The following is a 60,948-nucleotide window of genomic DNA, read 5'->3' on the forward strand; positions in this document are numbered from 1 at the left end:
TATCTATGGTAACTAGTTTATATATGGTTTAACTAAGGTGATTAAACTATGATACTATATCTATGGTAACTAGTTTATATATGGTTTAACTAAGGTGATTAAACTAAAACTATGATACTATATCTATGGTAACTAGTTTATATATGGTTTAACTAAGGTGATTAAACTAAAACTATGATACTATATCTATGGTAACTAGTTTATATATGGTTTAACTAATGTGATTAAACTAAAACTATGATACTATATCTATGGTAACTAGTTTATATATGGTTTAACTAAGGTGATTAAACTAAAACTATGATACTATATCTATGGTAACTAGTTTATATATGGTTTAACTAAGGTGATTAAACTATGATACTATATTTATGGTAACTAGTTTATATATGGTTTAACTAAGGTGATTAAAACTATGATACTATATCTATGGTAACTAGTTTATATATGGTTTAACTAAGGTGATTAAACTATGATACTATATCTATGGTAACTAGTTTATATATGGTTTAACTAAGGTGATTAAACTATGATACTATATCTATGGTAACTAGTTTATATATGGTTTAACTAAGGTGATTAAACTATGATACTATATCTATGGTAACTAGTTTATATATGGTTTAACTAAGGTGATTAAAACTATGATACTATATCTATGGTAACTAGTTTATATATGGTTTAACTAAGGTGATTAAACTATGATACTATATCTATGGTAACTAGTTTATATATGGTTTAACTAAGGTGATTAAACTATGATACTATATCTATGGTAACTATGGTATTATATGGTTTAACTAAGGTGATTAAAACTATGATACTATATCTATGGTAACTAGTTTATATATGGTTTAACTAAGGTGATTAAAACTATGATATTATATCTATAGTATCACTATGGTAACTATGGTATTATATGGTTTAGTAACTAAGGTGACAGGGCTTAATTTGTGCCGGAGCTCGGCTCCACCACCCGTCTCTTGTGCTCCGGTACATCAAATGCGTCTCCAGTCTACATAATGTTAAGAGGCTTGCCGTGCTGTCGCATGAAGGCCTGGGTATGGGGGAAACCGCCAGTGTAAAATGTGGTTCATATGGGACGTAAACGGGAGACACTTTATTCTGAAGGTAAAACCAGAAATGTAGAAGCCTAGTTGTTGCTGGGGGTTAGGTTACTTGTCGCATAGCAGAGGCACAGCGTTACTTTATGTTACGTCGGCACAGCTGCTTTGAAACACGTCGCGCGCGGTTTTAAGTTGTGTTACTTGTGTGCATGGATGTACGCTTGTCAATAACAAGTTGTATTATAATTTATTAGTTAGAATACGTTCCAGTTCCAGACACTTTCAAGTGAGAGGGAACTTGTGAGCAAAGTTGGCTATGCAAAAACAGTGATAAAATGACAACACCGTGGGTCACCGCCCACCATGACAACCAGGCATACTTAATGAACTGGTGGGTGTGGCCACATAAAAACATCATTTTAACGCTTTCTGTAGACTTTTTTTATAAAATAATAATAATAATAATAAAACTCACCCGATGTCATCGCGGTAGACGCGGGAGATAAGCACCTCCCCCTTATGGTTGTAGATGAACAGTCCACCAATCATCCTGAAGCTCCTCCCGCCTGATTGGACAATTCCTGATGCTCCTCACTCCCTATTGGCCATCACGAAACTACCACTACCTGATAGGAGGAGAGGAGAGGAGAGGAGGGGAGAGGAGAGGAGGGGAGGGGAGGGGAGGAGGGGAGAGGAGGGGAGGGGAGGGGAGGGGAGAGGAGAGGAGGGGAGGGGAGAAAAGCGGAGAGGAGAAAAGCGGAGAGGAGAAAAGCGAACATTTGTAACACAAATATTTGCTTCTGGGGGGTCCCTGGAACAACATGTTTTGAGATGGGGGTCCACTGGGGGTCCCTGGAACAACATGTTTTGAGATGGGGGTCCACTGGGGGTCCCTGGAACAACATGTTTTGAGATGGGGTCCACTGGGGGTCCCTGGAACAACATGTTTTGAGATGGGGGTCCACTGGGGGTCCCTGGAACAACATGTTTTGAGATGGGGGTCCACTGGGGGTCCTTGACATGCCAGGTTTGAGAACCACTGATTCAGAAGAAGGATTTGGAAGACATTTACAGGATCCGGTCCAAAATATTCAAAGACACAAATGTTCACGATTTTTCAAAAATAGCAGATCTACAAGCTCACAGTGAGGCACTCGGTGCCACGCTGTCCCCAGTTAAAATATGATTATTTCAGGGGTTGAGAAGTGACTTCCACCCGGGCCCCCTTCCATCTAAATCAGGCTGGGAACCAGAACCAGGCCAAGTCCCCATACCAATTCGTTACCTCATCAAAAAAGACATCCACTCTATCAGTTCCCTTCCACCCCTACACCTACACCTACACCTACACCTACACAACACAACAGCCGCTTTCCAATCCGAGGGATTCACACTTTGAAGTGCGCATTTCAAGGGCTATGACGTCACTGGGCCGCGCCAAATAGCTGATCTTCAAGCTGGACAGGGCCAGCTTGAAGAATTGACCCCATCTCCTGGGAATCTCCTGGATTTCTCCTGGATTTGGAATCAAACTCCCGAAATTCACCAGAACACAGGAAATGACATCTACTATGTTAAAAATGTTCTGGGGGAGGACCCCCAGACCCCCCGCTTTAGGGGTGGGGGCAATGCATGCAACAGATATTCACTTAAGTAAGTCATTATTAAGGATGTCTTACTTTGCTTCAGTCATCAAATCTGTACACCTATTTGACAATTTAAGGCTGAAATTGTACCCATGCTAGAAAAGCAAGCCTGATGAAAGTATCAAACATGCACAAAATTCAACAGAACAGAGGAAAATATAAATCTGTTAATACGTTTTGGGGGGGGGGGGGGCTCAAGACCACGGTTGGGGAGTTCCGCACACCCCCCAAAAAATAATCTCCTAGTGTCTGTCTGTGTGTGTGTCTATCTCTCTCTCTCTCTCTCTCTGTCTGTCTCTCTCAGAGGCGCGCCGTGATGTCATCAATAATATTAGCCAGACATCTTAAAGCTGTCATAACAGATTTAAGATGTATGTGTACATACTCTTATTCTCTTCTCTCACTCATTCATTCATAAAACTAAATACTATGGAATGGAGCCACACACACACACACACACACACACACACACACACACACACACACACACACACACACACACACACAGGATTAAAAGATCAGAAGGTAAGGTGACCAGACATTACTGTAGAGCAAACAGCTGATCTACAAGCAGCCTAGAGCTTGTAGATCAACTCTCATCATCCAGACAGACATCACATCACACACACACACACACACACACACACACACACACACACAGCAGCCAAACGAATCTCTTTGCGGTGAGAAGAGCTGATCTACAAGCTCACAACGAGCTTGTTGTAGATCAGCTGTTTTCGTTCAGATGGTTAAAGTGAATGATGGTAAAATAATGTCGATATGTCGACGTCCCGTTAGTCCGACTAGAGCCCCCCCCCCTCCCCTCCCCTCCCCTCCAATAACATCTCTTTGATGTGTCATTGTTTTAATGAAGTGATTAAATGTTGTTTTAATGAAGTCATTAATATGGTATTAATTAATTAACTCATTAAATGACCTTCATTATAACGGACCAAACCGTTAGCTTAGCCTGCAGCTAGCTGTTAGCTGCTAGCTGCTAGCTAGCATGCAGGCCTGTGTAAAAACAGACGGTTTAAAACAAGACGTTTAGAATGAAAGCAGCTTTAAAAGCAGACGTTGTGTTTTAATAAAGACTTTAATAAAGATTTCTCACCGGAATGTTTTAGTCTGTCAGGCCGACGGTTCGAGTCCCTGCCGTCCTGATGAGCGCCGCGGTGCAATAGAGCCGAGACCTCTTCTGGCACTGCAGCCCATAGCCCAGAGGGACGGACGCTGATTGGCCCGGAGGAAACGGCATGGCGGACGCTGATTGGACGATGTCCAGCCGAGGCGGGTTGCCAGGGGCAACCGTTTCCTCTATGCTGTATAGCCTACCAAGGACCCCTTAAGAGATGAAGCAGGGACCCCTTAGTTGAGAGAGAGAGATGAAGCAGGGACCCCTTAGTTGAGAGAGAGATGAAGCAGGGACCCCTTAGTTAAGAGAGATGAAGCAGGGACCCCTTAGTTGAGAGAGAGATGAAGCAGGGACCCCTTAGTTGAGAGAGATGAAGCAGGGACCTAGCTGAGAGAGATGAAGCAGGGACCCCTTAGTTGAGAGAACAAAATGTTTCGCGATAGGGGTCCATCCCTGGAACAAAATATTTTGAGATGGGGGTCCGCGGCCAACAACACATTTTGGGGGTCCTTAACCACTGATAGGCACATTCTAAAAATGTATTCTAAACAGTTTTCCTGAAGAAACAAAAAGAAAAAAAAAAAACTTATGTTGCCATCAGTGTTTCTCAAACATTTGTCATGTCAAGGACCCCCATATAATGATATGTATTTGGCCACGGACCCCCATCGCAAAATATTTTGTTCCAGGGACCCCCAGGCAGCAAAGATTAGATTTTTGTCTAATCTGCATCTCGCTTAAGGTCACAGACCCGTTGGGAAACGAGTTTGGGTCGACTTTGTTTGTGGTCGGCTTTTCCTGTTACCAGTCATCGAGGTAGGAAGGTGGCAGATGGAGATTAATTACATGTTCACTTTAATTCACCAGTAAAACAATTTGATCATAAATTCACTCCTAAAAACAACCAGGAAGCTTAAACTGGACTAATATTTTATTGTTCCCAGACCCTCATCTTAGCTTTGGCCTCAGTCTAGTCCACCTGTTAAACCAAATGACATCAACACCTTGACTGGTACAACTGTTGTTGAATAGAACGCAATGTTTATGTGCCATTATGCTGTTTTATTGTGAACATAATTATGTGGGAAGTGGACTTTAGATGTCTGTTGTTCTAAGCACCAGTAAGACTCCCTAAAGGTCGCTTATCTCCACAAATAGGGCAAAAATTAGTTTTTCCAAAATCTTCCTGATCCATGTTGATGACATGAGTGTAGACATGCTGTGTAGTGATTTTCGTGATTTTAGGGCAAAATCTGTAGGAGCAGTGTCCAAAAATGGGCCTGAAGGTGGCGCTAAATTTGACATAATCCATGTTGATGAGATGAGTGTCGACATACTGTGTACCGATTTGCGTGATTTTAGGGCAAAAATTGTAGGAGCAGTGTCCAAAAATCTGTTTTTCAAGAATCAGCCTCATGGTGGCGCTAGAAGAGGGCCATGTGAGAATTGATGGATGTTGTGGTTTGGCAGGCAAGGAGTATGTGTGCAAAATTTGGCATGGATCGGGGCAACAGTTGCGGAGATATGAGCAGGGCAAAATTGTGACGTGTGACGGACGGACAGACAGACAGACAGACAGACAGACAGACAGCCGGTGGAGGTTTTGGTAGTAAGTGCGACCTGACGGTCGCAATAATGCTGCAGTCAGAGGAAGGGGGTCCTTCATTATGCTGTTTTATTGTGAACATAATTATGTGGGAAGTGGACTTTAGATGTCTGTTGTTCTAAGCATAATGCTGCAGTCAGAGGAAGGGGGTCCTTTAGGGGGTCCTTCAGCCAACAGAGTTTAAGAACCCATGCTCTAGTCTAGTCTAAGGTATATTAGTGTCATAGTTCAATATTGAAAATGGGTGTTTTCCCCTTTAAGGTGTAAAACAGTGTTTCTCAACCGTTTTTCTGCATGGTCACACTTTTCATGTCCCAAGAATCCATGGGCTTCTAACCAACATAATACGGGGGTGTAAATATCTTCACTGTCAGGAAGAAAACTGTTTCAAATGTGTACGCTTCTTCGCAAAGTAAAGCCCTAGCTGCTTCATCATACAAGGCTGTCGTACAACAGTAGTGAAAACAGCAGATCTACAAGCCGCGGCGAGGCGTTGTGCTTGTAGATCTGCTGTTTTCACTAGTTTAAATCATTTTTAAAATTATAAATACAATACTGGCTTTCAAGCAGTTTCAAGGGGCACACTTGACCCTTCTCAGGGGCACAGCAAAGGTCCCCAGGACCAGTGGTTGAGAAACACTGGTGTAAAATGATACAAAATATGATTGTTTAAGTGTCCAAATGAATTCCAAACATTATCAGATTATCTTTGCACGCACTTTGAAAACCCCAAGGCTTCCTACAAACAGTAACGTCATAATATCGTCTCCGTGTTGTTTGAGAATGAGGGGAAGTCACGTGGTTTCATGTCTCTTCCAAGCCGCTTGGCCAACAGTGTGTGTGTGTGTGTGTGTGTGTGTGTGTGTGTGTGTGTGTGTGTGTGTGTGTGTGTTTCCTTGCTGACAGCCCAGCGTCCTCCCGGGCTATGGGATGCAATGAAGTGTCAGCTGACCGTACCACGGTGACGTCACGACGCTCCGCTCCAAAAGGGAAAAGGCGCGGCTGGAGCCACGCCCCCTACACACACACACACACACACGCACGCACGCACGCACACACACACACACACACACACACACACACACACACACACACACACACAGAGGATGGAAGGCTCCTACATTGTATTGGTTATTAGTGTTTATATTGATAGATTTAAAGTAGGCCTTACCGAGGGCCATAAAGGAGTGTGGATCACTAGCATCCTTTAAAATTGCCCTGAAAAACCACTTACAGGCAGCAGCCGTCGCAACTGGTAAAAAAAACGAACCTAGCCCAACCCTACCCTCCCCTGCCCCTTCTTTGTATATAGGTCTACTGTTTGTTTAGACTTAGGCCTACTGATTTCTTTTTTTTGTTTTTCTTTACATATCTACTGCATAGTACTGTGTTCTATTTGTCTGTCATTCAATGTTATATGAGATACTTCAATGGTTTCCTGTGGAAATAAGCTTAGTCTTTTCATGGATCTCCTTTTAGTAGACCGTGTACCAGTGAACTGTACCGTCATGAAACTGTACCTTTTCCTTTGCAAACTGACAATAACGTCTTCAATCAATCAATCAAAGCCTACAGTCGTATTTAACTGTAGGCCTACTGTCCTGATACACTCCTAATAAAGTATTAATAAAGTTTTACATCGATCAATCAATAGGACTATTTTTCTTCCCATCGCCAAAATAAAAGCCTGGGATTCTGAGGCTAATAACTGAGCCTTTAACTAATGACCAAAACTATGTTGGAATGATCTGCACACGCACGCACGCACGCACGCACACTGTACAATGGGATGGGACGATATGAACGTTTCATATCACATTATTGTGACAAAAGAAACCCTGATTTACAATATTATCACCATAATCAAAATCCATTAACTGTGAGCTTGTAGATCGGCTATTCTTTGGCAAAGACATTTGATAGTGTGAGAAAAACTACTGTATTAAGAACATATATTATAAGTACCTTTTGACATTATAGAGGGTTTAAAAGGTACCGGACATGCAGTGAATTGATCCCAGTGCATGACGGAGGATGATATCACCATGAATTAAATCTCCACCATACCATTATCCTGTTTTTTATCACGACAGATGATATCCATTATCGTCTCATCTCTACTGTACATATTACTAATAATAACACATTATAAACCATATATCATTTATATTAATAGTAATTATCACTCGTATCCAATCAGAAAAGAGAACTACATTGTCACCAGTAACTCAGTCCAATATGGTTACAATTTACAGAGGAGAGATTAAACAAACAAAACACCACACAGCAAGGTAAAGTCATAAAACTATATTTATAAATAAAAAGACATTTTTCTCCTCAGTAAAAGAGTTGTGTGAAAGTCATGGTAAGAAATCTTTTTGTTCACTTTTATACATTTATGCCAAACTGCTCTAAACAGATCTCCAAGTTCCTCCTTTAAAACTGCTCTAAACGGAGCTCAAAGCTCCTCCTTTAAAAATCACACTTTTTCAATCCGGAAGTTTAGTGTTGAAATTATGAAAACTATTTGCAACCAGTGACACACATTACATACATACTGTACACACGCACGCACGCACACACACGCACGCGCACACACGCACACACACACGCACGCACACGCACACACACACACACACACACACACACACACACACACACACACACACACACACAGAGTATATAAAAGGAAAGCATTCTTACAGAAGGACGTTGTGTTTTTTTCTCTACATCATGTTACATGTTACATACATCATGTTACATGTTTTCACGTTCTCTCTCTCTTTAAGTCAAACAGAAACATCAGTGTTAAATCATAAAATAATCATAATTATTATTATTTAAGTCAGGTTTTGTTAACTTGGTTGTTTTTATGAGGACACGAAGAAGAGATGAGTCTGAAGCTTGTAGATCGGTGTTTTATATGATGATCTGCTTGTAGATCTGTGTTTTGAGTTTGAATGCTGCAAAGTAACGGTTGTTTCCAACTGTCACAAACTAAATGAACAAAGTGTTGAGTCATGCTGCCCCCCCCACCCCCCATTTCCTTCCTCCCACTTCCTGTGAGCTCGTCTTGTCCGTTAGTCTCTCGTAGCCAGACAACTATTCCACAATCTCTGAATAGAGTCTGGAACGGCAGCTCCCGAACGGCGAGTATCGGAAGTAGCCGCTGCTGCACTGAACTTTAGTCCCATTGGAAACATAACAGAAACACACTAGCACAGACAGTCATTATAATGAACTGTAGTCCCATTGGAAACATAACAGAAACACAATAGCTCAGACAAAGTCATTGGAGCGGCCTATTCTTGTTATGAGTGTATAGTTTAAGAACATGTTTGAAAACATCATGGAGGTAACACCAACAACACCAGAGAAAGATGAAATAACGTCCCCAGAAATGTTGAAAGGAGACATAAGGCTTTCAGTAGGACATGTTATTGCTACTGCACCAAGGGAGCGGTTGCGTCACATCCGCTTTATCTCGCACTCATCGTTTCTATTTCCGTTGCCCCAGACTGTTGACGGGAGCGTTGCAAATCACGTGAGGCAACAGTCTGGCCACGCGAGGCTACTTGTCCGTCACATAAACTGCTTCCCCAGCAGGAAGGGGAAACGGAGGAAAGGAGCTTTGGTTCCGTCCAAGGAAGCTCCATATAAGGAAAGGACGCTGATGTGTTTTTTTGCACCACGGCGATGAGCCATGACACTCTCACCAGAGGTTCAGTGAATAACATTGGAGTCTATGAGAGCCGGCTGGGGCAGCTCATCAACAAAAACATCATTCTGAACGATAAAGACCTTTATAAAATACTCTGCTCAGGAATATAAAAGAAGACATGTCACAAATTGTTTTCTGCTGTGTTGCTTTTCGACGTGTACACCGTATAACTTTATAGAGGCATCTAAAGAGCACAAAGTACATTTCTGAACGAGCTAGTATCGCCAGACTCTCCACCATTCCGTCTGGAGTCCAAATTTCGCGATATCGCAGAGACAAACTATTCTTGCCGCTGTTTAGCTGCCTCAATAACATTATGTACCGTGCACACCGAAAAGCAAGTGATTGTAAAAATACCTGTGATGTGTCTTCTTTTATATTCCTGGAGCGATTATACAACAAAGGTCGCAATCGTTCAGTTTTGCCACCGAGTGTTATGATGACACATGGCCGTCGTCTTCTCCTTCTCCTAGGTTCCATCTGCAGGGTCCTTCAGCCAACAAAATGGACACTTCATGCCAGACTTAAAATCCAGGCTGGTAGGCTACCTATCTGCCTGTTATAGTAGGCTGGTAGGCTACCTATCTGTCTGTTACAGTAGGCTGGTAGGCTACCTATCTGTCTGTTACAGTAGGCTGGTAGCTAGATGTCATTACAGTAGGCTGTTAGGCTACCTATCTGTCTGTTACAGTAGGCTGGTAGCTATATGTCATTACAGTAAGCTACCTACCAGTATCTGACTTGTTACAGAAGGCTGGTAGTTTTCTGTGTCAGGAACCCAAGAATGAATGAGTCTTTGACTTTCACCAGTTGGAAGAAAAACACAGAGATTCGGTCAACAGTTCAACAAGTTGTTGTCGGGTGGAAACATTGCACGTCCAAAACCGTTAGTTTTGCATTTATAATTTAAAAAAAATGATTTAAAATAGTGAATAGTGAAAATAGCCAATCTACAAGCACGCAACGCCTCGCACAGTGAGGCGTTGTGTGCTTGTAGATCTGCTATTTTCACTAGTTTTGTATAGTGTCTTGTATAGTGAATCAGGGCTCTACGATAAAAACGAGTTAGGAGGTTTCTGCCCGACAGTGACGAACAGCTCAGTCAGAGACAACGAACCCTGGAAGCAGAGGTGAAGATAAAGGAAAGGCATTTTTTCAGCCGAATATCGGAGTGAAATTCGGACCTTGTAAATCAAGAAATCAACCTCACGTTATGTCAATCACGTTTGCACACTGCCAACCGTTTCCTATTTATTTTCGGAACACTGGGTCCCTTGCTCGCTCTCTCTCTCTCTCTCTCTCTCTCTTTTGCCCTGAAAAACGCATTTCGTAACAAAAGAAAACGCAGTGTGCGACCAGCTCGACTCCTTCCTGTCATTCTGTGTTTAAAGATAAAGATTGTTTTATTGGAAACCTTATTTATATTTATTATGATTTCACATCATTTGGTCCATTTGATGCTGCTTTCCACAGGGATGAGAATAATGTTATTGTGTTTTAACCCTTTGTGGTCCCAATGATGTAAAACAATACAAGGCCCTGCTTTAGGAAGGGTTAGGTTTAGCTAAGCCTGCTTTAGGAAGGGTTAGGCTTAGCTAAGCCTGCTTTAGAAAGGGTTAGGCTCAGCTAAGCCTGCTTTAGAAAGGGTTAGGCTCAGCTAAGCCTGGTTTAGAAAGGGTTAGGGTTTAGAAAGTAAAAACAGACCAAAACAAAGTCATGTGATCACATGACGTCTACAAAGAACTCCCCGGGGTTTCCCACGGCCAGGCGCAGGGACTGTCGCGAGGCGGTGAGCTCTGGCGGGACAGAAGACATCTCCCGGGGTCCCTGGGGGCCCCCAGGGGCCCCGGGTGCAGGGGGGGGCTGTGGGGGCAGGCCGGGGGGTCCGTACACCAGGCCCCCCCCGTAGGAGAGAGAGTGACCGCTGCGCTGGCTGAGAGAACTGCGAACGCTTCGCTCACTGGGGGCGCGTTGACTTCTGAGCTCTCCAGACTCACTGCCGCTACCATGGCCGCTACCATGACCGCTCCCCGCTGACTGGCGACTCTCCTTGTTCTTACTGTGGTTTGAGCTGCTACTTCCTGTGGGGAGAAAGCAATCATGTCATTGGCAATAGATGAGTTTTTACATTTTACACATGACAAACTATTGCCTCTGGTCCAGGGTTAGGGTTAGAGTTGACTTTAACAACCTAAAGTTAGATTTCAGCGCAGCATTTGACGTCATCGATCATGACATTACAAAACGTAGATGTTATGGTTTTAACCAATCTGCGACTACTCTGATGAGGAGTTCATCTTTCTTCTAGAACACAGAAGGTCTTTTATGACGGGAGTTTATCTGAATGTAGAAGGTTATCATGTGGGATTCCTCAGGGAAGTTGTCTGGGACCTCTTCTGTTTGAAATGTGTACTAATGACTTTCCCTCTGCTGTAAATAATGCAGGTATGACGATGTACGCAGATGTAACTTATACTGCAAGCTCATGCCTTGAATTAAATCACATTTTGTCTAGTGAGTTGAAAATAGTTCATGATTGGATAAATCCAAACAAATTATTGTCTTAGGGTCACGACACAAATTGGTTACTACACCTAAACTTGATTTATCAATAGCAGGTGAGCCCATACAACAGGTAGACAACGCTACATTGCTAGGCGTTGTCCTGCACTGTCAATTATCTTGGACTGAGCATATATTAATACTGTAGTGAGAAAAATGGGGAGCGGCGTTGCAGTCACAAGAGAGTGTTCATCTTATGTATCGTATCGTATCGTATCGTATCGCATCGTATCGTATAGTGTTAGTGTTAGCAGTGCTAGTGTTGGGTAGGTATAGTATAGTATAGTATAGTATGGTATAGTATAGTATAGTATAGTATAGTATAGTATAGTATAGTAGGTAGGGTTATGTTATCTCACCACTGTGCGGGCTGCCTGCGCTGCCCCCCACAGGGGGGAACTGGTACGTATGGTATAGTATATAGTATAGTATAGTATAGTATAGTATATATAGTATAGTATATATAGTATAGTGTTAGTGTTAGCAGTGCTAGTGGTGGGTAGGTATAGTATAGTATAGTATAGTATAGTATAGAATAGGATTATCTCACCACTGTGCTGGCTGCCTGCGCTGCCCCCCACAGGGGGGAACTGGTACGGCAGCGGCATGGGCCAGGGGGCGGAGCCAGGGTGAGGCAGGGGGGAAGCCCCGCCCCCACTGGAACCATCATGGTCATGAAGAGACATCTGGGTCAAATCTACAAGACAGACAGCTGGGTCAAATCTACAAGACATTATTAGAGACAGCTGGTTCAAATCTACAAGACATTAGACATCTGGGTCAAATCTACAAGACAGACAGCTGGGTCAAATCTACAAGACATTATTAGAGACAGCTGGTTCAAATCTACAAGACATTATAGACAGCTGAGTCAACTCTACAAGACATTATAGACAGCTGGGTCAAATCTACAAGACAGACAGCTGGGTCAAATCTACAAGACATTAGAGACATCTGGGTCAAATCTACAAGACATTATAGACAGCTGGGTCAAATCTACAAGACATTAGAGACATCTGGGTCAAATCTACAAGACATTAGAGACAACTGGGTCAAATCTACAAGACATTAGAGACAGCTGGGTCAAATCTAAAAGACAGACAGCTGGGTCAAATCTACAAGACATTAGAGACATCTGGGTCAAATCTAAAAGACAGACAGCTGGGTCAAATCTACAAGACATTAGAGACATCTGGGTCAAATCTACAAGACAGACAGCTGGGTCAAATCTACAAGACATTAGAGACAGCTGGGTCAAATCTAAAAGACAGACAGCTGGGTCAAATCTATTACTGCACTGTAATGTATTGATTGTTATTGATACATTATTACCAACTGTTTGATCTCAGTAAGGACTAGTTTTATTGATTCAGAACATTATTTATCACCAGTCGATGCTCGGAGGTTCCTTGTAAAGTCACAACAGCATAAACAACACTAGACTGGTAGGAAAGCTAGCTTCCATCCTTCTGCATTCCTTACCAAGGTGCTTTAATACCAATGTCTTAATGATGCTATTATTTATTATACAGCTTGATTACACATGTAAACAGCTGGTTGAAGCCTCTGTAATGTCCATAAACTAGTAGTGAGAAGCCTGCAGATTGAAGCCTCTGTAATGTCCATAAACTAGTTGTGAGGCCTGCATATTGAAGTCTCTGTAATGTCCATAAACTAGTTGTGTGAGGCCTGCAGATTGAAGCCTCTGTAATGTCCATAAACTAGTTGTGAGGCCTGCAGATTGAAGCCTCTGTAATGTCCATAAACTAGTTGTGAGGCCTGCAGATTGAAGCCTCTGTAATGTCCATAAACTAGTTGTGAGGCCTGCAGATTGAAGCCTCTGTAATGTCCATCAACTAGTTGTGAGGCCTGCAGATTGAATCCTCTGTAATGTCCATAAACTAGAAGATTTGCAATTTGTGAAATTGCGAGTGTGGTTGCCCGCCCCGCACCGTTTCGCCAGGCGATTGCGTTGTCGTGTCGCATCCGAGATCGCTTGTGTTTGGTTTTGATAGGGTTGTTCCCTCTGAAAAACACGTTTTGGCATGAAACGGTTACGTTTTGCGCGTCTGTGGCGCCCCCTAAGGGTCGAAGTGGAAATGCTTTTGGGGATTTGTTGAATATCCCACCCGCGACTTGTGGTTAAAATTTGGTGTTGACTGGATGTTTCGTTTGTGATTTATGGCTATTTCTTGCGAAACGGGCCCCTCCCGTTAACTTTGGAAGCCTGTTACGGACGAACGGTTTGGACTATCAAAATATCGCTTGAGTATGTTTATCGCATGGGTCCATAGATCATGTATACCGATTTTTGTGACATTTGGAGAAAATATGTAGGAAAAGGAGCAAAAAGTGTGTTTTGAAGAAAATTCAAAATGGCCTGACGCAAATGGGCGTGGCCTATATGGGGAGATGCGTCATGACCCAAGGAATCCAGGGAAAAAGGAATTTTAATTTTCCGACCTACGGTTCAAGAGTTATAAGCCAAAACGTAAAGTGAGCTGTTATAGCGCCACCATGAGGCCGAATGATGTAATTATTTTTCAGTTAATCCTTGTATGCATTATGAACTTCCTCTCCAAGTTTTGAAACTGTAGCCCCTATGGGTTGCGATAGAAAAATAATTGAATGTGAGTTTTTGAGATTCCCATTATAAGTCAATGGGGAAAATTAATTCACTAATAAATTAATATCAATTAAACGATACAACTTTTCTCTTAGCGAAATACAAGCACACGATTCCCGATGAAGCCGGTCGATTTGACATATGGCGCGAGTGTGTGGCGCAAAAACTGTGGGCGGTGAAACGCGGCGAAATAAAAGTTTATCTATATGGAAAAATAAAGAAAGTTTCCCTAGAACTATAGTGTGTTGCCCTGTTAGGGCAACCACACTAACTAGTTGTGAGGCCTGCAGATTGCAGCCTCTGTAATGTCCATAAACTAGTTGTGAGGCCTGCAGATTGAAGCCTCTGTAATGTCCAAAAACTAGAAAATTTGCAATTTGTGAAATTGCGAGTGTGGTTGCCCGCCCCGCCCCGTTTCGCCAGGCGATTGCGTTGTCGTGTCGCATCCGAGATCGCTTGTGTTTCGTTTTGAGAGGGTTGTTCCCCCTGAAAAACACGTTTTGGCATGAAACGGTTACGTTTTGCGCGTCTGTGGCGCCCCCTAAGGGTCGAAGTGGAAATGCTTTTGGGGATTTGTTGAATATCCCACCCTCGACTTGTGGTTAAAATCTGGTGTTGACTGGATGTTTCGTTTGTGATTTATGGCTATTTCTTGCGAAACGGGCCCCTCCCGTTAACTTTGGAAGCCTGTTACGGACTAACGCTATGGAGTATCAAGATATTGCTTGAATATGTTTATCGCATGGGTCCATAGATCATGTGTACCGATTTTTGAGACATTTGGAGAGAATATGTGGGAAAAGAAGCAAAAAGTGTGTTTTGAAGAAAATTCAAAATGGCGGAAAATCTATCCTGACGCAAATGGGCGGGGCCTATATTGGGAGATGCGTTATGACCCAAGGAATCCAGGGAAAAAGGAATTTTAATTTTCCGACCTACGGTTCAAGAGTTATAAGCAAAAACGTAAAGTGAGCTGTTATAGCGCCACCATGAGGCAGACTGATGTAATTATTTTTTATTTAATCCTTGTACGCATTATGAACCTCCTCTCCAAGTTTTGAAACTGTAGCCCCTATGGTTTGCGAGAGAAAAATAATTGAATGTGAGTTTTTGCATTTTCCCATTCAAGTCAATGGGGAAAATTAATTCACTAATAAATTAATATCAATTAAACGATACAACTTTTCTCTTAGCAAAGTACAAGCACACGATTCCCGATGAAGCCGGTCGATTTGACATATGGCGCGAGTGTGTGGCGCAAAAACTGTGGGCCGTGAAACGTGGCGAAATAAAAGTTTATATGGAAAAATAAATAAAGTCTCCCTAGAACTATAGTGTGTTGCCCTGTTAGGGCAACCACACTAACTAGTTGTGAGGCCTGCAGATTGAAGCCTCTGTAATGTCCATAGATTGAAGCCTTTGTAATGTCCATGAACTAGTTGTGAGGCCTGCAGATTGAAGCCTCTGTAATGTCCATAAACTAGTTGTGAGGCCTGCAGATTGAAGCCTCTGTAATGTCCATAAACTAGTTGTGAGGCCTGCAGATTGCAGCCTCTGTAATGTCCATAAACTAGCAAATTTGCAATTTGTGAAATTGCGAGTGTGGTTGCCCGCCCCGTTTCGCCAGGCGATTGCGTTGTCGTGTCGCATCCGAGATCGCTTGTGTTGCGTTTTGAGAGGGTTGTTCCCCCTGAAAAACACGTTTTGGCATGAAACGGTTACGTTTTGCGCATCTGTGGCGTCCCCTAAGGGTCGAAGTGGAAATGCTTTTGGGGATTTGTTGAATATCCCACCCGTGACTTGTGGTTAAATTTTGGTGTTGACTGGATGTTTTGTTTGTGATTTATGGCTATTTCTTGCGAAACGGGCCCCTCCCGTTAACTTTGGAAGCCTGTTACGGACGAACGCTATGGAGTATCAAGATATCGCTTGAATATGTTTATCGCATGGGTCCATAGATCTTGTGTACCGATTTTTGTGACATTTGGAGAAAATATGTGGGAAAAGGAGCAAAAAGTGTTTTGAAGAAAATTCAAAATGGCGGAAAATCTATCCTGACGCAAATGGGCGGTGCCTATATTGGGAGATGCGTTATGACCCAAGGAATCCAGGGAAAAAAGAATTTTAATTTTCCGACCTACGGTTCAAGAGTTATAAGCAAAAACGTAAAGTGAGCTGTTATAGCGCCACCATGAGGCAGACCGATGTAATTATTTTTTATTTAATCCTTGTACGCATTATGAACCTCCTCTCCAAGTTTTGAAACTGTAGCCCCTATGGTTTGCGAGAGAAAAATAATTGAATGTGAGTTTTTGCATTTTCCCATTCAAGTCAATGGGGAAAATTAATTCACTAATAAATTAATATCAATTAAACGATACAACTTTTCTCTTAGCAAAGTACAAGCACACGATTCCCGATGAAGCCGGTCGATTTGACATATGGCGCGAGTGTGTGGCGCAAAAACTGTGGGCCGTGAAACGCGGCGAAATAAAAGTTTATAAGGAAAAATAAATAAAGTTTCCCTAGAACTATAGTGTGTTGCCCTGTTAGGGCAACCACACTAACTAGTTGTGAGGTCTGCAGATTGAAGCCTCTGTAATGTCCATAAACTAGTTGTGAGGCCTGCAGATTGCAGCCTCTGTAATGTCCATAAACTAGTTGTGAGGCCTGCAGATTGAAACCTCTGTAATGTCCATAAACTAGTTGTGAGGTCTGCAGATTGAAGCCTCTGTAAACTAGTTGTGAGGCCTGCAGATTGAAGCCTCTGTAATGTCCATAAACTAGTTGTGAGGCCTGCAGATTGCAGGAATGACTAATAGGCCCAGAGATGATAAAAGATTTGGTTAGATTGTGTTCAGTGTCTGTGATGATTGGCAGTGACCATATATGGACCCATGATCTGTATTATGAAATATTGTTGTTGAGTTTCCCAAGTTTGTGTGTCTACCATTGTGTGTGTTCAAGAATGTGTGTGTGTGTGTGTGTGTGTGTGTGTGTGTGTGTGTGTGTGTGTGTGTGTGTGTGTGCGTGCACTCACTCCCACACAGGTCTCCAAAGATGTAGTAACACTGCTCAGTGTGTGTGTGTGTGTGTGTGTGTGTGTGTGTGTGTGTGTGTGTGTGTGTGTGTGTGTGTGTGTGTGTGTGTGTGTGTGTGTGTGTGTGTGTGTGCGTGCACTCACTCCCACACAGATCTCCAAAGATGTAGTAACACTGCTCAGAGAAGGTGATCTTGTTGACGGTATGACGGATGAAGCCGGCCTTCAGGAGGTTGCTGGCGTACTTCCTGCTTTCTCTGCGGTCTGAGAAGCCTTCAACGTGATGGAACAACCAGTCTACCACGTCTGAACCTATAGATATATATATATATATACACTGTTAGATAAACCTTCTACACAATGTCTGAGAAGCCTTCAATGTGATGGAACAACAAGTCCACTACATCTGAACCTATGGATATACACACATATATATGTATATACACTGTCTGAGAAGCCTTCAACGTGATGGAAGAGCCAGTCTACTACATCTGACCCTATGGAGATATATATGTATATACACACTGTATGAGAAGCCTTCTACGTGATGGAACAACCAGTCTACCACATCTGACCCTATGGAGATACACAGATAGATATATACACTGTTAGAGACACCTTCTACACAATGTCTGAGAAGCCTTCAACGAGGTGGAAGAGCCAGTCTACCACGTCTGACCCTATGGATATATATATATATATATATATATATATATATATATATATATACACACTGTATGAGAAGCCTTCAACGTGATGGAACAACCAGTCTACTACATCTGAACCTATGGAGATACACATATATATATATATATATATATATATATATACACTGTCTGAGAAGCCTTCAACGTGATGGAACAACCAGTCTACCACGTCTGAACCTATGGAGATACATATATATATATATATATACACTGTTAGATACACCTTCTACATGATGGAAGAGAAGCCTTCAACGTGATGGAACAACCAGTCCACTACATCTGACCCTATGGAGATATATATATATATATATATATATATATATATATATATATATATATATATATATACACTGTATGAGAAACCTTCTACGTGATGGAACAACCAGTCTACCACGTCTGAACCTATGGATATATATATATACATACACTGTTAGATAAACCTTCAACACAATGTCTGAGAAGCCTTCGACGTGATGGAAGAGCCAGTCTACTACATCATTTAGCTAAACATCTGGGGACCCCCCAAAATAATTTGGGGAGCCCTCTGGGGGTCCCGACCCACAGCTTGAGAACCATTGTCTTGGGTGATATCATCTAAATTAAAACATGATGATGTCACAGTAAACATGATGATGTCATAGTAAATGTGATGTCATAGTAAAAGTGATGTCATAGTAAGGTGTTGATGTCAAAGTAAACGTGATGATGTCATAGTAAAGGTGATGAGGTCATAGTGAAGGTGATGATGTCATAGTACATGTGATGATGTCATAGTAAAAGTGATGATGTCAAAGTAAACGTGATGATGTCATAGTAAAGGTGATGAGGTCATAGTGAAGGTGATGATGTCATAGTACATGTGATGATGTCATAGTAAATGTGATGATTTCATAGTAAAGGTGATGATGTCATAGTAAAGGTAATGATGTCATAGTACATGTGATGATGTCATAGTACATGTGATGATGTCATAGTAAAGGTGATGATGTCATCGTACCGATGAAAGCGTTGGCGATGGTGATCTTCAACCACATCCTGTCTCTGACCTCCAGACCAGACTCTGGAGACGCCATGGCCTTCGCTACCGTAGACATGTCTGAGTGAATGGATAACTGGAAGTCATCAAACCCTGAGGAGACAGAGGAGACTGTTATGATCCTAGTAGACCCTATGATACACCATGACCTTCTCTACCGTAGACATGTCTGAGTGAATGGATAACTGGAAGTCATCAAACCCTGAGGAGAAGATAGATATGATGTTATCAACCCTTAATGATCCTAGTAGACCCTATGATACACCATGACCTTCTCTACCGTAGACATGTCTGAGTGAATGGATAACTGGAAGTCATCAAACCCTGAAGAGAAGACAGAGACATGATGTTATCAACCCTATGATACACCATGACCTTCTCTACCGTACACATGTCTGAGTGAATGGATAACTGGAAGTCATCAAACCCTGAGGAGAAGACAGAGATATGATGTTATGACCCTATGATACACCATGACCTTCTCTACCGTAGACATGTCTGAGTGAATGGATAACTGGAAGTCATCAAACCCTGAAGAGAGGACAGAGATATGATGTTGACCCTATGATACACCATGGCCTTCGCTACCGTAGACATGTCTGAGTGAATGGATAACTCGAAGTCATCAAACCCTGAGAAGAAGACACATAGATATGATGTTTATGATCCTAGTAGACTCTATGATACACATAGACTGATCCTAGTAGACTCTATGATACACATAGACTGATCCTAGTAGACTCTATGATACACCATGGCCTTAACTACCGTAGACAGTGTGCGTTATTCTCATTGTGATCTTGCAGTGACAACAAACAGAATGAGGGCTTTACTCCATTTAAACTGGGTGGATTCATCTTTAGTGCTTACTAAAGATTAAAGTCAACTTGGAACTTCCTGGTGAATAGTCTGCTTGAAATTCAACTATTTCATGCAAATCTAAAAGGCTGTCAATAATTTTGTCCATGACATTTTTAACATTTCTGTGTAGAATGAGCTAAGATTAGCTATTTATTCCAGTTTTTGTTGTGTCCCTCTGCAAACCAAATTTCCAAGTTTCTGGAAGAAATGTGTGTGTTTTTGAAGCGGTGAAAGCCGCTTCCAAGGAGTGGCTTTGTGTGTCCCGCGCATGTCCATATATGGTCATTCCAGTCCAGAATGAACAGGCTTTGTCTGTCCCGTACATGTCCCGTGCATGCAGAATTGAGGATTGGTCAAGCTTCACATGACAATTTGGCCCTCCAGATAAAATCATTCATTCATTCAGAATTCATAAAAATATAGAACTAAAGCACATAGAAAGTATAGATCTAGAACACAGAAAGTATAGATCTAGAACACAGAATGTATAGATCTAGAACACAGAAAGTATAGATCTAGAACACAGAATGTATAGATCTAGAACACAGATGTCATAGCTCTGCACAGAATAAAAATTCACCGCTTCACTTCGAACCGAGTTTTTTTTTTTTTTTTTTCTTCAAGGGTGCCAATACCTTTGTCCTACAACTGCAGGTTTATAATAAGGTTAGGCATGTGTAAAGGATAGGGTAGGTACTACTGTATGTATAACTACTGTGTATTAATGTTAATAATAAGGTTATTACTACTGTATGTATAAATGTTTATAATAAGGTTATTACTACTGTATGTATAAATGTTTATAATAAGGTTAGGTATGTATAAAGGATAGGTTAGGTACTACTCTATGTATAAATGTTAATAATAAGGTTATTACTACTGTATGTATAAATGTTTATAATAAGGTTAGGTACTACTGTATGTATAAATGTTAATAATAAGGTTAGGTATGTATAAAGGATAGGTTAGGTACTACTCTATGTATAAATGTTTATAATAAGGTTATTACTACTGTATGTATAAATGTTTATAATAAGGTTAGGTACTACTGTGTATTAATGTTAATAATAAGGTTATTACTACTGTATGTATAAATGTTTATAATAAGGTTAGGTACTACTGTGTATTAATGTTAATAATAAGGTTATTACTACTGTATGTATAAATGTTTATAATAAGGTTAGGTACTACTGTGTATTAATGTTAATAATAAGGTTATTACTACTGTATGTATAAATGTTTATAATAAGGTTAGGTATGTGTAAAGGATAGGGTAGGTACTACTCTATGTATAAATGTTAATAATAAGGTTAGGTACTACTGTGTATAAGGTTATTACTACTGTATGTATAAATGTTTATAATAAGGTTAGGTATGTGTAAAGGATAGGTTAGGTACTACTGTATGTATAAATGTTTATAATAAGGTTATTACTGCTGTATGTATAAATGTTAATAATAAGGTTAGGTATGTATAAATGTTTATAATAAGGTTAGGTACTACTGTGTATTAATGTTAATAATAAGGTTATTACTACTGTATGTATAAATGTTAATAATAAGGTTATTACTACTGTATGTATAAATGTTAATAATAAGGTTAGGTACTACTGTATGTATAAATGTTAATAATAAGGTTATTACTACTGTATGTATTAATGTTAATAATAAGGTTATTACTACTGTATGTATAAATGTTAATAATAAGGTTATTACTACTGTATGTATTAATGTTAATAATAAGGTTAGGTATGTATAAATGTTAATAATAAGGTTATTACTACTGTATGTATAAATGTTAATAATAAGGTTAGGTATGTATAAATGATAGGTTAGGTACTACTGTATGTATTAATGTTAATAATAAGGTTATTACTACTGTATGTATAAATGTTAATAATAAGGTTATTACTACTGTATGTATTAATGTTAATAAGGTTATTACTACTGTATGTATAAATGTTAATAATAAGGTTATTACTACTGTATGTATTAATGTTAATAATAAGGTTAGGTATGTATAAATGTTAATAATAAGGTTATTACTACTGTATGTATAAATGTTAATAATAAGGTTAGGTATGTATAAATGTTAATAATAAGGTTAGGTATGTATACATGATAGGTTAGGTACTACTGTATGTATAAATGTTAATAATAAGGTTATTACTGCTGTATGTATAAATGTTAATAATAAGGTTATTACTACTGTATGTATAAATGTTAATAATAAGGTTAGGTATGTATAAATGTTAATAATAAGGTTAGGTATGTGTAAAGGATAGGTTAGGTACTACTGTATGTATAAATGTTAATAATAAGGTTATTACTACTGTATGTATAAATGTTAATAATAAGGTTATTACTACTGTATGTATAAATGTTAATAATAAGGTTATTACTACTGTATGTATAAATGTTAATAATAAGGTTATTACTACTGTATGTATTAATGTTAATAATAAGGTTAGGTATGTATAAATGATAGGTTAGGTACTACTGTATGTATAAATGTTAATAATAAGGTTATTACTGCTATATGTATAAATGTTAATAATAAGGTTATTACTACTGTATGTATAAATGTTAATAATAAGGTTAGGTATGTATAAATGTTAATAATAAGGTTAGGTTAGGGGTAGGTAGGTATAAAGGTTAGGTCATGGTAGGTTAGGTACTAGGTTAGGTTAGATTAGGGTTAGGTAGGTGTAAAGGTTAGGTTATGGTAGGTTAGGTTAGATTAGGGTGAGGTAGGTGTAAAGGTTAGGTTATGGTAGGTTAGGTACTAGGTTAGGTTAGGGGTATGTATGTATAAATGTTACTTACTCTCCGTCTCAGGTATAGAAGAGCTGATGGAGGATAGGGTTTGGTAGGTTTAAAGGTTAGGGTTAGAGGTTAGGTTATGGTAGGTTAGGTACTAGGTTAGGTTAGGTTAGGGGTAGGTATGTATAAATGTTACTTACTCTCTGTCTCAGGTATAGAAGAGCTGATGGAGGATAGGGTTTGGTAGGTGTAAAGGTTAGGTTAGGGGTAGGGTTAGAGGTTAGGTTATGGTAGGTTAGGTACTAGGTTAGGTTAGGTTAGGGGTAGGTATGTATAAATGTTACTTACTCTCTGTCTCAGGTATAGAAGAGCTGATGGAGGAGGAGGTGGAGGTGATGGTGCTCATAGAGGTTATGGTAGGTAGGTGTAAAGGTTAGGTTAGGTACTACTGTATGTATAAAGGTTAGGTTAGGGGTAGGTATGTATAAATGTTACTTACTCTCCGTCTCAGGTATAGAAGAGCTGATGGAGGAGGAGGTGGAGGTGACGGTGCTCATAGAAGGACTCATACCGTAGGCAGGATAAACCCCCGTCATGGCTGCTGTGTGGCTGACCCAAGCTGCTGGGTCAATGGGCCTTATAGGTTCACCTAGAAATATAACATAACATTATGATATCATCTGTATTAACATAACATGTAGAATATAATATATAACATTATATATAATAGACCCAAGCTGCTGGGTCAATGGGCCTGATGGGTTCACCTGTATAGAATATAACATAACATTATATATAATAGACCCAAGCTGCTGGGTCAATGGGCCTGATGGGTTCACCTAGAAATATAACATAACATTATATATAATAGACCCAAGCTGCTGGGTCAATGGGCCTGATGGGTTCACCTAGAAATATAACATAACATTATATATAATAGACCCAAGCTGCTGGGTCAATGGGCCTGATGGGTTCACCTAGAAATATAACACAACATTATACATAATAGATCCAGGCTGTTGGGTTAATGGGTTCACCTAGAAATATAACATAACATATAGAATATACTGTATATAATAGACCCAGGCTGTTGGGTCAATGGGCCTGATGGGTTCACCTGTATAGAATATAACATAACATATAGAATATAATAAGTCCCCCCAGGAATCCGCAGAGAAAAAAATCTTTATTCCGCGGAGAACAATCCTGATTCTGCGGAATTCTGCGGAGAACATTTCTTGATTCCATGGACATTAAAAAACAAACTAAAATGACCAGTTATCAAGCTAAACATTATATAGTTCTAATAATCAAGTAAAACCCTTCATGAAATAGCTACAATTAATTGTAATTAGTGGTTAGAATAATCGAATAATCATTTTTGATAATAAAAATCTAATATTAAATCTTATTATTTTTAATTGCTATTGTTTTTAATAATTACTTTCTGTTGCAAAGACTATATTGTCATCCAAACCATGCCCATAGTAACCACATTGTAGAGGATAGCCTACCTACTACCTGGTATGGGTGTAATATTTATTTATTCTCTTCTGCATTAGCATTGTTATTGCCAGGACCATAGAGGCATAGAGGAACTATAGTTCAGGACACAGTTTCTGTCAGGAACGAATGTGGGACCGGACCACAATACAGCATCCGTGCTAGCAGGAGGGAAGCTAAGCTATTCCCCCAGGCTCTGTATGAGGTGGCCACTGATCAAACCATGTACAAATCGTTTTATAATAGTAGTAATGACTACTCCCGCCGCTCTGCTGCCACTCGCGACTGTTATTCCGCGGCCGTCAGAAAAGTCCGCGAATGGCCGAGAAATCCGCGGGTGGTCGCGAGTTCCGCGAAAAATTCCGTTTTCGCGGAATCGCGGATTCCTGGGGGGACTATATAATATATATAACATTATATAATTGACCCAGGCTGTTGGGTCAATGGGCCTGATGAGTTCATCTGTATACAACATACCGTAACATAAATGATTCTAAAAGATAAGATAAGTTAAGTGCTGTATACAACATACCGTAACATAAATGATTCTAAAAGATAAGATAAGTTAAGTGCTGTATACAACATACCGTAACATAAATGATTCTAAAAGATAAGATAAGTTAAGTGCTGTATACAACATACCGTAACATATATGATTCTAAAAGATAAGATAAGTTAAGTGCTGTATACAACATACCGTAACATATATGATTCTAAAAGATAAGATAAGTTAAGTGCTGTATACAACATACCGTAACATAAATGATTCTAAAAGATAAGATAAGTTAAGTGCTGTATACAACATACCGTAACATATATGATTCTAAAAGATAAGATAAGTTAAGTTAAGTGCTGTATACAACATACCGTAACATATATGATTCTAAAAGATAAGATAAGTTAAGTTCTGTATACAACATACCGTAACATATATGATTCTAAAAGATAAGTTAAGTTAAGTTAAGTGCTGTATACAACAAACCATAACATATATGATTCTAAAAGATAAGATAAGTTAAGTGCTGCTGGGCTCACCTGGGTAGAAAGTAAGTAGACTTTAGTTCATTGTTTAGCTTTGGATGGTTTATTTTTCTAGGGATTTAAATCAATACTCACATCAATGCAATGTGTGTGTGTGTGTGTGTGTGTGTGTGTGTGTGTGTGTTCAAGGTTCAAGGTTCAATTTTATTTGTCTTGGATTTTATTTTATTTTATTTTATTTGTCTTGGAGACAGAGTCACAGCTGCATACATATAAACACTTAACAGAACAGTGTGTGTGTGTGTGTGTGTGTGTGTGTGTGTGCACGCGCGGTGTGTGCGTGCACGCGCGGTGTGTGCGTGCACGCGCGGTGTGTGCGTGCACGCGCAGTGTGTGTGTGTGTGTGTGTGTGTGTGTGTGAGAGAGAGAGAGACTCACTCCTTGGCAGGGCGAAGCAGCTACGAGGGTTTGGGTCCCAGCATTTAGCTACAGTCAGAGTGATGGGTCTGTAACACATGTTGGAAACATAAGCTGTCAGACAGCTAAAAAGGCATGCACATCCTGAGCCATGTAGGCTGGGTGCTGGACTAAAGTTAGTTAAAGGGCCTACACCATGCTTTTAAAACTATATTTTTTGTATAAATATATGCTCAAAATTGAGTCTTAGACAGGTTTTAACCCTCAAAAAACACTGACCATTCTTTTTGTTTGTTCTAGCTCTACTATAATGAGGCTCTCCAGCTGCAATACCAAAACGGCCTCTGTTTGCTCAGGGGCGCATCTAGTGGGGTTTTTCCAGAAAAAAAAGAAGTTTTTTGAAAAAGAAATTTTTTTTTGAAAAAAAAAGTTTTTTGAAAAAAAAAAGTTTTTTGAAAAAAAAATATTTTTGAAAAAGTTTTTTGAAAAAAAAAAGTTTTTGAAAAAAAAAGTTTTGTTTTTTTGAAAAAAAAAGTTTTGTTTTTTTGAAAAAAATTTTTTTTTGAAAAGTTTTGAATTTTTTTTTTTTTTTTTAAGTTTTGAAAAAAAAACATTTTTGAAAAAAAAAATTTTTGAATTTTTTTTTTTTTAACTCTGCATTGCATTTTTTTTTAAGAAAAAAAATGTTTTGAAAAAAAAAGAAATTGAAAAAAAAAAATCTTTTGAATTTTTTTTTTTTGACTCTGTGGAAAGCTTTTCATCTCTGTCTTCCCAAAACCAGAGAAAGACACAATGTACAGAAATAGGACTTTGTGAGGATAGAAGGTGCCAGTGGGACCCCAAAAAAAGGTTTTAAAATAGAAAAAGTGAAAATTCATGGTGTAGGTCCTTTAACAATAAAAGAAAGAAAAAGTCTGCACACCAAATTTGATGTTCCCAATACTTTTAGTTTTTACTCAGGTGACGTTTCGAGCCTGGTGGCTCTTCTTCAGACCACCAGGCCACCAGGCTCGAAACGTCACCTGAGTAAAAACTAAAAGTATTGGGAACATCAAATTTGGTGTGCAGACTTTTTCTTTCTTTTATCTGTAACACATGTTAACACACTGTTACACACACTGTTACACACTACACTACACTACACACATTTAGCTAGTCAGAGTGATGAGTCTGCATTTACAGACGCTTTTAACCCAAAGCAACTTACAATAAGCAGGTAATACATCTAAATAATAAGCAAGATAATATGTCCGTACATCAACAACAATATAAGAAAAGCATAGGAATATCAATCTGCATGTAGATATAATGTAAATATTCTATGTTGTACAAATATAGATATTTTTATGTGGTGTGGTGCGGTGCGGCATAGTTTGGTGTGGTGTGGTGCGGTGCGGTGTAGTATGGTGTGGTGCTAAAACTGCAGTCGAAAAGGGGCTTAACACTCCAATTAGCACAAAATAGAGTTGCAAGATTAGCACTTAATTGCTCTTTTAAAACCAACGTTTTGTATTTGGAAATCGGCAAATTGACAAAGATATACAAATCATGATAGACACAGTAAAAATAGAAAGAGTCTATGAAAATAAATTCCTTGGAGTGGTTATTGACCATAAGTTGAGCTGGAATGCCCATATTATGCAATTAAAAACAAAAATATCTAGAGCCATCGCAATACTGCATAAAACTAAAGATATTCTTTCCACAAATTCACTGTATATCCTATATCATTCATTAATAATTCCATATATTACATACTGTATTGAAGTCTGGGGAAACACCTTTAAAACTGTAAGCAACCAAATATACATACTACAAAAAAAGGCGATGAGAATTGTGAACAAAGTTGATTATTATGAGCCAACCAACACATTATTTATACATTCAAACAGTCTCAAATTCAGTGAACTTGTGGATTTTAAAATTGCTCAACTTATGTTCAAAATTAATAACCGCGTGCTCCCAGACAGTATCCAGAAAATGTTTAATAAAAGAGAAACGAAGTATAAACTTCGGGGTACATGCATTTACTCAAGAGTAAAGGCTAAGACCAATGCTAAACAGAGATGTATAACATATGCAGGAGTAAAGTTGTGGAACAATCTTGATAAAAACATCAAATTGAGTAGCTCATTAAACATATTTAAAAAACGACTTAAAAATAAGATGATTGATAGTTATAGAAATATATAAAACCCAGTAGGTATGTATGTGTGTGTATATATGTATTTATGTATATGTATATATGTATATGTATATATATATATATATATATATATATATATATATATATATATGTATATGTATATGTATGTTATGTATATGTATGCATATGCATATGTGTATGTATGTATATATGTGTATATGTATAGCCCACTTGCATAAGATTAGAAAACACTGCTTCCATGTTTTGAAAGCCCAACATGTACAGCAAAAGTGTCTTGATCCTTGCTTCCTTTTTTCTCTATTTCCTCGTTTGTTTGTTTTTTCTTTTCTCTTCATTTTTGAAATCTCCATCTCAAATCTGTTTTTGTTAAAGGGTAGGCATAATAAGCATTGCTTCAGCCTATGCCTTTTTGGTCAGAAATGGAGCAGCACCTGGCTGCAGACACTAGGGTCCTGTTGATGTCCACGGGAGACAGGAACATCAACAAGTGGCAGGAAGTGACCTCACAGTGTCAAGTGACTTCATGCCGCTTGTGGAGGTCACGTGACGTCTCTGCCTTGCAGTCCAAGGCACTACAGTCCCTTTGAGCCGCATTGTCGCTATGTGTACATGTTATCTTTTATCTTTTAGACAACCCAACTCTACCCCCTAACCCTAAACAGAACCTCCATGGGGTAGAGCAAGAAAGAGGTGTGAGGTCACTTCCTGCCACTTGTTGATGTTCCTGTCTCCCGTGGACATCAACAGGACCCTAGTGTCTGCAGCCAGGTAGTCTTGCAGAAATGTGGCTCTATTTCATTGAGTAATTTTCTTTGTATTTTCTTTACTAAAAAAAGATGTGTATGATGCCACAAGAATGATTGAAATAAACTAAACTAAACTAAACGTGTCAAGGATGCACTGTGGTGGAATTCAGATCAATCAATAATCATGAGAAAATGAGGAGACAAGACAATTTATATTAGGTGGTGGTGGTGGTCAAGTTTATATAACATGATATCATGGACAGAAGTACAATTAACACTCTGGGCAGTGGTAAAGTAGTTCTGCCAAGAAGAATGGTCAGACACTAGAGTTATACTGTGTGGCTTCAAGGCCTCTGGAACGAGCTGTACCATAACAACACTAGAGTTATACTGTGTGGCTTCAAGGCCTCTGGAACGAGCTGTACCATAACAAGATAGGCTTTACCAAAACAATAGTTACTGAGGCCCACTGAAGACCTCTCTACTCCTAACTATCAGGTATTAGTATCATCATACAGACCTAGATATTAATATAATGAATGAACACATGATCTACTCTATAACATCACACATAATCAATCATGATAAACTCTAATCTACTGCAATGCACCACAGTCTGGTATGATTAACTGTTCACTATTCAACTAGTTCACTAACAGTTTGCTATGATTAACTGTTCACTATTCAACTAGTTCACTAACAGTTTGCTATGATTAACTGTTCACTATTCAACTAGTTCACTAACAGTTTGCTATGATTAACTGTTCACTATTCAACTAGTTCACTAACAGTTTGCTATGATTAACTGTTCACTATTCAACTAGTTCACTAACAGTCTGCTATGATTAACTGTTCACTATTCAACTAGTTCACTAACAGTTTGGTGTGATTAACTGTTCACTATTCAACTAGTTCACTAACAGTTTGGTATGATTAACTGTTCACTATTCAACTAGTTCACTAACAGTTTGCTATGATTAACTGTTCACTATTCAACTAGTTCACTAACAGTTTGATGATTAACTGTTCACTATTCAACTAGTTCACTAACAGTTTGATGATTAACTGTTCACTATTCAACTAGTTCACTAACAGTTTGGTGTGATTAACTGTTCACTATTCAACTAGTTCACTAACAGTTTGGTGTGATTAACTGTTCACTATTCAACTAGTTCACTAACAGTCTGCTATGATTAACTGTTCACTATTCAACTAGTTCACTAACAGTTTGGTATGATTAACTGTTGAGGCCAAGTTAATGAAGGGGAGAATACAGTAAGTTCCTGTGTTTTATGATTGGCATTTTAATGACGAGTGTCAGTTGTTGTTTGTATGAATATTGTATGTTTATGTTGTGATGTTACACTTACTGTTACACACACTAACATGATGTCATTCAGAGGTGTGTGTGTGTGTGTGTGTGTGTGTGTGTGTGTGTGTGTGTGTGTGCGTGCGTGCGTGCGTGTACGTCTCACCCAGGCTTGTGCACGATGTCTCTGAGAACTCGGACAGCGTCATCGTTACTCATGTTCTCAAAGTTAATGTCGTTCACCTGCAGGACACACAAGGTACTGCATCATGTATATGTATATGTTCACCTAGAGGACAAACACAGTACTGCATCATATATATATATATATATATATATATACATATGTTCACCTAGAGGACAAACACAGTACTGCATCATATACTGATATACATGACCCCTGCAGGACACACAAGGTACTGCATCATATTATGTTCACCTAGAGGCCAAACACAGTACTGCATCATATATACGTTGCCTTTAGGCCAAGACGATGTTCTCTGACACCTTTGTTCTAGACTGCAACTGCTTTAGCTCATGTTTTGGTAAATCTCTGTTTTTAGTTCCTTGTTTATTCTCTAAGTATTCTTCTCCTGATTGTATGTTAACATTGGTTCTGTAAATGTACAGCATATCTTGTTGATTATTGTTGCATCTCGGCTGCATTGAAAACGAGGGTCTGTCCTCAACTGTAAACCCAATTTAAATGTAAACCCAGTTTAAATGTAAACCCAGTTTAAAATACCGTAAACCCAGTTTAAAATACTGTAAACCCAGTTTAAAATACTGTAAACCCAGCTTAAAAGGAGGGCCTGTCCTCAACTGTAAACCCAGTTTAAATGTAAACCCAGTTTAAAATGAGTAGTCCTCAACTGTAAACCCAGTTTAACTCACCCAGTGCCATAAACGTCTTTTACGTCTTTTTAATAAATCAAACGTTTTATCTTTCATGACATCATTTTAATTAAAAAAAAATCGCTCTAGAAGTTAGCCGTGAGCCTCCGTGAACGGAGCGATACGGCCGATTTGACTGTAGCACCAGTGTAACACAGTCCGACGGGAAACCGGTATAACCGAACATTAGTTCCGGCCACTTTAGCGTTAGCTATACACGTTCGTTTATACACTTTCCGTGCTTCCCAGACGAACTATAAGTATTCAGAAAACTCGAAAAAATCACACGATTCCAGTCGTGCCATCCATTAGGCACGGCTGGAATCCCTTGATAGCGATCAAGGGCTCTGAAGTGTTATAGCATGTTAGCTAAAAGGCCTGGCACTGATGTAAACAAACAAGGCCCAGACCAAAATAAAATGGACGTTCTTCTTCCTTCTTCTGATGTGTGATCAGATAGTAGGAGAACACCACCTGGTGGTTTTCAAAGGCCATAGCACTCTAAAACACACACAGCAGTCATAATAGCAGTATATATCAATGTGATCTATGTCATCTTACACATGTTCTATTGAAGCCCAAATCTAATTGCGACCGTCAGGGAGCAGTTTACTATGAAAACCTCCACCGGCCGTCCGTCCGTCCGTCCGTCCGTCCGTCCCACGTCACACGTCACACCTTTGTTTGTGTACGGTGTGATGTCATATATCTTCAGTATGATATCACACCACATGTGTACACAAACCTTTGTGTACGTTGCTGTGGCAACAGTCTGTTGTTGCTGGTCTGTTGTACGTTAGCAACCACCTTAGCAACCATGGTTTTACCCTAGCAACCAACTGTTTACCCTAGCAACCAACTGTTTACCATAGCAACCATGTTTTTTTACCCTAGCAACCAACTGGGCATAAAAGGGATTCTGTTAGGGATCTCCATATATGGGCATAAAAGGGATTCTGTTAGGGATCTCCATATATGGGCATAAAAGGGATTCTGTTAGGGATCTCCATATATGGGCATAAAAGGGATTCTGTTAGCTGTTAGTGATCTCCATATATGGGCATAAAAGGGATGCTGTTAGGGATCTCCATATATGGGCATAAAAGGGATTCTGTTAGGGATCTCCATATATGGGCATGAAAGGGATTATGTTAGGGATCTCCATATATGGGCATAAAAGGGATTGTATCCCAGATGATGCCCTGTACTTGGGATTTGTTGATGTAAATGTTCACATAGAGTGTAATAATTGGTAAAACAAACTTTTGGCCTATTTGTGGAGCCGATTAGGGAGTCTTACTGGTGATAGGATATATATATATATATATATATATATATATATATATATATATATATATATATATATATATATAACTATACATGTTTTCCTTTGTAAGAGGGGTAGTGTGGCTTTCGATAGAAGCATAGATTTATATATGTAATTTAAGTACAAAATATGATTTTGGCCCCCATAAAAAGGTAAAATTAAACAAAATGGCTGGCATTCACTGTTAAATGTAAACCCAGTTTAAAACGAGTAGTCCTCAACTGTTAACACAGTTTAAAATACTGTAAACCCAGCTTAAAAGGAGGGCCTGTCCTCAACTGTAAAACCAGTTTAAATGTAAACCCAGTTTAAAACGAGTAGTCCTCAACTGTAAACCCAGTTTAAAATACTGTAAACCCAGCTTAAAAGGAGGGCCTGTCCTCAACTGGTAAACCCAGTTTAAAATGAGTAGTCCTCAACTGTAAACCCAGTTTAAAATGAGGGCCTGTCCTCAACTGGTAAACCCAGTTTAAAATGAGTAGTCCTCAACTGTAAACCCAGTTTAAAATGAGTAGTCCTCAACTGTAAACCCAGTTTAAAATGAGTAGTCCTCAACTGTAAACCCAGTTTAAAATGAGGGCCTGTCCTCAACTGGTAAACCCAGTTTAAAACGAGTAGTCCTCAACTGTAAACCCAGTTTAAATCCAGGTTCTGGTGAGGGTCAGGTTAAGGGTCAGAGGTCACCTGCAGCAGCATGTCTCCGGGTTCGATGCGTCCGTCAGCAGCCACAGCTCCACCCTTCATGATGGAGCCGATGTAGATTCCTCCATCACCCCTCTCATTACTCTGACCCACGATGGAGATGCCCAGGAAGTTATACTTCTCTGTAAACACATGATATATACATATATGTTACATATATGTTGCATATATGTAACATATATGTTACATAATTATACTACATGATGTAGATTCCTCCATCACCCCTCTCATTGCTCTGACCCACGATGGAGATGCCCAGGAAGTTATACTTCTCTGCACACATCTCTGCACACACTTAGCGAGCTGCAGGCACACTTAAAATTTCTTAGAAATTTCTTTTCTAGTTATTATTATTTTTTTTTTCCAATGTTTTTTTCTTAAACTTTTTTTTTCTCAAATTTTTTTTTCTCTAAAATTTTTTTTTTGAGAAAATGTTTTTTTTCTCAAAAAATGTTTTTTCTCAAAAAAAGATTTTTTTCTCAATTTTTTTTTCTCAAAAAACTTTTTTTCTCAATTTTTTTTTTCTCTAAATTTTTTTTTTCTCAATTTTTTTTTTCTCAAAACATTTTTTTCTCAAAAAAACTGTTTTTCTCAATTTTATTTTCTCAAAAAATGTTTTTTTCTCAAATTTTTTTTTTCTCTAAAAATTTTAAAAAAAAAATCTCAATTTTTTTTTCTCAAAAAAAACATTTTTTCTCAATTTTTTTTTCTCAAATTTTTTTTTCTCAAAAAACTTTTTATTTCTCAAAAAACTTTTTATTTCTCAAAAAACTTTTTTTCTCAAAAAATGTTTTTTTCTCAAAAAAACCATCAGATCGTGGCCACCCTGTACCTCAGGGATTTGTTTTCGACGAATATTTACTCCTATAGACGCAACGCGACGACCTAGAGGGGAGGCCGGCGCAGCCGGCCGACCTTCTAGTGCCTAATACATTTGAGGCATTTTTAGAAAAAACATTTTTTTTTTTCAAAATGGCTTCCAACTCGGGAAACTCGGGCTGTGGCAGCCTGGGACTACTGTAATAACTCGGGAAACTCGGGCCTTGGCAGTCAATGAGTTAACACATATGGTGCCAACCCCGAGTTTCCCGAGTTTGTATTGGTACTAGTGCTGTGCCAACCCCGAGTTTCCCGAGTTTGGGCCGTTTTTTCATTTTTTTTTTTTTTCATTTTTTTTTTCAATTTCTTTTTTTTCAAAAAATGTTTTTGGACCTCCAGAAATGTATTAGGCATGATCGCGATCGCGAAATTGCATGTTTAACCCCCATACCAACCCATTCTTTCAAACATGGCAGCCATGTTTGTTTACATCTGAAGAAAACATAATGGCTGATAAATCAAGAATGCCTGAACGGATTTCCAAGCGGATTTTTTTGTTTGAAAGCTGTGAACAGCATCTACACACGTGGTGCATCATCTAGGCATGGGTGTGCACTTTTTTCACACTTGCACAATTACATGGAAGTCTATGGTAACCATGGCAACACGAGACATTGGCCGGAAAAAATCATTGCAACATAAGTGTTAATAGATGAATTAAAGGTTAATAATAGATTAATATATTCTTACCCATGTTCAGAGTGACAGTGATGATGTTAATAGATTAATTAAAGGTTAATAGATTAATTAAAGGTTGATAGAATAATTAAAGGTTAATAGATTAATTAAAGGTTAATTGATTAATTAAAGGTTAATAATAGATTAATATATTCTTACCCATGTTCAGAGTAACAGTGATGATGTTCAGAGACATGGTGGAGTCTGTGATGCTGCTGAACGATGATGACTGCAACACACGCACGCACGCACGCACGCGCACACACACACACACACACACACACACACACACACACACACACACACACACACACACACACACACACACACACACACACAATAAAAACTAAGCATTTCAGCAGATGCTTTTTCAGTGTGAGATCAGAATAAGCAGAGTTTGATCTCAGTAAGACTAGTGATATTGATCCATTATATTGATCAGTAAGACTAGTGATATTGATCCATTCTATTGATCAGTAAGACTAGTGATATTGATCCATTATATTGATCAGTAAGACAAGTGATATTGATCCATTATATTGACCAGTAAGACTAGTGATATTGATCCATTATACTGATCAGTAAGACTAGTGATATTGATCCATTATATTGATCAGTAAGACTAGTGATATTGATCCATTATACTGATCAGTAAGACTAGTGATATTGATCCATTATATTGATCAGTAAGACTAGTGATATTGATCCATTCTATTGATCAGTAAGACTAGTGATATTGATCCATTATATTGATCAGTAAGACTAGTGATATTGATCCATTCTACTGATCAGTAAAACTAGTGATATTGATCCATTATATTGGTCAGTAAGACTAGTGATATTGATCCATTCTACTGATCAGTAAAACTAGTGATATTGATCCATTCTACTGATCAGTAAGACTAGTGATATTGATACATTATATTGACCAGTAAGACTAGTGATATTGATCCATTCTACTGATCAGTAAGACTAGTGATATTGATCCATTATATTGATCAGTAAGACTAGTGATATTGATCCATTATACTGATCAGTAAGACTAGTGATATTGATCCATTATATTGATCAGTAAGACTAGTGATATTGATCCATTCTATTGATCAGTAAGACTAGTGATATTGATCCATTATATTGATCAGTAAGACTAGTGATATTGATCCATTCTACTGATCAGTAAAACTAGTGATATTGATCCATTATATTGGTCAGTAAGACTAGTGATATTGATCCATTCTACTGATCAGTAAAACTAGTGATATTGATCCATTCTACTGATCAGTAAGACTAGTGATATTGATACATTATATTGACCAGTAAGACTAGTGATATTGATCCATTCTACTGATCAGTAAGACTAGTGATATTGATCCATTATATTGACCAGTAAGACTAGTGATATTGATCCATTATATTGATCAGTAAGACTAGTGATATTGATACATTATATTGACCAGTAAGACTAGTGATATTGATCCATTATACTGATCAGTAAGACTAATGACATTGATCCATTATATTGGTCAGTAAGATTAGTGATATTGGGTAAATTCACTATAATCATTTTTGTTGTCTTAGGAATGCGACTAAAAACGAAATATTATTATTGAACTCAAATCTTCATTGCATGAGTAATCAATGGGGGGGGGGGGGGGTGAACTAATCCTTCCATTTCATTCTCATTCTGCTACGGTTGCTGCATGAATGCACCTCAGAGGAGGGTTTAATATACTACATGTAAGTCCTTGGTGTGTGTGTGTGTGTGTGTGTGTGTGTGTGTGTGTGTGTGTGTGTGTGTGTGGTGTGTGTGTGTGTGTGTGTGTGTGTTCTCACTCGGTCCATGTTGGAGGTCTTGGGTTTTCGTCTCCTCCGTCGATGACGTCTCATCAGCCGAGACGAGCTCTGCTCTGTGGAACTGCTGAACCTTTAATGGTTAATAACATGATGTTATAATACTGGTCCTTTAATGGTTAATAACATGTTATAATACTGGTCCTTTAATGGTTAATAACATGATGTTATAATACTGGTCCTTTAATGGTTAATAACATTATGTTATAATACTGATCCTTTAATGGTTAATAACATGTTATAATACTGATCCTTTAATGGTTAATAACATGTTATAATTGAACCTTTAATGGTTAATAACATTATGTTATAATGGTTAATAACATGTTATAATACTGAACCTTTAATGGTTAATAACATGATGTTATAATACTGGTCCTTTAATGGTTAATAACATGTTATAATACTGGTCCTTTAACACTATGGCAGCCGCGCCTGAACCCCCTGAACAGAGGTACTGCCGAAGAAATAAGCTATTTATTTACAAACATATGTATAAACATGTTTGCCCACATGATAACACACGTAATGGAGGGCTCAGTACGAGCGTGTATATTGATCCTAGAGGTCGGCGATCTTACTTTGGCGACGCGGAGGGGAGATCTCTTCCATTCGTTTACGTGCGGCGAAACAGCAAAAATAGCGATAGGGAAGCGGTGCCCGAGCGTGATTGAGACCGCGATCCAAGTACAGAAACATAGACGCTTGTAATCCAGCCATTTTGGGTGTTGTTGTGGTCGATTGTCTGCTCCGTGGAGGGAGGGAGCAAATGGCCAGGCATGCATGCAGCTAGAATGTAAGTGAACGGCGCGGCCTGCTGGATGCTACGAGTAGCACACCCACTTCCAGAAAAGGAGTGAGGAGGATGTTAACCATTTCAGATGGCTCCAAAAAGACACAGAGAAGAATGGCGATCATTTTTTTTTTGGATTATTATCATTTATATCAAAAGTACGGGAATGTACGGGAATAGACGACCGGCGCACTGGGTGGTCCGGACAAGTACGGGCAAGTACGGCCCGGCTTACAAAGTGTTTTAATGGTTAATAACATTATGTTACCTTTAATGGTTAATAACATTATGTTATAATACTCTGCTCTGTGGAACTGCTGAACTGAAAGATTAATTGCCCTTAATTACCAATTCATTTTTGGTCATTTTACTTTTTTCAACCTCGACCCGGAACTGTTAGGAAGCTGGTTGTCATAGCAACAAAAAGCCATCATTTTTTGCAGTGAAAAATGCCAGCCTTGGAATCAAAATGTATTTTTTCTAGAAAATTAAGCTTCTTTTATGGAGATCAATGGGTTTTTATGGAGGATGTTCACTTTGCGTAGGGTTAGGGTTAGGGTTAGGGTTAGGGCTAACCCTAACCCTAACCTAACCCTAACAAACCACAGACATCAGTGATCACCAGAGGCTCATCACGTACAGTAAGTCAAAACTAGTTTACGGTATTTTCAGTGAGTTTGAGAGTTAACCCTTTCAATGACGAGCTGACATGTCAACGGCAGCATTAACCCTTTCAATGACGAGCTGACATGTCAACGGCAGCATTAACCCTTTCAATGACGAGCTAGAGTCCACAGAAAAAGGGGGCGTGGAGCGATGTGGGGAGAAAGTAGCCAGACAGAAAAAGATATGGCTGTGAATGAGGAAGTGAATCTCGTGGTGCATTATGGGAAATGTGTTTTTTTTTTTTTTTCCCTAACCAGCACACAGTATAGCTTTAAGACTTAACAACAGTTCTACTGACAGATTTATTATTTATTTATTAGGGCTGGTGCCAGCAAAAAGCAGCTTACCTTTGCGATGTTATAGAAAATTATCTATTGATAATTTTCAAACTAATTCTTTCTACAATACACGCTCATATGTGTACTTGAGCCAAGCTGGCGGCAGAGGGCAGCCTTATGCAAAGAATTAATGTGAATTGGGCCGCTCCGCTTGCCGTCGTTCAGAGCATAGAAATGCATTTTCTAGAACAGATCCACAGAAAACAGTCAGGAAGTGATTTGGGACTCCATTATTGTTTACGTGCGGTGGATTTTTGAGAGCAGCGTTACGGGAGATGTTTTTACTATACACACCTGCGAGACCCCTCATCAGCTTACAGTCATCAGACGAGGTAAAAAAGAACAAGCCGTATTGGCAGCGAGCTGGGTTCAAAATTGGGGCGAACGGGAACGTCCGAAGCAGTAAAAGAGTTAATATTGTTACTGTAAATACAGTTCAGGAAAGGCACCATACGATGTGGGAACGGCATACAAAGAGTTAAGTGGAGCTGCAGTGAGAGCGTCTCACCTGCTGGTGGCGTCCTTTAATGTTATTAACCATTAACACATGGGCTGCTAAGGTTTATAACATTTATAGCTGTTGCTGCTGCCACCATTGACTTACACTTTGTTTTGACGTGCCTCGCAAGCTTCGTGCGTGTGCACGTGCGTGTCCAGAGAAGATTGAGGAGGATAATCCATTTGTTTACAAACGCTCGCGAAACTAAAATCCAAAAATCGCGGGAAAATCGCGGTAAAGTGTCGCCGTGAAAACAATCAGCTCTCTGCTTCCCTGGGGCTGTTTTCATGTCATTCTTAGATAAAGCCGTTCTTATGTTTCAAAGTAGAATCTAAAGCAATGTTAAGTCCTTCCGTGATGTCTTCCCCAGAGGGGCTGCCTGCACTGACTGGGTGACGTAATGACTCAGGTCATTCAAAGGGCAGCTGCAGGCTCAAAAAGTTAACTGTTTGTTGCCTCGTCTGTGAACGAGATAACTTCCTGTGGCAGGGGGACACCTAGTGGCCTTAACTCGTCCCTGAACGAGTTTGGCTCCCCAAGCGTTAAAGGACCAGTATTATAACATAATGTTATTAACTCATACAGTGCCGCCGGCCACAAGGGGCGCTAGAGTGCCAGAAATGTCTCTATAGACCTTCGCTCTAGCTTTCGTCGACACTGTCCCAAGTGCCTTGGGATTTCACTCCAGCCAATGCTATGGGTGACTAGAGGAGGAAGCTAGCTGACAAGTAGCCAAAATGCTAACCCATTTAGAAGCCCGATCTAAAGCTATTTTAGTCGCAAAAAAACTTTCTCTTTGGGTCTGGGAACACAATCCGGAGAAAATCCTGTCTAAAGATGTGATTTATTATTGGAGTGGGCGGCGCGATGCGGGTATATGGGGTGTATGGCCGAGTGTTGGCCCGGACCATGGATGGACGTTTAGACCGAGGCTTCGTTGAGGCCTCCGATTAAATAATTAATTTTATTAAATATCCCGGACTAGTTCGGGATAGGCACCCTGGAATACGTCTCGCCGACAGTATAGATTGAGTTTTTTTTGGGGGGCTCTAAACTTTATTTTAAACCATTTTCAATGGAATAAATCGTCGGACCATCTAGCGTCTCTCGTTGGTAAGCGCTGGACGAGCCGGGACCACCCACATTGCTCCAAGCAGCTCGGGGTAAGTAAAATAGCAAATAAAATATTGTTTTGGATTGAAATAAAGCCAAACTTGTTCGGGATAGGCACTTAAAGGGTTAACCATTAAAGGATCAGTATTATAACATCAGGTTATTAACTGGAGCTGGAGTTTGAGCGTCTCACCTGCTGGTGGCGTCTCGAAGCCTCCTCTGTATAATATATATCTATATGTATATCTGTATATATAATGTTATTAACTGGAGCTGCAGTTTGAGCGTCTCACCTGCTGGTGGCGTCTCGAAGCCTCCTCTGTATAATATATATCTATATGTATATCTGTATATATAATGTTATTAACTGGAGCTGGAGTTTGAGCGTCTCACCTGCTGGTGGCGTCTCGAAGCCTCCTCTGTATAATATATATCTATATGTATATCTGTATATATAATGTTATTAACTGGAGCTGCAGTTTTAGCGTCTCACCTGCTGGTGGCGTCGTCGTCCTCTGAGTCGAAGCAGGAAGTGGACTCCAATTCGCTGCTCATGAAAGACGAACAGCTGTCGTACTCTGCTGGGCCCCGCCCCCCTGCTGGGCTCCGCCCCCCTGGAGGCCGCGAGTAACCGTTCTGTCTGGAGCCTGGACACATTAGCACGTTAGCATGTAGCCTGTTCTGTCTGGAGCCTGGACACATTAGCACGTTAGCATTTAGCAACTGACATGGGGAAGTTAGCAGTTGGCGAGTTAGCGTACCATGGTCGCTGTGTTTCATATGTGTATGTTTGTAGCACTAGGGTTAACATTCACTGTTTCATATGGTTGCAGCGCTACGGTTAGCATTAGCATTAGCGTACCGTGCTCGCTGTGTTTCCGTCGAGGTCTCTCTCTCTCCCTCTCTCTCCTCTGTGACATCACGGAGCCGCTCTCTGTGGCGTTGTCCAGTGTGTCTCTGCCACTCGCTGCCTTCCCACTGCACGCACGCACGCACACACACACGCACACACGCACGCACACGCACACACACACGCACACACGCACGCACACGCACACACACACGCACGCACGCACGCACACACGCACATACACACACACGCACGCACACACGCACACACGCACGCACACACACACACACACGCACACACGCGCACACACACACACACGCACACACACACGCACACACGCACACACACACACGCACACGCACGCACACACAGACACACACACACACACACACACACACACATATATATAAATCCTCACCACTACAAAAGGAGTAAATGATCTCTCTTTTTCTTTTCTTTGTTTTTCTTTTTTTTGGGGGGGTGGGGGTGGGTGGGGTTTATTTGTCTTTACGAACCCATTTAGGCACAACAATGTCATCCCCGTCACAGTGGAAACTGTGCCTTTGCCTCAGAGTTAGACTTGCTCACGTTTAATCAAACAATGTAACTTTAATTGATTCAGAATGATAACGAGTCAAGCTGAAACAGGCGATTCATTAGGTGGTTTACAACCAGACTTTAACACTTTGCTAGCCGAAATAGAATGGCTGTTGATAGATTAGCTGTGAAAGTTCTATTATTGTATTATGATCTGAGACATAATATTATGTTTATAAACATGAGCCCGCCACCCCTCCATCTTGGACCGCGCCGTTGTTTTTTCTTTTCTTTCACTCCCCAGGTTGTTAGCTCACCGTGATTATCTGGATCTCCATTGGGATAGAGTGGCAGTTTTGGCCGAGGCATCTTCTCCCCGTGCGTTTCGCGTGCGCGTTCCGTTCACGTAAATGTCGGCTCAAATAATCCACGTGTGACTCAAGAGTAGATGTGAGCATTCTCGCTAGCTTAGCCCCCAGCACTCCTGCTATGCGAGCACTAACATCTAAACAGAAAATGAACGGCTGCAGGGAAGCCTCTGCAAGGAATGGAACTGACGTCACTTCTGCTTCATGTCAGACGAGCCATGCGCTATCGATGGACGAGTGGTGACTAGGGAAGGTTAGATGATGGCCGATTTTCGGATAAAAATCATTTATTTCGTTTTTAATGACCCAGTACGGTAAAAGACGGCGCGGCTGAGACTCCTTGCCCAGATGTCCGGTATATTCCGGTTTTAATATTAAGGGGCTCCCCGTGGCTTGCAAAGTGTTAACACCGAAAACACCATAAAAAGCATGGATTCTTGTCTCTCAGTCACGGTAAAACTCCCTCAATGTCACACTTACTCTTGTAGACTGGCTTCATTTGATAAAGAAAATCCATTGGTTTGGACCTGTTCCACAGACAAGCCCAGACTTGTTTCAAAACCATATAGTCAGGTTCCTTATGTATTTTTGTCGGATTTTTGTGAAGATTTGTAAAACTATACATTTTTGGAATCTTCAGAGCATGGGGAATCCAAAAATCAATGTTCCCATTTGCACAGACACCTGCAAAGCCGCCATTTTGGACGTTCAAAATGGCCGACATAAAATACATCATTTGTGCTATCTTGGCTTCTGGACAACCTAGAAACTTAATTAAACATGCCAATCCTATGTTTTCTGGGTCAAGGAATCAAATGAGTAAATGTTGGGTGTAAAATGTTCCGGACCCCCACCCCCTTTCTGGGGGTTATCTATTTTGGGACCTCCCAGAACAGTACGCCAGCCAGTTAATGTCCTAATTTCATAATATTAGAGTTGTTTTGTAGGTTTTAAAACCTCCTGGGTTCATTTATTATACTTTTAAAGCAGCCAGAATAATCCTTCTGACCTTTGGTTGGGGTCTTTCCTCACCTGGGACCCCCAGACAGACCCCTGAGTCTGTCTCAGTAATCGCTCTGCTCCAGAACAATGTTAAATTAGATCATAATTGAAGCATAAAAGTTGTTGTAGCTGGGCTCTGAAAACAAAAAGGAGTAGTAGCAAATACCAGGGGTCTTCCACAGGGAGCTACTACAGAGTTACTACAGGGGCCCACCAAATCTTGATGGGATTTGAAACTTGAATGTTTTTATGTATTCAGGGTTTATGTACCGATGTTTCTGGTTGACATTGGCACATTTCACTCAGGTTTTTTCATCTCACTTATGTCACTTCGTCTGCTGACCTCACTCAGCAACGAAATATAAATAAACGAAAATAAAAATAAAACAATTCAGAGGAGGCAAGCAGTGATCACCGCATGATGTGCACTGCAATGTAGTTTCAAATGCACTACATTGCAGGCGCTTTTTGAGAATAAAAAACTAAAAAAGAAGAGGAAGACACGTGTGACATGCATGATCTGGGCAGATTGCCCCAGGAAATGTGCCAATCTCAACCCAAAACAACGGTATTGTACTTTGATAGTTTATTAGTATTCTCAGTATTATTTATACATTCTTTGTGTTGGACAGTTATGGTTGACAGGTGTTACTGCTGGGATTGCAATATTTAAGCTATTGCAACTTCATATTTTGGGACACGCAGACTAACATGTCCATTTATTGCACTGCACTCACTGACAACACAACACACCCACCTCTGTGTTATCGTCACCCCAAAACCCGCACCCATCCTCTTAAAGAGCCCATGGTCAATTATGCCCAAGGAGATTCACTACAATACAGTAATTTCAGACATGCAGGATCTATTCGTCTTTATCATCGTCATCTTCAATGTCCAACCTAATAGTGTTGACACAGTCTCCACCATAGCATAGAGTGGAAGGCAGGTTATTTGAGCAGGGAGGGCAAGACCCCTGACTGGAACATACCCTCCACTCTCTGAATTTCACCCATTTTCTTCGATTGGTGGAAGCTTAGGGCAATTTGTCAGGTATGATTTATCCCGCATTGTGACATAGTTGGCAAGGAGGATATGTGGTAGCAGTGCAGCACGAGTTGGTTGTTGGACCTTTTGAACTGTAAACACGGCATGCAACATGCTCCAATGACTGCAATGTTGATGGAAGCTCACCATTAATAAGCTCAGTAGAAATGGAACTCTTGCTAAGGTCCTTGAAGCGGTTAATGGCTGAATGTCATCATTATCAGGCTTCAAGTAGGCGTTGACCCATGACGAATTGTGTAGGCCAAGGAACCCTTGACATTTGTGACATTCAATAACTTGAACACGCTCAAATATATCTACTTACTTTTGTTTTGTACCTTGGCTTTGACTGTTGCAAATTTACAGCAGTGTCAGAAAGTGGAGGGTATGTTCCAGTCAAGTGTCTTGCCCTCCCTGCTTCAAAGGCTTTTTTTATTGATTTGATTGAAGTATTTATTAGAAGTTATGCATAGGATAAATTACAGTTTCATGACAGTACAGTTCACTGATACAAGGTCAACTAAAAGGAAACTAAGTTAAGGCATAATACGTTGAGATCCTTCGCTTCAACTCATATAAATATAGGCAATACTTGAGCTCATCAAATGTGTCTGCAAAGCAGATTGCAAGGGATGGTGCAGCTGCTTAAACAATACAAACAAAGACTGTCAACATTATTAGGGAGGACATGTAGTGAATCTCTTTGGGCATAATTGACCATGAGCTCTTTAAGAGGATAGGGTATTGGTTTTGGTGTGACGATAACACAGAGGTGTGTATGTTGTGTTGTCAGTGTGAGTGCAGTGCAATAAATGGACATGTTAGTCTGCGCGCCTAAAGTAATACCTTGCAACAGGGACGGCTCCAGGGGGGGGGCTAGAGGGGGCTTTAGCCCCCCCTAAGCCCGCCCTCCCCACAAACTCAATTAACACCTGTCAACCATAACTGTCCAACACAAAAATGTTCACTACTACAGGAGTGGGCCCGCCAAATCAAGATTTGGCGGGCCCCCTCCTGTAGTAACTGAGGACCCCCCAGGGGTCCCGGACCCCCTGTGGAAGACCCCTGGTATTTGTTACTACTCCTTTTTGTTTTCAAAGCCCAGCTACAACAACTTTTATGCTTCAGTTATGATCTAATTTAACATTGCTCTGGAGCAGAGCGATTACTGAGATAGGCTCAAGGGTCTGTCTGGGGGTCCCAGGTGAGGAAGGACCCCAACCAAAAGTCAGAAGGATTATTCTGGCTACTTTAAAAGTGCAATAAATGAGCCCAGGAGGTTTTAAAACCTACAAAACAACTCTACTATTATGAAAATAGGACATTAATTGGCTGGCGTACTGTTCTGGGAGGTCCCAAAATAGATAACCCCCAGAAAGGGGGTGGGGGTCCGGAACATTTTACTCCCAACATTTACTCATTTGATTCCTTACATAGGATTGGCATGTTTAATTAAGTTTCTAGGTTGTCCAGAAGCCAGGATAGCACAAATGATGTATTTTATGTCGGCCATTTTGAACGTCCAAAATGGCGGCTTTGCAGGTGTCTGTGCAAATGGGAACATTGATTTTTGGATTCCCCATGCTCTGAAGATTCCAAAAATGTATAGTTTTACAAATCTTCACAAAAATCCGACAAACATACATTTCTTAACGTAACAAACCTGACTAATACAGCTTAATTCAAATTAGGCTATAGACCCAGTAAGACTCCCTAATCTAAAGAACACAAACTTTAGAAGGCAATGGTAGCCAATCAGGAGGGAATATGGGAAATACTGACTGGTAGGAGGGAGGTCTGGTAGGTATATATATATATATATATATAGTAGGTATAAATACTGACTGGTAGGAGGGGGGTCTGGAGTCTCCGATGCCCCCCGTTCTCTCCAGAGGACTCAGAGTCAGGCTCTCCATGGGGAGGGGGAGGGGCAGGGGGTCCCTGGGGGGGACAGGCTCCATGCTGTCCACCACCGACCCTCCATCTGACTGGACCCCGTCTCCTGATACCAGCTACACACACACACACACACACACACACACACACACACACACACACACACACACACACACACACACACACACACACACACACACACACACACACACACACACACACACACACACACACACACACACACACACACACTTAGCAGATTGTAGTCCTAAAGCAAATCAAATGAAAGAGATGTGTACTGTAGCTCTACTTAACAACTGCATCTTTAGCCATTTATAGCTAAACAGTCTGGGAATCTATTGTAAGAAGATTGTTTGTTTTTATTTGATTTTCCTCAGCCATAACTATCTATTTTCTACGTTTATTTTCTGTAAAAAGCCATATGTGTTGAATGTGGGCCAAGTCATAAATAACATTGTGAAGCAATTGAAAGAGAGATGTGCTCAGCTATTGATAGCAGACAGACTAACTAACAACCCAGACAAATAGCAGACACATGTACATTAGTGTGTTTTGGTGTTTGTGTGGAATATGCTGATTGCACAGAATTATTAAAAAGTGAGAAAATGTAGCAAATTACTTTGATTACAAATTGTGTCATTGCCAGAATATAAATGGAATTCCAAGACATAACATAATACACTTAGGTTATGTGGAAATATATAAATAAGAGAGAAGTTATCAAGTAATGTGATTTTATCAACTTGACATGGTTGTAATAATTATTGACATGGTTGTAATAATGATTGACATGGTTGTAATAATGATTGACATGGTTGTAATAATGATTGACATGGTTGTAATAATGATTGACATGGTTGTAATAATGTGACCACAGGCTCAACCCTGGTCTACAGTGCATGAAGGACCCCTTTTTCTCAACCCCCAAAATAACCATCTTTTAACTGGGGACCCCCAAAATAATCATCTTTTAACTGGGGACCCCCAAAATAACCATCTTTTAACTGGGGACCCCCAAAATAACCATCTTTGCATGTTCTCCCCGTGTCTCCTAGGGTAGATACCCTCACAAAAACATGCAGTAATCCTGGTCTCTATAAAGCCTCCCCCTGGCCAGCCGGGGCGCCTGATGGAGGGGAATGGAACTGGTTGGAATAACGTGTTCCTTCCACGCGCTACGTCCAACCGGGGAAGCTCCCCCTGTCAGGTGATAAGAAGCGGCCTGCTCACTCCTCATGTATTGAAGGAAGCATGAGCTCAGTTCGGGGCCCTCCCCAGGTTGGCAGAGGGAGAGTAGAGCCCAGGATCACAGCTTAGGCAATTGGCACCGGGTGAAAAAATGGGTTACAAAAATCGTGGGATAAAAATAAAAAAAATAAAAAAAAATAACCATCTTTTAACTGGGGACCCCCAAAATAACCATCTTTTAACTGGGGACCCCCCACCCTGACGAGCACTAAGAGTTGAGGCTTTACATTTTGTACAACACGGTTCTATTGTGAAAATAGCAGATCTACAAGCTCACAGCGCCTAGAGTTGCGAGGTGTTGTGAGCTTGTAGATCTGCCATTTTCAAAATTTCTGCCTCTAATATTTGACAATTTGGCCAATGTTTAATTTGTCATTTTAGAGGCATTAAAAAGTCCTTAAATAGAGGGTATGCGCATGCATAAAGTGAATGGCAAATCGAGTGGCAAAGTGAGTGGCAAAGTGAGTTTAACGTTGTTCAACTTCGTTTAATGCAATCAGATAAGACTTTTCTGTTTGGATGAATGGGCTGTCAACGCAAGAAAGTATGTTTTTGCCACTCAGTAGGCATTCACACATAACTTCCGGGTATGATGATGATGTCACACGCATACCCTCTATTGTCACTCTAGAAATGTGCAGATACCCTCTATACACTTAAACTGTATGTTGGTTTGTTTACTGTTGAGAGAGAAAACAATGTTGCACATTAAGTTAATCATCTGTCATCTGGGGACCCCCCCCCCCCCCCAAATAATGTGGGGACCCACTTGGGGGTCACGACCCACAGGTCCCGCAGGACAGTCCTCTACACTGCCTGAAGGACCCCTCTATACAGGACAGTCCTCTATAGTGAAGGACCCCTCTATACAGGACAGTCCTCTACACTGCCTGAAGGACCCCTCTATACAGGACAGTCCTCTATAGTGAAGGACCCCTCTATACAGGACAGTCCTCTACACTGCCTGAAGGACCCCTCTATACAGGACAGTCCTCTACACTGCCTGAAGGACCCCTCTATACAGGACAGTCCTCTACAGTGAAGGACCCCTCTATACAGGACAGTCCTCTACACTGCCTGAAGGACCCCTCTATACAGGACAGTCCTCTACACTGCCTGAAGGACCCCTCTATACAGGACAGTCCTCTACAGTGAAGAACCCCTCTATACAGGACAGTCCTCTACAGTGAAGGACCCCTCTATACAGGACAGTCCTCTACAGTGAAGGACCCCTCTATACAGGACAGTCCTCTATAGTGAAGGACCCCTCTATACAGGACAGTCCTCTACACTGCCTGAAGGACCCCTCTATACAGGACAGTCCTCTACAGTGAAGGACCCCTCTATACAGGACAGTCCTCTACACTGCCTGAAGGACCCCTCTATACAGGACAGTCCTCTATAGTGAAGGACCCCTCTATACAGGACAGTCCTCTACACTGCCTGAAGGACCCCTCTATACAGGACAGTCCTCTACACTGCCTGAAGGACCCCTCTATACAGGACAGTCCTCTACAGTGAAGGACCCCTCTATACAGGACAGTCCTCTACACTGCCTGAAGGACCCCTCTGAAATGAAGGAGAGTCCATAAAGATGAACACACTGCACCCAATCACACACAAACGGAGCCTTCTTCTGTCACTGATTCAATCTAACACTTATCACCATACCAGCACTGTGTGTGTGTGTGTGTGTGTGTGTGTGTGTGTGTGTGTGTGTGTGTGTGCGCGCACGTGTGCGTGTGTGTGTGTGTGTGTGTGTGTGTGTGTGTGTGTGTGTGTGTGTGAGTGTGTGTGTCTGTGTGTGTGTGCGTGTGCGTGCGCGTGCGTGTTTGCACGTGTGTGTTAGTGAGGTCCTTGTCTGTCCTGTGATTCCAGTTGCTCTTAAAGGGGAGTTTCGGTCAAAAACGACTTTCCTACCTTTGAAATGATGATCCAGGAAGGCTCTGGGCTGATCCAGGTGTTGTTTTACCCAAAGCGGCATTTTGTTCATTTTTCGATTTTCTCCCCTGCACCCCACGGCTCCAAAACAGCACCTTTTGGGTCAACCCGTAATCCGGTTATTATTCTCGCTCAAAATTCACTTTTCTCGCTCGGTCTCAGTCCCTCATACTGTAGTTAGCATATCCGAGCTACATCAGCTCCTGGTCGCCGCCATGTTTGTTTACAACAAGCTCAACTCTGAACTCAGCCCAGGAGAGAACACTGGGAAATCCCGTTTTGTATCGCGTGACTCCCCGACGCGCGACGAACAATAAAACACAAAAATGCTCTTAGCCAAAGAAAAAAGATGTAACTATGTCGACAAAGTCTGCAGAGTGATGTATGGTGTAGCCTCTTGTCTGCCTCAACAGGTAACAGGCTGTGGGGGGAGGGAGGTGGAGCTGTGAGAGCAGCAGCAGCAGCAGCTCGTGAACGCGCGTTTCCCAACGGGAACGGGATTTCCCAGTGTTTCTCTCCTGGGCTCAGAGTTCAGAGTTGAGCTTGTTGTAAACAAACATGGCGGCGACCAGGAGCTGATGTAGCTCGGATATGCTAACTACAGTATGAGGGACTGAGACCGAGCGAGAAAAGTGAATTTTGAGCGAGAATAATAACCGGATTACGGGTTGACCCAAAAGGTGCCGTTTTGGAGCCGTGGGGTGCAGGGGAGAAAATCGAAAAATGAACAAAATGCTGCTTTGGGTAAAACAACACCTGGATCAGCCCAGAGCCTTCCTGGATCATCATTTCAAAGGTAGGAAAGTCGTTTTTGACCGAAACTCCCCTTTAATCAGTGTTGCCATCTCTGCTCATGACTTTGTGATAGTTTTTATGTAAAGCAGTTTGTAGTTGATTGGTAGTTTTATGTAAAATAGCATCCAAGATACAACAGATTAATTAATGGTTAATTAAATGTACGCAGGATACAACAATGTATTAATGATTAATTACTGGTTAATTAAACCTACCCAGGATACAACAGATGAATTAATGGTTAATTAATGGTTAATTAAACCTACCCATGATACAAAAGATTAATTAATGATTAATGAATGGTTAATTAATGGTTAATTAAACCTACCCAGGATACAACAGATTAATTAATGGTTAATGAATGGTTAATTAAACCTACCCATGATACAACAGATTAATTAATGGTTAATTAATGGTGAATTAAACCTACCCATGATACAACGCGTCCATTAAAACAAGGCAGCTTAGCGTTGTCATCTGAGATCTCTTCCTTCACCACCCTGCGAGGAGAAACAAACAAGATTTAATGTTTATGTATTTTTATTTAAACAGTGTCAGAGTCAGCGGTAGAGTCAGTGTTACACCTCATCCTCACTGACTGCACGCGAGCGAGCGACGCCAAATACTGTTGATTTACTATATTATCGTGATGTTAATGCCGGCGATTCAATTAATCGATTTTCAAAGTTCAGAATCGATTTTCCCGATTTTATTTATTTATTAAAAAAAAAAAAGAAATACCCTAACCCTAACCCTTTTTTTTAAGGCGAAATTAACCTGAAGGTGAAATAACCACTTTCAGTCAGAGTACAGGTCCTAAAGGAACAGTTTTAGGTCATGAGGATGTCATGTTATGGCTAAAGCTAGCACAGTGCTGTAGGCCTGCAGCACAGCGATCTTTTTTAATGTTTTTATGACTGTTGATTTCTGTGTTTTCTGGCATCTTGACCAGGAACATGTTGTTGTAATGTTGTACCACTGGCACTTTGGCTGAAATAAATGTCAAAAAGATTGACTGACTTTATTTGGCTGCATTGATTTGAAGTGTATGATTCAACTTTTAATGTTTTATATAGTTTAGAATTGTTTTATAATGTTTCAATATAAAAAAAGCTGTAATCTTTGGGGGAAAATCGCAATAATCGTGATTCAAATCGCAAATCGCAGGAAAACGCAATAGTCGTGATATAATCGAATCGTCACCCTATGAATCGAAATCGAATCGGGAAAAAGTGAATCGTCACAGGCCTAGCGTTGTGATGTAGCCTGGCCTGAACCAATCAAATAAATGAATAATAATATAAAGTGTTTGGGGGGCGGGACATGGCCATTTACCTCTATGGACGTCGGTGCGAAACCTCGATCAAAAATAAGAGGCTCCGCGAGCGAAAACAGGAGGGGCGGACGATGTAGCGGCACGACGCGTTGTCGTTGAAACAAATGTATTTTAATGAGATTTCATGGCCCGCTTCACGTCTCTCGCGTCGCATCGCGGGCAGCGCGGATGAGCTGTCAGTCATTCTTAAGGAGACTCCACACCAAAGAGAAAAGAGACTACAAGAAACTCTTTCCAACTCCTGGCAGACTGGCAGTCCGTGGCACACATTAAACACAAACTCTAGTCGGACAGGAACTGAGATTGAGATTGATAATATGGTATTTAGTTCAAATGTGCGACGGGGAAAATGTCTGTGGCTTATTTAGGCTTGGTTATGCAGCAGTAGCAAACTAAAGGTCCATTCTTTAACCCCCTCAATTCTACGTCTCCTAGAAAAAGACAGCAAATGATTGAACATGTCCAGTTCTTCATCAGAGGGTTCCGACGGCTTTATCGACGGCAAACGTCTCTTGCCAAAAAGCTGCCGACGGCTCTCTGTCGGCAGCAAACGATTCCCGCCACCGACGTTGGAGCAGTGAAGAGCTACCTTTAGAGTCGAGCGGAGCGGGGCTATTTTTAAAACGAGCGAGTTTTAAAACGGGGGAGAAGTGAGGACCTGCCGCTCTGCTCTGGGCCGCGTACCACATGTTTTCAAACCCTGTTTGTGGGAAGCTCGGGCCGTCACACGGACAGACACAGAAATCCTCACTGGAGCAGCAGCCTCGTACAGCAGTCAGCAGCAACGAAAAACTTTCACCATAATCCACACAAGTATGTTTATACATACCTTGTAGCAGTTTCTTTGTTATCCCTCCAATAATATATAGGCTTGCTTAACAGAACATACGGGCGGAGCGCGAGGACTAAAGCCGAAAATTAAACGCTAGAAGATCTTGAGTATTTTTTTCCACCACGTCGCTGACTGCAATGGCAGGAGCGCGTGTTCTCTGTCGTCTGTCTTACTACCTTTTCTGTCACGTCTGGTAACTAAAACCTGTCTAAATCACCACTCAATCAATGCGTTTTGAGAGGTGAGTTTGCAGAATCACAGTTCACACACAGCGTGCAGTGTCTGAGAATTAGGGGTGGGCGATATGGAAAAATACAATATCACAATATTTTCTCAAGCTGTATCATGATACACGATTTTATCACAATTCTTTTTTCGCGTTAGTTTTTATGGATTTTTTTCAAGTTACTTGACAAAAACTAGACTATCTGGGTTCCTTTTGAGAGGTCTAAATTGAACTTTACAAGTATGTAACTCTGACAGTATTTCTGATGGAAACTGATATTTCTCTTTGAAACAGCCTACCATATCTGAGGTGGAAAGATGTGCATGTTTACATTCTAAACAGTTTAGGAATTTAGCAGACACTTTTAATCCAAAGTGACTTACAATAAGCAGATAATACATTACTATAATAAACAAGATAACATGTCAGAACATCAACAGCAATATAACAAATGCAAATGAATATCTATCTAGAAAACAATATAATCAGTCAAGAACAAAGGTTCTAAAAAACCTAAAAACAAATGCTGCTAACTAGCTTCCTGGTCATTGAGTGTTTCAGTAGTGCTAAGGGTTTAACTAGCTTCATGTAAGATCATTGAGTGTTACAGTAGTGCTATGGGTTTAACTAGCTTCATGTATGGTCATTGAGTGTTACAGTAGTGCTATAGGTTTAACTAGCTTCATGTATGGTCATTGAGTGTTTCAGTAGTGCTAAGGGTTTAACTAGCTTCATGTATGGTCATTGAGTGCTTCAGTAGTGCTAAGGGTTTAACTAGCTTCATGTATGGTCATTGAGTGTTTCAGTGCTATGGGTTTAACTAGCTTCATGTATGGTCATTGAGTGTTACAGTGCTATGGGTTTAACTAGCTTCATGTATGGTCATTGAGTGTTTCAGTAGTGCTGAGGGTTTAACTAGCTTCATGTAGGGTCATTGAGTGTTTCAGTAGTGCTATGGGTTTAACTAGCTTCATGTATGGTCATTGAGTGATTCAGTAGTGCTAAGGGTTTAACTAGCTTCATGTATGGTCATTGAGTGTTTCAGTAGTGCTAAGGGTTTAACTAGCTTCATGTAGGGTCAGGGTTTAGGCGGAGTCTGAAAAGGTGAGTCTTCACCGTGGACTGAAGCATTTATTTTTAGTTTTTTTAGAACCTTTTTTCTTGACTGATTATATTGTTTTCTAGATAGATATTCATTTGCATTTGTTATGTTGCTGTTGATGTACTGACATATTTCTTGTTTATTATTGTGATGTTTTATCTGCTTATTGTAAGTCGCTTTGGATTAAAAGCGTCTGCGTCTGCTTTATGAGATACATAAAGTACTGTTCTATTCAATGTTATATGAGATACATAAAGTACTGTTCTATTCAATGTTATATGAGATACATAAAGCACTGTGTTCTATTCAATGTTATATGAGATACATAAAGCACTGTGTTCTATTCAATGTTATATGAGATACATAAAGCACTGTGTTCTATTCAATGTTATATGAGATACATAAAGTACTGTTCTATTCAATGTTATATGAGATACATAAAGCACTGTGTTCTATTCAATGTTATATGAGAAACATAAAGTACTGTGTGCTATTCAATGTTATATGAGATACATAAAGCAATGTGTTCTATTCAATGTTATATGAGATACATAAAGTACTGTGTTCTATTCAATGTTATATGAGATACATAAAGCACTGTGTTCTATTCAATGTTATATGAGATACATAAAGTACTGTGTTCTATTCAATGTTATATGAGATACATAAAGTACTGTGTTCTATTCAATGTTATATGAGATACATAAAGGACTGTGTTCTATTCAATGTTATATGAGATACATAAAGCACTGTGTTCTATTCAATGTTATATGAGATACATAAAGCACTGTGTTCTATTCAATGTTATATGAGATACATAAAGTACTGTGTTCTATTCAATGTTATATGAGATACATAAAGCACTGTGTTCTATTCAATGTTATATGAGATACATAAAGTACTGTGTTCTATTCAATGTTATATGAGATACATAAAGTACTGTGTTCTATTCAATGTTATATGAGATACATAAATTACTGTGTTCTATTCAATGTTATATGAGATACATAAAGCACTGTGTTCTATTCAATGTTATATGAGATACATAAAGTACTGTGTTCTATTCAATGTTATATGATATACATAAAGCACTGTGTTCTATTCAATGTTATATGAGATACATAAAGTACTGTTCTATTCAATGTTATATGAGATACATAAAGCACTGTGTTCTATTCAATGTTATATGAGATACATAAAGCACTGTGTTCTATTCAATGTTATATGAGATACATAAAGCACTGTGTTCTATTCAATGTTATATGAGATACATAAATTACTGTGTTCTATTCAATGTTATATGAGATACATAAAGTACTGTGTTCTATTCAATGTTATATGAGACACATAAAGTACTGTTCTATTCAATGTTATATGAGATACATAAAGTACTGTGTTCTATTCAATGTTATATGAGATACATAATGCACTGTTCTATACAATGTTATATGAGATACATAAAGCACTGTTCTATTCAATGTTATATGAGATACATAAAGTACTGTGTTCTATTCAATGTTATATGAGATACATAAAGCACTGTGTTCTATTCAATGTTATATGAGATACATAAAGCACTGTTCTATTCAATGTTATATGAGATACATAAAGTACTGTGTTCTATTCAATGTTATATGAGATACATAAAGCACTGTTCTATTCAATGTTATATGAGATACATAAAGTACTGTGTTCTATTCAATGTTATATGAGATACATAAAGCACTGTGTTCTATTCAATGTTATATGAGATACATAAAGCACTGTGTTCTATTCAATGTTATATGAGATACATAAAGCACTGTGTTCTATTCAATGTTATATGAGATACATAAAGCATTGTTCTATTCAATGTTATATGAGATACATACAGTACTGTGTTCTATTCAATGTTATATGAGATACATAAAGTACTGTTCTATTCAATGTTATATGAGATACATAAAGTACTGTGTTCTATTCAATGTTATATGAGATACATAAAGCACTGTTCTATTCAATGTTATATGAGATACATAAAGTACTGTTCTATTCAATGTTATATGAGATACATAAAGTACTGTGTTCTATTCAATGTTATATGAGATACATAAAGTACTGTTCTATTCAATGTTATATGAGATACATAAAGTACTGTTCTATTCAATGTTATATGAGATACATAAAGTACTGTGTTCTATTCAATGTTATATGAGATACATAAAGCACTGTGTTCTATTCAATGTTATATGAGATACATAAAGTACTGTTCTATTCAATGTTATATGAGATACATAAAGTACTGTGTTCTATTCAATGTTATATGAGATACATAAAGTACTGTTCTATTCAATGTTATATGAGATACATAAAGTACTGTGTTCTATTCAATGTTATATGAGATACATAAAGCACTGTGTTCTATTCAATGTTATATGAGATACATAAAGTACTGTGTTCTATTCAATGTTATATAAGATACATAAAGCACGGTTCTATTCAATGTTATATGAGATACATACAGTACTGTGTTCTATTCAATGTTATATGAGATACATAAAGTACTGTGTTCTATTCAATGTTATATGAGATACATAAAGTACTGTGTTCTATTCAATGTTATATAAGATACATAAAGTACTGTTCTATTCAATGTTATATGAGATACATAAAGTACTGTGTTCTATTCAATGTTATATGAGATACATAAAGTACTGTGTTCTATTCAATGTTATATAAGATACATAAAGTACTGTGTTCTATTCAATGTTATATGAGATACATAAAGCACTGTGTTCTATTCAATGTTATATGAGATACATAAAGTACTGTGTTCTATTCAATGTTATATGAGATACATAAAGTACTGTGTTCTATTCAATGTTATATGAGATACATAAAGCACTGTGTTCTATTCAATGTTATATGAGATACATAAAGTACTGTGTTCTATTCAATGTTATATAAGATACATAAAGCACTGTTCTATTCAATGTTATATGAGATACATAAAGTACTGTGTTCTATTCAATGTTATATGAGATACATAAAGTACTGTGTTCTATTCAATGTTATATGAGATACATAAAGTACTGTGTTCTATTCAATGTTATATGAGATACATAAAGCACTGTGTTCTATTCAATGTTATATGAGATACATAAAGTACTGTGTTCTATTCAATGTTATATGAGATACATAAAGTACTGTGTTCTATTCAATGTTATATGAGATACATAAAGTACTGTGTTCTATTCAATGTTATATAAGATACATAAAGTACTGTGTTCTATTCAATGTTATATGAGATACATAAAGCACTGTGTTCTATTCAATGTTATATGAGATACATAAAGTACTGTGTTCTATTCAATGTTATATGAGATACATAAAGTACTGTGTTCTATTCAATGTTATGAGATACATAAAGTACTGTGTTCTATTCAATGTTATATAAGATACATAAAGCACTGTTCTATTCAATGTTATATGAGATACATAAAGTACTGTGTTCTATTCAATGTTATATGAGATACATAAAGTACTGTGTTCTATTCAATGTTATATGAGATACATAAAGTACTGTGTTCTATTCAATGTTATATGAGATACATAAAGCACTGTGTTCTATTCAATGTTATATGAGATACATAAAGTACTGTGTTCTATTCAATGTTATATGAGATACATAAAGCACTGTGTTCTATTCAATGTTATATGAGATACATAAAGTACTGTGTTCTATTCAATGTTATATGAGATACATAAAGTACTGTGTTCTATTCAATGTTATATGAGATACATAAAGCACTGTGTTCTATTCAATGTTATATGAGATACATAAAGTACTGTGTTCTATTCAATGTTATATGAGATACATAAAGCACTGTGTTCTATTCAATGTTATATGAGATACATAAAGCACTGTGTTCTATTCAATGTTATATGAGATACATAAAGCACTGTGTTCTATTCAATGTTATATGAGATACATAAAGTACTGTGTTCTATTCAATGTTATATGAGATACATAAAGTACTGTGTTCTATTCAATGTTATATGAGATACATAAAGTACTGTTCTATTCAATGTTATATGAGATACATAAAGTACTGTGTTCTATTCAATGTTATATGAGATACATAATGCACTGTTCTATACAATGTTATATGAGATACATAAAGCACTGTTCTATTCAATGTTATATGAGATACATAAAGTACTGTGTTCTATTCAATGTTATATGAGATACATAAAGCACTGTGTTCTATTCAATGTTATATGAGATACATAAAGCACTGTTCTATTCAATGTTATATGAGATACATAAAGCACTGTGTTCTATTCAATGTTATATGAGATACATAAAGCACTGTGTTCTATTCAATGTTATATGAGATACATAAAGCACTGTTCTATTCAATGTTATATGAGATACATAAAGTACTGTGTTCTATTCAATGTTATATGAGATACATAAAGCACTGTGTTCTATTCAATGTTATATGAGATACATAAAGCACTGTGTTCTATTCAATGTTATATGAGATACATAAAGCACTGTGTTCTATTCAATGTTATATGAGATACATAAAGCATTGTTCTATTCAATGTTATATGAGATACATACAGTACTGTGTTCTATTCAATGTTATATGAGATACATAAAGTACTGTTCTATTCAATGTTATATGAGATACATAAAGTACTGTGTTCTATTCAATGTTATATGAGATACATAAAGTACTGTGTTCTATTCAATGTTATATGAGATACATAAAGCACTGTGTTCTATTCAATGTTATATGAGATACATAAAGCACTGTTCTATTCAATGTTATATGAGATACATAAAGTACTGTTCTATTCAATGTTATATGAGATACATAAAGCACTGTATTCTATTCAATGTTATATGAGATACATAAAGCACTGTGTTCTATTCAATGTTATATGAGATACATAAAGCACTGTGTTCTATTCAATGTTATATGAGATACATAAAGCACTGTGTTCTATTCAATGTTATATGAGATACATAAAGTACTGTGTTCTATTCAATGTTATATGAGATACATAAAGTACTGTGTTCTATTCAATGTTATATGAGATACATAAAGTACTGTTCTATTCAATGTTATATGAGATACATAAAGTACTGTGTTCTATTCAATGTTATATGAGATACATAATGCACTGTTCTATACAATGTTATATGAGATACATAAAGCACTGTTCTATTCAATGTTATATGAGATACATAAAGTACTGTGTTCTATTCAATGTTATATGAGATACATAAAGCACTGTGTTCTATTCAATGTTATATGAGATACATAAAGCACTGTTCTATTCAATGTTATATGAGATACATAAAGCACTGTGTTCTATTCAATGTTATATGAGATACATAAAGCACTGTGTTCTATTCAATGTTATATGAGATACATAAAGCACTGTTCTATTCAATGTTATATGAGATACATAAAGTACTGTGTTCTATTCAATGTTATATGAGATACATAAAGCACTGTGTTCTATTCAATGTTATATGAGATACATAAAGCACTGTGTTCTATTCAATGTTATATGAGATACATAAAGCACTGTGTTCTATTCAATGTTATATGAGATACATAAAGCATTGTTCTATTCAATGTTATATGAGATACATACAGTACTGTGTTCTATTCAATGTTATATGAGATACATAAAGTAATGTTCTATTCAATGTTATATGAGATACATAAAGTACTGTGTTCTATTCAATGTTATATGAGATACATAAAGTACTGTGTTCTATTCAATGTTATATGAGATACATAAAGCACTGTGTTCTATTCAATGTTATATGAGATACATAAAGCAATGTTCTATTCAATGTTATATGAGATACATAAAGTACTGTTCTATTCAATGTTATATGAGATACATAAAGTACTGTGTTCTATTCAATGTTATATGAGATACATAAAGTACTGTGTTCTATTCAATGTTATATGAGATACATAAAGTACTGTGTTCTATTCAATGTTATATGAGATACATAAAGTACTGTGTTCTATTCAATGTTATATAAGATACATAAAGTACTGTTCTATTCAATGTTATATGAGATACTGACAATCAATCAAACTATTACTACTAATAGTACTATTAATATTGACTATTGTTATGAAACGGTGAATTCTCACAAAGACAAGGTTTGGGACTAAAGAGATGATGACACAATGACACACTGTTCTGAGCTACAACACACACACACACACACACACACACACACACACACACACACACACTCTCTCTCTCTCTGACGTTAGCATGCTAGCATCGTTAGCTGACATGACGTTTCCATTGGTTGAAGAAGCCGACACAGGGCTAGCAATAGCAGGCTAATGTTATGCTAGCAGCCGCAATGTAAACAAACGGCAGCAGAGCTAGCATGTTGCTAAGCTAAGCGGCTAGCCTGTTAGCACCACAGCCACAGTCAGTTTAATTAAATCAACAACAGAAAACGTCTTCAAGGCTCAAAGCAATGAAAAGACGTCCAGTTTGTTTGTTTGTTAACTGATTATTAATTAACGGTTTGTTTTGTTTACCCGAAGTCATCGTCCATGGACTTGAAGAAGTATTTGTAGTTGGGTTTGTTCAGGACGAGTTTAAAATCCCCCAGAGTCACCCTGTCTGCAGGGACCCCCACTTTCACCAGGTAGGGAGTCTCCTGGTCCTCCAGGTGATAGATGATCTTAGTCTCCATGGTGGTCCGCGGACCACCACCTTCGACAGCGGAGAGTCAGACACTCTGTGGCCGGCCCGGGGTGTCTCCTGGCCGGCTTCACCTCCTGATGCTCACCGCTGATTCTCCTCCAGAGGAGAGAGGAGGTTTAAAGCTCTTTAAACTGCTGGGAAAACAACGTTTATGACGAGTTGTGTTTAAACGGTGTTTAAACGACGTTCCAATGAGTTCCACGGGTTTATTATGATATAATAATATAATAACATTTAATAATAATATAAGAGTCAAGTCAACATGAACATCTTCTGATGGCTGAGGAGAAACACTTTGTTGTTGGCTGATTCTGATGCTGCCGCCAGCGGCCTCTAGTGGCGAGGAGGAGAACACTTTCAATCCGTTTAGTTTGGTCAAGGCAGGGGTAACCTCGCCCACCAGGCTTTCTCAGAGAAAAAGCCCGGTGTTCGTTCACAACAGGCCGTTTGGTTTCCGCCTAGAGCGCGGAAACCAGAGCAGTATAATCAGAGAGTGGTGTCACCGCGGGGTCAGAAACAGCGCTGGTCACGTGGTTCATTGTCACTTTACACCTCATAGACTTCAATGCATTTTGTAAACTTCCGGTTCGCCGTTTGTCACTATACGCCAATAGATGTGTGCGTAGAAGACCTGGTCCCATGAAGTGAACGGGAGTGACGCAACTCTCGGAAACCACTAGAAGAAGCGGCGTCGCTTTGATTTGGTTCCCTCCGCTTGTTTCCCCAATACCTATTAAAATGTTCGAGTGGCCTAGTGTAGTCTTGCCAGCGCACTAAAAGTTGGACTAAAAGATGCATATACCAAACGAATTTTTCAAAAGCAAAACTACTCCGCATCAAGGAGTTTATTAGGTAGGCCCTAAAAGTATGTCCTTGAGCGCAGGGGAATATTTTGGGTTAAAACTGTATCCAGTTTGATCTTTCCGGCAAATTGTAGTCCTTTGAGTACTACAACGTGACGTTTTGGGGTTTCCGCTCCAGACTTGATTGATTGATTGATTGAAGACTTTATTAGAAGTTTGCATAGGAAAAGGTACAGTTTCATGACGGTACAGTTCACTGGTACAAGGTCTACTAAAAGGAGATCCATGAAAAGACTAAGCTTATTTCCACTGGAAACCATTGAAGTATCTCATATAACATTGAATGACAGACAAATAGAACACAGTACTATGCAGTAGATATGTAAAGAAAAACAAAAAAAAGACAGTAAGTCTAAAACAAACAGTATATACAAAGAAGGGGCAGGGGAGGGTAGGGTTGGGCTAGGTTCATTTTTTACCAGTTGCGAACGGCTGCTGCCTGTAAGTGGTTTTTCAGGGCAATTTTAAAGGATGCTAGTGATCCACACTCCTTTATGGCCTTCGG

The 60,948-nt window shown here is 39.1% G+C and overlaps 2 protein-coding genes across 2 annotated transcripts in view; both read right to left on the reverse strand.

Moving 5' to 3' along the window:
• The window catches only part of LOC308286150 (AP-2 complex subunit mu-A), a gene marked incomplete at its 3' end in the record, with an annotated part of 9,985 nt that extends 6,049 nt beyond the window's left edge, over window positions 1-3,936 (reverse strand). The window contains exons 1-2 of the mRNA XM_080727106.1: window positions 3,828-3,936; window positions 1,543-1,693 (exon numbers count right to left, since the gene is read on the reverse strand). Of these exons, the coding sequence (XP_080583232.1) occupies window positions 1,543-1,616 (74 nt within the window). The 5' untranslated portion in view covers window positions 1,617-1,693; window positions 3,828-3,936. The remainder of the gene's footprint in view (window positions 1-1,542; window positions 1,694-3,827) is intronic.
• A 4,613-nt stretch (window positions 3,937-8,549) lies between these two features.
• On the reverse strand, window positions 8,550-59,811 carry LOC308284664 (segment polarity protein dishevelled homolog DVL-3-like). The gene is made up of 15 exons (XM_080725363.1): window positions 59,412-59,811; window positions 49,768-49,837; window positions 45,282-45,448; window positions 40,495-40,610; window positions 40,126-40,279; window positions 36,206-36,296; window positions 34,532-34,601; window positions 32,798-32,937; window positions 30,059-30,135; window positions 25,692-25,759; window positions 23,269-23,418; window positions 19,108-19,239; window positions 17,548-17,715; window positions 12,288-12,434; window positions 8,550-11,256 (listed from the first exon to the last, which is right to left on the reverse strand). The coding sequence occupies exons 1-15, from the start codon at window positions 59,567-59,569 to the stop codon at window positions 10,898-10,900; spliced, it is 2,067 nt and encodes a 688-aa protein (XP_080581489.1). The 5' UTR covers window positions 59,570-59,811; the 3' UTR covers window positions 8,550-10,897.
• Between the last annotated feature and the right edge of the window lie 1,137 nt (window positions 59,812-60,948).

This window comes from Nannobrachium achirus, assembly GCF_963921795.1.
Source record: "Nannobrachium achirus genome assembly, chromosome: 5".
In the NCBI taxonomy this organism is placed as follows: domain Eukaryota; kingdom Metazoa; phylum Chordata; class Actinopteri; order Myctophiformes; family Myctophidae; genus Nannobrachium; species Nannobrachium achirus.

Excerpts from the sequence above, each read along its gene's own strand:
- LOC308284664 (XM_080725363.1), bottom strand. The coding sequence starts at position 59,569 with ATGGAGACTAAGATCATCTATCACCTGGAGGACCAGGAGACTCCCTAC. Across the intron at positions 40,280-40,494 it reads ACGGAAACACAGCGAGCACG|GCTCCAGACAGAACGGTTAC; the intron begins GTACGCTAATGC and ends TAATGTGTCCAG. Across the intron at positions 12,435-17,547 it reads CTTTGGAGATCTGTGTGGGA|ATTTGACCCAGATGTCTCTT; the intron begins GTGAGTGCACGC and ends TCTGTCTTGTAG.